The sequence below is a fragment of the Equus przewalskii genome, chromosome 13 (assembly GCF_037783145.1).
Source record: "Equus przewalskii isolate Varuska chromosome 13, EquPr2, whole genome shotgun sequence".
Lineage (NCBI taxonomy): Eukaryota > Metazoa > Chordata > Mammalia > Perissodactyla > Equidae > Equus > Equus przewalskii.
Window position 1 is genome coordinate 49,199,364 of NC_091843.1, and position 72,089 is coordinate 49,271,452.

The window sequence follows — 72,089 nt, forward strand, 5'->3', positions numbered from 1 at the left end:
GTTTCATCACATTTACCCTCTTCAAGCATGTAGAATAAAGAAGTGAGAAACGTCCCAGTCAATATCTGTGCTTGCTCTGTAATGGAATCCTTTCTCTCAGCTCTAACATCCAGGCAGATCTAACACCAGAGATTATCTATTATTGGCATTTGAAAAAAAACAAAACTATAACCTTACTTATACTCTCTCTACCATCTCAATGTGAAGGTTTAACAAAAGGTCCCTTGCTATAAATATCATTGCTTTTGCTGGCTTGGTTAAATTGTACAGCCTCAAAGGGAACTGTGCAGTAAAGTGTTAACTGAGCTAGGCCTGGGATGCTCAAGCCTGGCACATCCCAAAGAAAGGCCTGTCTTCAGGACTGGCCCTTGACTGGGTCTTGGGAGATAGCCTCTGAGTCCTTAGAACATCCTGCCTGATAAGAGTGTTTTTGTACGCCTCAGGCCTTGGGCCCCACTGTATCAGTTTGACCAGATAGTTTATGCTAAAATGTGACTTAGGGCAAATGCCTGTTTTTGTGCACCTGATGCCCTAGGCCATGCTATAGCAGTTAGACCTCTGGGGGCGCAGGAGACTGAGTAGCTAAGGTGGCATAGGTGCTACCTGCCTATGTGACTGACCCCAATAAAAATACCTGGTCCCTGGGGTCAGGCAAGCTTCCCTGGTTGGCAATACTTCACATGTGCTGTTACGTGTCATTGCTGGGAGAACCAAGCATGTCCTTGTGCAACTCCACTGCAGGGGATGGGGGAGCCCTGGAAGCTTGTGTCTGGTTTCTCCTGGACTTTACGCATGAGCTTGTTCCCTTTGCTCATTTTGATGTGCATCCTTTCTCTGTAATACACCAGAAATGTGAGTATATCAGCCTTTCTGAGTCCTGTGATTCCTAGGGGATCATCAAGTCTGTGGCTGGTCCTGAGACCCCTGACTGAGGGACATAAACATATCTCCTCATTTCAACCAGGTGGCCCTCCAAAAGTTTATTTAATTGGTCATTCCTTACTTAGAAAATACTTTACTCAAAGAAACAATGATTTCTCTGAGTCGTTGGTTTCTTGGTTCAGTTAAAAATAAAACACCCCTGTAGAAATCATCCTGAAGTAGAAATTAATTTAGTATACATTTATTTTTTTAGTTGACCCATGTGCCTACTCCCACTGCTTATTCCTCCTTGCGTTCTTACACTCCTTACACTTCATCCCCTAAAAAACTATTTGGCGACACCAGGGATTAACAAAGCAATGTTGGCAAGCTGGTCTGGGATCCTAAGCTTCTCTTTTTAATCTTATTTACAACATGATTTCTTTGGGAAAATACACCTGTAACAGAGAGGGAGAAAGGAATACAACAGGTCAAGGAATTCCTACCTCCACGTACCTGCTCCCACTACAAGTCTGGTAACTACCAGCCACCCAGCACCCACCAGGAGGGAGCTATCTCACTTTTGGAGGAGTACCGTGATGCCAACCACCAAGGCTGCTGACCACCTCTCTTAGCCTGCCAACAGCCAAGCTGATCAAGAAGCACAGCTGTTTCTCCACACCTTTCTTCTGCTTCACACCTCTAAAACATACTCCTTTCTCCTCAGTTCTGGGTGGGCCTAGATCAGTCGTTTAGGTACAGGTCAGATATTTGAAGCTCAGATTTACATTGACATGCATCTCAAGCTAAACTTAATTTCAAAATATAAAGTACATATAAGTTCCTTCTGAAGGCCTTTCTTGCAATTAATCCACAATATTGAAGAAAATCGAAGTCCATGTTCAGCTTTTGAGACATATATAAAGCTCTTGAAAGCCAGTGGAATGCCAGGTTCTGACATTTCCCTTTCAGCCTCCCCCAGCATCACCTCCAGGCACCCCTAAGAGGTCATATCCTAGTCAATTAACGATATTTTTCACATTATCTACCAAGAAAACTTCATTACTCCATTATCTTCTGATGGAAGGATGGACTGGATTGATGTGCTTTGCAGATGGAGGTAGGGACCTTAAGCCAAGGACTAGAGGTGGCCACTAGAAGCTAAGAAAGGCAGGGAAACCCATTCTCCCCTCAGGGTCTCCAGAAGGAACCAGCCCTACTGACATCTTTGACACTAGCCCAGTGAAACTGATTTTAGACTTCTGACTTCCAGAACATTCAGAGAATAAATTTATGGTGTGTAAGCACTAAGTTTATGGTAATTTGTTACAGCAACACTAGAAAACTAATACGTCATACTTATGGACTCCATGGTTCTCTATGGAAAGAAGCGTGAAATTCTGCTGTGGGGGCTCCTCTGCAAATACGTAGATTAACTTCATTCAAAAGCTATTTTACACATAGCCTTCCTTCTTGAGGGCTTATCTTAATTTAGAGATAAAATATCACAGGAAGGAAAAAATAGCATTTGGTAAATTTTTTAAATTATAACTTATCCTAAAGATATTTGCCATGGCTAGAGACAGTCTTTGCAGGACAATTGGCCTTTAAATAGAGAAAATAATGATCCAAGTTTCAGATTCCTGCATTAGGGTTTATTACATGTGATGTCTGGGTTATATTAAACTCCTGGAAATCAGGGTTTATAATGGAATGGCTGACAGACTCTTAACTTTAATAGCCTTTCCAAGTACCGCAATAGTGAGCATTACTTTTTAATGTCATAAAATGATGGTTAAAACACTACAGAATTTTCTCAAGACAGATAAGCAGGTGTTCAAGAGAGCAGAACTATTTAAACTTCATTGATTTATGGTCTATCTTACATTGAAGGCCAAAGTTTTATTGAATTCCCACAGTAGATTCTCTGAACTTAATTTTCCAACATAGTAGAACTATTTTAGGGTTCCCTATATATATTAATTTCTCCATTTTAACACGTACTTCTGTACTTTTAAAGTTACTAGGCATAATGAAATAGAAGCCATAGCCAAAAATGTAAATTATTCTGTTTTCTTTATATTTGTTGACTTTTCAAAGTGCATTGTCTGTAATAACACCCAATGCATAGCTACTAAATCATTTAACCCAGGAACACAAGCCCCCAACTAATTGTTTAAGCTGCACAATATTTCTGTCACTCTCTAAAATTGTGAATATGAGATAACTTCTTATTCAGTGTGAAAGAAGGTCAAAGCATTTATCATAACCCTTCTCTCTCCAGTGGCTCTTTCAACCCATTCTGAACCCAGTATCTCCAATCTTTATGTTGCCTGACTGAAAGTAAAGTGGCCATCAGAAAAGTCTCAATAAACTATCAAATATTTTATACAATCTGTTAGCATTTTCTTCTGGTTTACATAAAAATCAATACTCCTATAACTGTAGCAACCCCAATGATTTAGTGAAACTGATATTTACCGTGGAATAAAATAGAAATACCGTTAGCTCTCAAAGCCAAATAACATTAGAGAAAGCTAGAAGCAAAATAATTACCATTATTCAGACATGTGGATACCAAGCATCTGATATCCCAACTTATCTTTAGTAGTGACAGTAATAGCAATAAATTCCTCTCATGAGGGGAATGGTTGCCTGGTGAGTCAGGCAGTGTATGAATAGACACATGGCTTACAGTGCATTAACTCCTATCCCCTCCATGTTCCAAGGCTCTGATAACAAAATGAGTCAAATCTAGAAAACAAAAGAGTGTTAGAACCATACCGAGAATAAAATGGCAACACATGATCAAAAAATTAAAAATGTAGCCAGCAGCAATTCAAGGAACCTTAGAACACACTCAGTTTAATCAACATATCTATGTCACTTCCACCCACGTGAACAGTTTTGTTATAATCGAAGAAAATTACAGAAGACATGTCCCTTTAAAAATAGATATTGGGCATGCGGCTGGCCTGGTAGCACAGGGGTTAAGTTCATATGTTCTGCTCAGCAGCCCAGGGTTTGCCAGTTTGAAGCCCAGGTGCAGACCTACACACAGCTTGTCAAGCCATGCCGTGGCAGGCATCCCACATAAAATAGAGGAAGATGGGAATGGATGTTAGCTCAGGGGCAGTCTTTCTCAGCAAAAAGAAGCAGATTGGCAGCAAATGTTAGCTCAGGGCTAATCTTCCTTAAAAAAAAAAAAAGGATATCAATATAAAGTTGTTTAAAAATGATGGGCCTAAGGCCAGAGTGTACCTTGATACTCTTGCAACAAAATCATTTATTTTATTTAGTCAAAATCAGTCTGCTTCATTGAAATTTTTCATGGTTCACTCAATTGCAAATACCAACCAATTGGATTGAAAGGGAAGCCTCAATTTTTGAATAAATAACAGAAGCTGCAAAAAACTGTAAGTTTTTTCTTGGTCAGATCTGTAAAACATGAAGATCATTAATTTATACACAGTGTTATTTTCATTGTTTCTAAGACTGTGTTTCTGATTTGTTTAAAAACATCATTCAACTGTGAGTGTAATCAAACTGAAATTTCCTCCCGTAAAAATAGCCAATTATTTGACCAAATTCACCTGAGCTTCTTTTCCCATCTGCTTTGTCAAGTAATAGGCCTGGCCGTGGAGGAGTGAGAAGACTAAAAGAGAGAGAAGCCGGAATTCTAACTCTCTGATTCTTCATCTTCTGTTATTGGAAAATCCTGCAAGACGGCCAACATCATTGTTTGCTACATAATGATATTCACCGTGACCTGACTTGAGTTATACCAACCTTTTCCACCTTAACACCCCTCTCTCTGACAGGCAATTTTTATATTCAACTTTCCTAAAATAATTCTACAGGTTCAAAATTGTGCTTGGATACTTACTGACAATAGTTTTCCAACTTAGTGAACATGCCTTCAACATGCCTTTCCTCTGACGTGAAATTTCTGGCTTTTTTCTTTAACTTTAATGTGGAGTTATTAAGGATGGCAGAAGGGCTAGCTTACCTTTTTGTTTTGAAAATACATAGGAGAAAATAGTGAATAGACACATCTGGAATTTTTCTAATTTGAAGAAGTTAGGTAACTATGTAATAATACTCAAATTAAATACTGAAATTATATGCATATACTTTTTAAGTTTCTAATTATAATGTCCCAGACAATCTATATTAATAAAAGTAAATTTTAATGGCAAGTATGTGACAAGGATGACTTTCTTTCTTGGTGTCCTTACCTAATATTTTCAAGATAGATAGGTAGATGATAGATAGATAGATATAGATATATAAATGTTATTATAAACTGCCTGTCATTTGGATCAATTTGTTAAAAAAGACTACAGTATTCCTCTACGAAAAACAATTACCTTTTCGGGGGGAAAAGTACTTTAACACTTTGTTAGCATCTGAAATATGGGCCTACTCTACAGATGGAAGAGGTTTAGAAAAAGAAGACTTAAATTACTCCGTATAAAGAAGTAATAGAGAATTTGGAGTTATCCACCAATGCTTTGAGAAAGAAATTGGGACCCAGAAAGAGGAAATTGGAACAAGTGTCAAGAAGGAAGGAACTCACAACGTGGCAGAAAGCCAGGTTACACAGAGGGGCGTGATCATGCAGGAATTGTAGATAAATTTACAAGAATAATGTCACAATTGAAAGATGTTTCCTATCCATGTGGTATGGCTCTCTACTATCCCCTTAACTTTTAACAGAAGCCTATTTTAAGTAAGGACACTGGCAAAACGAGCTGAGGCCCAAGGAGGAGCTAAAGTGATGGACCCAGGAGACTGGAAAAGGCAATGGAGTAACGCAGCTGAAGAACAGATGGGAGGCAATCCCCTACTTACCACATGGACAGCAGGAAGCTGATTCCTGCAGGGGGTGCCAGTACCGGAGGAAGAAGCTACATCCCACCATCCAGAGCTGAGGTCCATTTAGTCGGCACACATGTAAGTTATGTTTGGGAAGAAGGTGGTCCCCACAAGAACCTAAACTATGGCCTCCCCTGGAGTTGAGAAACGTCTGGAGGTATCTGGGAAACTGGGAATGTAGGCATGAAAGAAATCAATTTGTTTGAGGAACTAGTGTGCCCTTGAGTTCTTATCAGCATATAAAGATACTCGCATCTTTATTGCCTTAAACACACACACACACACACACACTAAACACTATCTGGACATTAATCACCATACTATTTTGTTTCTTCCTATCAGAGACCTATATTTTAGAACAGTTGTCTACAAAAGTTATCTCCACTTCTTCATCTCACATCCTCTTTTTAATCCATAGCAATCCCCTTCATTACCATTGCTTCCCTCAAATTGATTTCAATAAGTTCACAAAATGACCATCTTTTAAACTCTATAGTCAGTGAATACCATTTCGTCATTGTCTACTTTCACATAAAGACAGACACTCAATTAATTTTGAAAATAAAAAAGTTACTGATCAGTGGTGCCAATTTAACAAGTAAAGACAAGAAGACAATTTCTCATTTACATGATGGGTTTCTTCTTGTAAAAACTAACAGGCACTTTTTCATCCTTATCTTACTTGCCCTCTCTGCTGCATTTGACATTCATGATCCCTCTATCCTATTTTGTAATTCGCTCTTCAACTTCCTCTTATAATTTGGGCCTCTTCTTTTCAACTTTGTCAGCCCCTCTTCCACTGTCCAGCTCTTAAATAATGGTACCAGAGTAAGAGAGAGCAAAATGCATTCTGAGTCCTGCAAGTGGGTCGGAATGACTAAATTATAGAAGGTGAGGTGTGGCATAGTAAAAGATCAGCTGGATAGGTTACCAGGGGTCAGATCATAAAGGGCTTTACAAACCAGAGTAAGACACTCAGGTTTTACCCTCAGATCAACGGGAATTTGATGATATAATGAGATTTTTCATTTTATAAGGTCACTCTGGAAAAGAACTGAGTATACAAAGACTGGAAGCAGGAAGACCAGGTAAAGAGATGTTGCAATAAGTCAAACGGGTAATTATAGTGGTTTGGATGTACACATATCTTGTGGGAAATGGAGATAAAAGAAGTGGACAGATTTAAGAGATATTCTGGAAGCTGCATTGACAGAACGGGATGACTGATTGCAGAGAAAAGAGCTGAGACTGACACCCAGGTTTCTGGCTGGGATCGTCAAGTAGGTGGTTGGGCCATTCACTGAGATAATATATATGGAAGCAGGATGAAGAGAAGAAAACTAGTTGAGGTAGGCTAATGATTGATTAAGTCTAGGAATGTTAAATTTAACATCCCTCCACTCAAGTGGAAACGTCCAGTAAGCAATTGGATATATGCATCAGAATCTCAGGAGAGAGCTTTGGACTCAAATATAATTTTGCAAATCATAAGAGTATAGAAAATAATTGGAGACATTAGTTTGATCATTGAGTCCCTCCTTTCTCATATTTACCTCATTCACATCAAACTCTAAGAACATAACCAAGGACTGAAGAACAGTTGAACTAAAGATTCCTTAACACTTGATGAGGAGCGAATAAAAGGGACCTATTGGAGCTCCAGAAACTAAAACTAGGCTAAGTTGTCATAGTCTTCTACATGGATTTATAAACATTAAAAGAGAGAAGGGCCAGGAAAAACACATAGAACAAGTAACTTCAGAAGAACCAAAGAAAGTTCACAGTACGAAAGAGAATTATTTAAAAACTCTCATCAGTAACATCAGGAATTACAGAGAATATTATGTCCACTACAAATAAAAGCAGAAGAATAAAAGCAGAAGCTACAATGATAGGAACGATTAGAGAACAAGAAAATATTCCTCAAAATTAAGAACATTAGTATCAAAATTAGAAATTCAATAGAAGCTCTAGAAAAAAATTTGCGTAAATATCTCAGAATATAGAATAAAAAAGCAAAAATGGGATATATGAGAAAAAGCAGTTAGGAGACATAGGGTCAATTTAGGAGGTCCAACATCCAATTAATTTACTCAAACTGCATTCAGATGCTTAAAGCAGTTTATTTCTTTATAGATAGATAATCTGATCATCCTCATGCATCTGCATCCGATGCATTACAGAAACCTATATTTTAGTCCAAATCAGTAAATTCAATCGAATGCAATCATTTTAAAGCTCCTTTGGTGAAACTCCATCCATTTGATTTCCTCTCCTTTCTTCTTCTCCTCCAAGATGGCGGATACAGGAAAGAAAGGTGTGACATCTGTGACCTCGAGGCAATGAGATGGAGGGTAAGATAGATCCTTTAGATCCAGGAGCATCCTCCAGACTTTCGTTCATCTCTACTGCAGAGTGCCTGGATTGCAAGACCCCAGGACTGCTGGTTGCTATAGTTCACTTCATTGTGTCTCTGGATGTTCTGGAATCTGCTATCATTGTCTGTCCCTGGTCTCTTTCCGCTGGGTGAGGGGCAGGTCTGCTGGTGCTCATTGGCTAGCGTGGCCTCACCCCAGTTCTTGAAATGTATATGGAACTCCCTGAACCTCCTCTTCGTACCCTACCTGGATCCTGCTCATCATAGCTTCTGGCACCATGGCTTCTGCTGCTGAGGCACCATACTCCTTCCCACAACGGGTCAGAGCCCACTGACTTTCACCTCAACCAGCTTCCATATCTCATCTGGGAACTCAGGATTGCTCAGAAAATAAACTGGCTCCTTCCTCCTAACCATGCTGGGCTACGGAGTTTACCTTGGTGTTGCCAACCCCCAAACTGGTTCTTGAGAATTATGAAACACCTTCTACTGCTCTAGTCTTAGAATCAGCATTCTCCTCAACCTATTTAACATAATCTCCCCACTGCACTGAAAAGCCCAGAGAGTACAGATCAACTCATATCTCCCATCTCCCGTATTCAGCAGCCAATCCACAGGAACCAGAGGAGCAGGTTTAGGACATTCACTCTCTCTACTCAGAGCCTCCTTTGCCCTATTATAGGCATCTAATTTTCTATGGTCTTATCCAACAAGCCTGCCTTTTGATGTGTTAAACAGGTAGGTAAGGGAATTTAGAAAGTTTCCATCTCTCTCAGAGATCTCTAGATTTCAAGCCTGTCACGTTGCTTTGACTTCAAGTGTCCCTCGTAGGTATCAGAAGCTGAATATAGACGCTTTTTTGCCTCTTTGCATTTCTACTGTAAAAATTATAACCCTACTCCCCAAAGCAAATTTATGCCTCAAGTTAACCAGAGAACTGGCCATGCACATGAAACTGCAAAACAGGAAAGAATACCACTGTATTTCAAAACATAACCTCCTCTTGTATGAACATACTCTCTTCAGAATCTAACATGTTTTCTTGAGCTCTAAAGGCTACGCCTGGGAGTATGGCTGTGGGAAAGGGAAGGAATGGGGGACGATACTATTGGAATTTTTCTTGTGCCTCATAATATGCATTATTTTAATAACTTAATTAAGACTTTTGAACCATGGGGAATTAGGAAAATACCTGTGCCCTACTTTGGGCAAAGAAGATTTCTTTGCCCAACAGTTTCACCTCTTCGATACCAGAAGGTGGTAGACACTGGCAAACAACCTCTGTGCTCAGTGGAATAGTGATTTCCCAAGAGATACTGATTACAGAGGGGCAACGTGATAGCATGGTGAGTTGGCCTAGGCAAAGACCCAAGGAGCCTCTTCTTGAGCACATGTGGAGTAATATCTTGGCCTCACAAATAGCCAGGGGACATGTCTCAGACAAGTGTTTCTGACATCCCAGCTGATCAGGGTTGGTGCTTCTGTAGTTTGAGTTACATGCTACTCTTCCTCCTAGATAACTCTCCAAGTCCTCTACTTCTCGGCTCCTCTGCCCCCATCATCATTCAAGCCTTTATCATTTCTCACCTTCATCAATGCTCTGCTGGCCATTTCATACCTTGTCCTAAGCTCTAACCTGCCACCCACAATAAATGTTTATTAAAGTGAATGAATGATGACCGGTTTTCATTCACTAAAATCTATTTGAGCGTCTCCATGCTCAAGCCCATCCTAGTTATTTAATAGAGAAAAATAATTTTCATTATAAAGCATTTCTTCAGTACTTGAAAGTTTGTTTCCCTATTACAAAGGAAAATTTCTACTTAATTGATGATACATCTTTTAAATCATGTTAGTATATTTTCAAGCCTTAAACATAACATTAAAATATTTACTTAAGTACACAGAGATTTCTGTACTGTTTTCTTGATCATTAACTCCCCCAATATTTCATTTGACCAATTAGTATATAATTTGAATAGAGGGGAAAAAATACGTCCAACTAATTTTTAAAATGCTGAGGTAAATAAAAGAGCTGCCCCTAAAGAATTGTAGTACACCACCTCACAGGCTGCTATCTTGCTTTGACATAAAATATCCTTAAGTCTTTGCTAAATATCACTGTTTCATAGAAATCAAAAGAAAATGCTTTATAAGAGAACTGGAAATAACTCAGCAGACATTTGAATAAAAATATGCTTTGAAAGTGGCTTGAAAATTATTATTGAACTATATCCTGCCCATCTCTGCAGGCACACACGTTACACACGCATTACCTCTCTCTCTCTTTCTCTCTCTATTTAAATATACATATATACATCTGTCTCTCAATCTCTCTCTGACTTTTTGAGGTTCATAATTAAAAATTTGAAATTTCTCTGTGACCTTAAAAAAGAATTCTTGGGGCCAGCCTGGTGGCGCAGCAGTTGGGTTCACACGCTCTACTTTGGCGGCTCGGGGTTCACTGGTTCGGATCCCAGGTGCAGACCTATGTGCCACTTATCAAGCCATGCTGTGGTAGATGTCCCCCATATAAAAATAGAGGAAAGTGGGTGTGGATGTTAACTCAGGGCCAATCTTCCTCAGCAAAAAGAGGAGGATTGGCGGTGGATGTTAGCTCAGGGCTAATCTTCCTCAAAAAAAATAAATAAATAAGAGGAAAAAGAAAGAATGCTTGCATAGTTAATGAGAAGAGTGGGTTTGGGGAATTTAGATTATCAGAAATATTCATCGGATGAAACATATAGAGGTGCTTTCAAAGCTTAATCAGACTCCAAAATTAGTCACTAGACTTGCTGGCAGATTATCAAATCACTAGAGTTCTGATTCCAGGACAGAAATATGACCTTATTGAATCATTGTGCACAGAAATGGGAGTCAGATGCTTTAAACTGCACTGGTGACATGTTCCTATACCCTATTTAGTCTCAAAACAATACTACGCCAAGTGATTTCTTTTAATCTGCTAGTATGATATTTCTTGTTTTTACAGGCCACTCTAATCATCCTTTTTGCCAGCTTGGGGATTAATGATTGTGTGTGATATTTCATAGCTATCCCAAACAATCAGGATAGCTGGAATAACTTTAGAGTAATTTACATGCCTTGAAATTCCTGACATATAAAACCATCAGTTCATCCAACTCTGAGATCATTAAGTAAGACTATTCTTTTTATCAGTGAAATCACTTGGTTCCTTCCAACCTCTGCCCTCCTGTGCTCTGCATAAAGTTTTTTCTTTAAAATATGTAAATTATTATCAAGGGATATTATGAAAAAATAATAGGAAGAGTGACAAGCAGGCTCTTATGCTCTGCCATGCACATAAACCTATCTATTATTGAATTAAGCATGGTGTCTTTTCACCCTCCTTGAACAGTTATACATGAAGCTGGCTCTTTTTCAGAGAGGAAAATCCAGTTCAGAACAATGAACATTTGCTGATCAATACATGGGTTAAAAAAAGAGAAAGATCTGAGACTTAAAATACAAAAACTAAATAAGCTAAAGTCTAAAATAGAATTACCTAAAAGCAAGAATACTAATTCTTATTGAAATCCACAATTTTTAAAATTTGAGCTGAATCAGGTACATTATTGTAATTTCCTGAGCATTTGTCTTGAAAACTACTTAGAAAATCTGGAGATAGTACTTGGTATTCCTAACATGTCCTGGAAGCCTTTGTGTTCGTTCTTTTGATTCCAACCTCCCATTTGGAAGCTATCCAGAATCTAACAAATCAGACAAGCTTGACTCACCAAGATTCACTTTCTCAATGTATATCACTCAGTGAGAATATGAGAAAAATCACTTGGTGAACTGCGTGAGAGACAAAAAGTAAGAAAAGGTATTCTATTACAATGACTATAAAACAGCTCTCCATCAAGAGTACATTCAACTCTTTTCAAAGCAGATGTGTTGCTTCTTTGCTATTGTACACAGATATGTCTTTAAACACGCAAGAGAAAGTAAGTAAGTGGGAATCAATCATGTCAACGTTACACTCTGCTTATTTCTAAACCATAGGCTGAAATTCAGCTAACCTAAACTACTGAATGTTAATATAACAGCTGGCAACACGAATTTAAAAAAAAAAAAAAAGGATTCCAAGAGTAATGAAAATGAAAATATAGCTCATAACATTGATCTAAGTTTTGACAGACGTTTTTGGTCAGTACAACATATGAGCTCAGAAATGAAGTTCTAGCCATGTACCTTTCAGAAAAGGACTTCCTCTATAAATAAGGTTGTTATAGAAAACGACTAGTAACATCATATCCTAAGCATCTTGGCCAATAATAAATTGGACATTAATAGAAACTGACTATTCCTTACATGTCCCCATGAGCTAATAGACTAAACATCCAAGGCATCTGGGATTACTTGCTCTGTTATGGGCTGTCATACATTTTATCATCCCAGGACCTATTTGACGTAGCTGGCGCTCTTAAAAGCCCCAGTAATTCTGCTGCTGAACTAAAATTCCTTTTTGAGTAGCAGCAGCATTTGCTGATCATCAGGACAGGTGGAAAGAGAAGGGGCTTGAAGAGAACTACTTATCACGCTCCAATAATACGCACAGAAGAGAAGAATGGGACCAATGCATTATTTTTAAATTGTGTCTGGCCAGCATGTCAGTATTGATTGAAGAGTCCACTGGCAGAGAAAAGAGTCATGTCTGCATTCAGAGATGAAGAGGCAGTTATCCACCCTATTTCTTGTCAACTGCTTAGATCAGTCTCTCATTTTCAGGACAAATAATAATAAAAATTGTGAGCATCTTGTGAGACCTCTAAAGAAAATGTCGCTTCTACTCCCCAACAAACTTAAAAAAAATAAAAAACTAATAGCCTTCCTACCCTTCATGTAGAAAGGCAATCTGATGTGAAAATGTTTTCTCCTAAGTGATGGAATGTGCAGTCATGCACCAGTAACCCAGGGCTGAATATCAACTTGCCTGTTCTGGAAGAAACTGCTCTGGGGTTGGACGGAGCACACTGTTAGAAAGAGAGGCACTTCACTGCATGAGGGAGGCTGTGCACTCTATTTCAGAAGATGGAGGTTTATCTTCCAGTGTCGGGCTTTGATGTTATTCATATGCTAACAATATCACCATTTCCTCACAGCACTCAATACGCAGGGAATAAAAGACATCATTTGCTGACATGGGGCTCAACACTTTCCGTCCAGCATACTGATCAACAATCTGCATTCAGCCTCCACAGCTAAGCCACCACATAACCTCTAAATTGTTCTTTTAACACTCTAAAATTCCGGTCAAAATAATTTACCATTTTATAGAACAAAATGATGAAACAAAGAACTCTAACTGTATTTTCCCTCCACTCCTAAAATGCAGCTTCAGTGCCCTGAGGGCTCCTTTCATCTCCTCTAAGTGCTGGCATATGATGTGATTGTTAACATAGCTGGCCACCAGATGAAGTGAATTATCTAAACTGCCAAAGTTCCCACTTTCTTTCCAATTTAAACATCAATTTAACACAGAAACTGAAGGGTATTATGAAAGCTTTAATATGAACCATTTCAGACATACGACAAAAAATACTGGAAGGTTTTTTCAAACATCCAAACAAACGTGCAATTTTTTGAACCTGAAGATGAGTCAGGAAAATGAATGGAACAGCAGAGCACACGCAGTACACGCTTTACCCGACAACCATGGAGAAGGACCTCTTTGTCTTAAATAAACATGCTTTTCAGAACAGCGGAGGATATTACGAAAGAAAACCTGGATGAATTTGTTAGTTCATTAACCAAATACAGTGATCAACAGCAAAGAGAAAATTTCTGATTTAAAACATTTCAAAATGCTTCTCATCAACGTGGATGATCTGGAATGTTTTTAACAGTCTATGGATTATTAGGGTCCTTTTCATTACACAGCTCACTCTTCTCATGGAAATGTTTTTCTCCCTGGATCACTAGCTGTTAACAGAATGTGCAAGCATATGTCCTGCATATCTCTTTGAAAATGAGACCACTCCATAGCTAATTCATAACAATGCAAATTGAAGCTTTCTCACACAAAATCGAGCACTTCCTAGTACATTCCACATAAATTAAAGCACATAAGTCAAAGGACAAGAATTATTATCAATCTTTAATCTTTTTTAAGCCTTCACAATATATATGGTATTAATATGGAAAATATGTGAAGAACTATGTTCACAATTATAAAAATTTCTCTTATCAAAATAAGAGATTTGAAGAGTTGAAGTAAGATTTGAAGAGTCATATTTAACTAAGATTAAACAGCATACAAGCTAAATACAGGTGATTTTGCTAACCAAAAACATTTCTGAACGTTAACAACATTATTACAGATTTTCCTCTGGAAAATAGTACTCCTTAGAGTCAATTAGTTACTTAAAAAAATAAATAAATATAGTTAGCCCTTTTATTATATCAGAACTGCTCTAATCACCATTTCCATCTTAAAAGCATAATTTGGGAAAGTGTAAGGCTATGAAACACACGTACATTGATTCTACAAAAACATTAATTACACTCTATATGAAAGCAAAAGGGATTTTACCATATAAGGATTGCACGGCTGTTCCCATATGGAATGCACAGGGAATATTATTAACAAATTCAGAACAACCATATGCAATGCTCGATGGCACTTCCAAATATAAAATACAAATACAGTATGTAATATATTTACAGCATGTTACATACCAAATGATCAAGCAATTTAGCGAAGATTAGCATTTAAGTAACAAATAACATTACAAATACCATATGCACCTGTTAATGATTTATTTTTTACATTGGTGATATTCATCAGATTGATCTTATGTTAAAAACAAGCTTTCAGAGAATTTTCTGGCCCAGCAGTCTTTGCGGTAAATTAAAGGAAAATTATGAAACCATCTTGCCAAAAGAGAGCTTAGAGATCATGTTGTCTCACTTTTAAACGGAAAAATTGAAACCGTGAAATGTTAAGTTGCTTGCCCAAGATTACAAAGTTCATTATGGCAGAGTTCCAGGTCTCCCGGTTCTCAGGCAAGGCCCCAAATTAAAGCTATCCTAATTAGCTCATATTTACTCAAAACACATATATATTTTTAAATCTGTATAGGCTCTTCTGTTGTCCAGCACATCATCTGCAGAAACACCCAACCCTGGAGTCTGACAGTGCAACACCACAGTTCCATTCCCAGTGCAACTGCATTGACAATGACTCACACTTCCCTTGGATTCACTGGGGAACAGAAGGAGATGTTGACCTCAATAGAAAAACAGACATGGCTCCATGAAAGTCATAACAGAGGCTAAAAGTGTTTAATCCTGCAATGGGCTCCACAGAGAACGCCTTAAAGAGGATGTTTTGTTCTTCCTCTAGAGTGCTTACAGAAACACACTGAACTCGTGCCAAAGCCTCCTCCCCTCTGCCATCAGCCTTGACTGGAAGGCAAAGGGAAAAGCCTGGAAATTAAAGCAGAATATGTGGTTCCCAACTGCACACATCAACAGGATGTAATTTCCACCCCTCCTCCCTCTATAGCCCATCTCCTCCGGGCGTAACAGAGAAGGGCCTCCCCTCTCCCCTGGACTCCACCACCCCTGAAATGTGTTAAACTCAATCACTCAAGTGAACTTCCAGACATATACCCAGATATAAAATATCAACTTGAAGGAAATCTGGCCAATCATTCAACATGCGCTTTTTTTCCCAACAGAACCTTGGGAACTTTCTTAATACTGAAATGTCAAACATCTAGACAGATTCTTAGTAAATTAAAACAGTGCAATAACTCTTCCTACTGAACATGATCTTTTTCATTTCAAGGCAAACACAGCTCTAGCCTAGAACATTCCCTCAAAACCAGAATTATAATAGGAACTCAGTGTGTTCCAACTGAACACTCTCAAACAATGATGCTAGAAAGCCTCCAGTTTGAATTGGGGGCAGGAGAAGAAAGCTTATTTTTAAAATATTACCAAAACAGACCATTTTTATGCCAATCATAGAAATGCCTGATCTTCTACACATTGCAGAAATTGGGAATCCCTTATAAGTCTGTAGAGGACTTATTACTAAGTTTCAAAATCATTCCCCAACCATCAAATTCAATAATTCAATTTCCAGCATTGTTCATAAAGTTCTAAGCGCTGTCATTAACCAGACATATAAAAGAACTCTGCTCCCAAATCAATCACTCTAGTTCCTTTCCTGGCTCAGCAAATTCCCACTCTTCCATTGATCCAATTATAGTGGAAATTACCCTATTTTAACTTTCAATAAGACATTTTTAAATAGATTAAATGTAATACATAGAAATATATTTATGAACCAAGCTATTTACTAGCCATGCTGTCTTTTATTGTCAGTTTCCTAAAAATAATCATTAAACCTTGGGGTATAGAGATTATATGACTAAAATACGTACCCACCTTATTCACCTTATTCACCAACACAATGCAACAGCTACACAAACCAAATTTAGTATTACTCATCGGTAATGAGTCACTGATCAGCTTACACAACAGAGGCACTTGCCCAAAGGGAGTGGCAGTGTAGGCCCAAGTTTTCACTAACCAGTGGCAGCTGCTATGTTTCTTTTTGACATCATATGTGGTCAGTCACACTCTGGGTTCTTTAAAAACAAAGTCTACAAGGCAACAGTGAGATTCCAGATCTGAGTTTAACCACTTTGAACATAGCAGGTCAAGTAGTGGTAGACGGCATCAACCCTGATGGAGTAGCTATTGGATTCAGACACATGGGGAATCGGAAAGAACCAAGCGTCCATTAAAGTGCAGTTATAAATGTCTTCACAGTGCAGCTGCAGAACAGTTTTGATACACCTTCAGATTAGTTATCCTGAAGAGTTCCTGAAAGAAATATTGATCAATAATCATAGTCTTGACATGGAGAGTTGGCAGTTTAGAAAACTCCTTGAAATAAGATCCAAAAGGAGAGTTGTCGTAGATGAACATTGATTCCCATCCCCATTGTGCTTATCATCTATCTCTACCAGGGTTTGATTGATATAGTATGACGTTGAGATAATTTGTTCTGAATATTGTTATAATAATCAAGTTTTTATTTCTGTAGAATATCATGGGATATAGTGAAGAGAATTTTTTTAATTCACCTAATTTCTTCATGAAAGAGAAAAATGCTAGTTAACCTGAGTGGTGTGTGTATAATCATCTAGTTCCTTGCTCCTTAAAGTGTGTCCAGGGATCGGCACTGTGCCCATCACCTGGGAACATGCTAGAAATGCAGAATCTCAGATTCCACTGGACCTGTTAAGGCAGAATCTATAGTTTAACAAGATCTCTAGGTGATTTATATGGACATTAAATTTTGAGAAGCACTGATTCAGTTATGTTTATGATGTTAGAACCAAAGAGAAGACTCAAACCCAATGTACTGCCTGTATTTCTTTCCTGTAGCCCACCGAAAATATCAACTTGCTCTTGATATATATTGTATAAAGTCGCAGGGCTAAGCAAGTAAAAACCAATGGATTTCCTTGACACCGCTCGGGAAACTTGTTTCCTCAAGTACCCAAATCGTCAAATATTTTGGAACAGAAACCATACAGCTGAGAGTCAACAGATCCAAACACTCGCTCTTTTTGCCAGAATTTGTGCGTCCTAGGGTAAATCAACTTTCCTGTGTGTGTTCAGTCTGTGCTGGCCACTGTGCTGGGTTCTTGGGATTGAACCCTGGACAAAACAAACACAGTTTCTTTGCTTCAGTTTCCCTATGTATAACTGAAAGAGCATTTTAAGCAAAAAAATAGCAAAGATATATAAAATTTCATGGTAATTTTAAAGAACAGTAAGCAGTTTGTTCAGTAGTGCAAGATACATGGTGGATATGCTGGGAAGATAACCTAGCATGAGAAGAGCCGTGTACTTTCTTTAGAAGTTTGGTCTCAGGCAATGGGGAGCCAACTCAAGTGTTTGGAAATAGGAATGACATGAGAACTTAATTTTAGAACTATTTGTCTGTCTATGATTGGAAGCATAGGTTTAAGAAAGAAGAAGCTGGGGGGCCGGCCCCATGGCCAAGTGGTTAAAGTTCTGCCCACTCCCCTTCAGCAGCTTAGGTTCATGGGTTTGGATCCTGGGTACAGACGGATGCCACTCATCAGCCATGCTGTGGAGGCATCCCAGATACAAAGCACAGGAAAAGTGGCAAAGATGTTAGTTCAGGGCTAATCTTCCTCAAAGCAAAAAAAGAGAAAGATTGGCAACAGATGTTAGCTCAGGGCAAATCTTCCTCACCAAAGGAAAAAAAGAAAGAAAGAAGCAGCTGAACAAAGGGTATCCCGTCAGGAGGACATTGAAGTTGTCCAGTGAAGAGATGATAAGAACCTGAAGTGGTAGAAGTGGCACAGATAGAACTGGTAGGGATGTGGGGGCGAGGAGGGGAGCTATTTATGAGAGGGAGGGAGTGATGAGGGAAAGAAAAAAGAGTTGTGAATAACTCCAAAGTTTCTAGTGGGGCAATTGAAAACAATGATGAAGCTATTAACTGAGAGAACATGGTGGGAGGAGTGGGTTCTGTAGCAAGAAAAGGAAACAGGTAATGAATTTTACTTTGAGTATGCTGGGTTTGAGAGGCCGGAGGACATTTAAGTGGTGAAACCAACAGAGAGGAAGGAATGAGGATCTGAGCGTGAGGACATTTTGAAAGATACAGATACTAAAGGAAAGACTTCTGATGACAGTGTATGTGCATAGACACTTCAGAAAGAACATTTAGATGTGCAATTAGCATGGGTTATTTTACCTCTAAGGAGAGTATGGACCTTTAAGACAAGTGAGACAGAGGAGACAAAACCAGAAGTATAGAGACAATAGCGGCAGCAGCGAGTATCTACTCAGCAAACTGCAAGAGAACAAAAATACGTTCCATAGATATAAAGAGAGGTTTATACAAAGGCTTTCTTATGTCTATATTGTTTGATAATGACCTGTGTTTTCATAATTTCTAAACTTTGGGAGTAAAATCCCACTGCATCTCACCTTTACATTTGTGCGGGGTCACAAGGTGTTAGATGTTTTCCTCTCTTTCTAAAGGAAGAAACATGTTCAGAATGTCCAAAAGCCCCATTTCCCAATAAAGCGTCAGGTCTGTTAGTTCTCACTATATTGATGTATACACATCCCCATGAATATTAAACACACGTGGACCTCACTGACTATCAATTACTAAAGGAATAACGGGAGGAAGAACTGCAAAGTGAGATAGGAATCTGCTCCACTTTCTTCTCCCTCACTGTGTGGCCAGGACAGGAGAGTGGAATATTAGACTCCTTTGCCTACTTCATGCAGACATTCACAGGTAAACCCAGTTTAGATAAGCTGATGTTCTTTCTAGCTGCTGACTGCTTTCCTATTCACAATCTTATGGTAAACAATTAAAAGTATTGCAGAGGATTAGAGCTGATAAAGCATTGAATGCAGAATTTTATTTAAAATTAGCACTATAATCAGTAATGGAGAGTGTGTCTGCCTTTGTAAATCAACTCTCTAAATACACTTGCCTCCCACTGAAGCAGCACCAACTCCCTGTTCCTCAGAGAGGGTAAGGCACTCTCCTCAGGACATCCAATTCTGACTTCAAAGACTTGGTGGAAATAAATGGCTTGAGAGGATCTAGAGAAATATACCACAGTTTCATCTCTTACTTACCAGCATTCAGGGCCTCCTTGGACTCCCAGGTAAGAAATGGGTAAGTTCTCACCTACCACAAAAACCTCTCACAAGCATCGAGCATATTTCTGGTGGGTAATCTACAGAAAGGAAGTGTAGTCTCCCTGTCTCCTTCTCCCACTAGACATACACTCACAGTGGGGCCACGGGAAATTCTGAAGGCACAATGTAAGCAGAGTTACCTGCTTTTGCCTTTTATTCCTACGAAGGAAGAGAGCCAGTGAGGAGGAAGGAGTAGAGAAGAAAAGCAGGTTGTAAAGATAGACCGTACACTAAAGGCAACAAGAGGGAAAGAAGACGATTACAGCCACACCGGCAAATTGAACCCGTGATTTACTCAGAAGTCGGAGGTCATTATGGATTAGTGCGGAGGAAGAAAGGAGCCGGAACTCGTTTAGATAAACACTGACTAAATGTGAAACAAAGTGCCAAAGTCAGCAATGAAACTGGTGGAAATCAATTCCACAGAGAGTGTTTTTCAGAGTCTGACGTCAAGCTAAGCAGAGGCTGCAAAGGCGCCTTCCTCCTCACTCCTTCGGCCTTTGTCTTCCAGCAAACCTTGAAGAGTGGGTCCAACAGAGCCCAAGAGAGATGGAGTAGAAAGAACTGATGTTGGCAGGAGGGTAGGCATACAAAGCTGGGTTTGGAGTCCCGTCCAGTTCGTAACTAACAGTGAGACCTTGGATAACTAACTTAGCCCCCAGCCTCATTTTCCTCATTTGTAAAATGGAGGTAATTATGGTCCGTTCCTCGTAGGTTTATTGTGATATTTTCACAAGATAATGTAAATAATATTTAGCCCATTCGTGGCAGTAAAATTTTAACCACTCAATAAGCAGTAGATATTGTGTTATTATTGTTAAAGCCAAGGAAGTCAGAATCAGAATAATAATAGCTTACATGTGCAGAATTTACCCTGTGATAGCAGAGGACTTTATACATACCGACTCATTCGATCCTTACAACCACCTTTTCACAGATGAGGACTCCGAGCGGGAAGAGGTTAAGTAACAGTTTCAAGAACTTGAACCTCGAGCAATCTAGCTCCAGACTCTGTGCTCTAAAAGCTATGCTATGTTATCAAAAGTTTCCTTGGAACAAATCTGTTCAGCTTCTGCATTTTACAGATGAGAAAACTGAAGCTTACAATGGTGATGTCATTTATTTCATATCACACAGCCAGTCAGGACAATCAGCCCATTGTAGGAATTTGAAAGCCTGTTTCAATTGGAAACAATCCCTGACCCCAAATGAATAATCCAGGACTTGGCCTGGAGGTTGAAATGCTTGTCACATTTTATCCAGTCACTTTCCTCTACAGAAGATGCAACGAATCAGAGTATCTATTCATATCAGATTCCTAGTGGGGAAGGCATCTTTGTTAGGAAAACGATAGATTTGCAACTGGTGGTGTTTGTTTTTACAATGAATGTCAAAGAATAGGAAGAGAAGAAGGGAAACAACTTTTTTCAGTAATCACTGTGCTTGGGACTCCATTGTCTATGAAAACTTATAAGCAACGCCTTACCCACACAGGTATGGGATGGGTACTGTAGGCAGAGGGGTCTAATAAGAGTTAGTAAGAATAAGATTCTTATTTCAGAGGCCATAAATAAAACATAAGCAATTGTGTTGTTTAGTAACGTTTAATTGGCTGGGGGGAGCTAAGACAAACATTTATACTGAAGTAGAAATCTGATTATCACAGCCTTTGGAATTCACTCAAAATTTGTTGGTAGTCATTGATTTGCTAGGGCTGGACAGTGAGCTTCCCTGATGCCTGGGTGAGTTTCTCCAGCCTGAGCATGCTGCCTCAAGCTCGAGGAACTCTACCCCAAACTGGCACCCCCGCCCAGGAGGATCTCAGCTTTGGCAGGAGGATTTGCTACAGGTAGTAATGTAGGCAAAAAGACAGAAAGAGGAAACAGCTCCATCTAAAGAGTCGTGTGTCCTAAAACTACCTTTGGACAAACAATTCCAAATAAAGAATTGCTCTCTTCTTTAAGCCTCCCCTTCCCCACTTCAGTATAAAGCAAGGCCCCCATAATGACGGTATTGAACTCTCTAAGATGAAAATAAAGATTCCCTAAGACAGAGGCACCAAAATCCAACTTCAGAACCTTAAGTGATAATTTCTAAAATAAAGACTCCATGTTCTCTAACAAATCTTGCATGGTGTCTTCGCACTCAGTAACCCAATCTCACAGATCATCCAGGTCTTGAAAGTGTTACAACTTTGCAATCCCTGTTTTCTGGTGTTTCTCTGTCTTGTCCATTCACCTGAAGTGGACACTTTCTCCTCCTTTCCCTCAGCCATCCACCAAAGCTTCTGGATTCCATCTTATGGGTAACAGCAGGGGTGTGATTGAAGCAAGACTACAGGAATATGATTCACCAATGCCCTCGATCTCCACCAGTACAGAAGCAACCAGTAGGGGCTTTGACACGGAAGCCCTGCGGGGGTGAGAAGGACAGGACCGCCTAATGGTGCTCTGTCTTCTGCACTCTTGCACCCTGCGTCTCCTACCAAGACTGTTTGTATCGTTTCCAAGTGCTGACTCTGCTGAAGCTGAAGACCTCAGCGGGACAAATGTTATGGAGAGTGATTGATTGAAATTCAGAGCACTTTGCAGAATGATTTGTTTGACATTCCCAGTAGGAAACTCTTGTTTGTTGAACTTATTATTCATTCATGTATTCATGAAAAAAATACAATAAATGCATAATCTCTGCATAGTGCCTCAATGATCACATTGAAATGAACCCGGAGCTTTGCAGTGCTAAGCAAGGTCTTTAGTTTGCAACAGAACAGTTTTACATTGCAATATCATTAACTGTGTCTAGAGTTTACATTATGCTTATAAATCAGCAAGGGAAATTTAACCTGCATTGTAATTTAAGGTTATACAGAGAATCAGACATTAAAAATGCATATGCATAATAATAACTCCTTGTGTGACTTTTTTTTTTTTTGGTTTTCCTCCTACTGAGTGATTTAACAATTACCATGTTAAGATGTAACTGAGTCTGTTCAGCGAGTGTTTATGTTTTGACTTTTTGACAACTAGAATACAAGCCAGGGGAAATGCAGAAATTATTTCCAACATCCATGGGTAACTTGGGAAAATGGCTCTTGAAATAAGCTATTAGAGTAGGGAAAACATGCTACATTATTTGGAAAACAACTGCTGTTAAATGCTGTGTTTTGAAACAACAGCTATTACGAGGCCTTAAAACAGTAAGGTCAAAGGGTTATAATGGCACTTTCTCAGTCTGGACCTTAATGTTTGCATTTACAGCTGCTGTAGCCATGGTCTCTGCCCTTGATAGTGAGAGCAAGTGCAGAGAATACAAGAAAGGACCTTCATTGCATGGTGACGTCCTTTCAAAATTGATCGTTAAAAGACAAAAAGGAATTCAAGAACTCCATCATGTATTCTCTTGCCCCTGAGTTTTCCCCCATAGAGATCTCTATGTTCAAATACCCTATGAAAGCTTCTATAATCTCCCAGCATATTCTTAAAAAAATTTCATTTACCTGACCTTCCTCCTTCTCACATGGTAAGAGTCACCTGCAAACATCAGAACTCACTCTAATTTCAGGGTTGAAAGAAGTCAAGAAGAAAAAACTATCGCCTGAAAGTGCTTTCTGAAGCTAGGATAGCCAGACCCCTGAGGTCGTTGGTGACCCTGCTCGTGGTCTAGTATTTTACTCATGTCTCTAGAATATCTGTAGATCTTCTACACTTAAATATCTCATATTGACTACGCATCCCAAGCTGACTTCAGCTATCCCCTCGCACCCTCCATTAGGCACTTCTTCTCAGTTTCTTCATCAATATTAATTATACCACCATTTTTCAGTGCTCAAAATATTACCACTTTGCAGTGTATTCCTTTTTTAAATTTCCCTTTCCCCATCACTAAAGTCACACACCTATATTCAGAGTCAATATACACAATTTGGACCTGGCCCCATGGCCAAGTGGTTAAGTTCACACACTCTGCTTTGGCGGCCCAGGATCCTGGGCAAAGACCTATTACCACTCATCAAGCCGTGCTGAGGTGGCGTCCCACATAGCACAAGTAGAAGGACCTACAACTAGAGTATACAACTGTGTACTGGGGGCTTTGGGGAGAAGAAGGAAAAAAAAAAAAGATTAGCAACAGATGTTAGCTCAGGGCCAATATTTAAAAAAGAAAAAAAAAAGGAAAAAGAAATATACACCATTTGCTCCTCAATAATATAGTTTGGGTCTGTTTTTCCATTTCCAAAACAACTCACCTAAATCAAATTTGTGTTCTCACCTGACCGTCTGCAAGTACACTACAAGAAGACATCTCTGCCTTCAATAGCTTCTCATGTCAATACAAGCAAAGCTGCTGAAATAATTCTCTTCCAAGTCTGGTTTCACTATATGCCCCTGAAGCTTATAAACATTCCGCACAAACTACTGTTTCAACTAGTAATTTCTTGCCTACCCTTTAAGGCATTTCTCAAAATCCTTCACCCACCCCCCTTCTTTTATGTCATTATCCCACACACTTTCCCATCCTGCCTGCATGTTTTTGCATGAGCTGTCTCTCTCTTCATATAATGTTGTTTTCTCTATTTAGCCCTTTCATTTTCCTAAACTTTACTAAAAATGCTCACCTATTTAAAAATATCAAGATGTATCATTTGAAAAGACAAAGGAGGCAAAAGTTTGCAAATGCAACAAGGAAAAAAAGTTATACAAATTTTAAAGCATTAGAAATAAGAAAGGATCACATGCAGAGAAGTGGTGAATATTTTCTAAATAACAAGAGAATTACCAATATAAATACATATGAATAAATTTAAAAGCATAGAGGAAATGAAAAAATTTTAACAAAATTAAAAATAAAAAAGAAGTAGAAAACCTGACTATATCAATAATTATAAAAAATATTTAAAGGGCAGTCCAAAAAATCAAACTCCTCCCTCTACCTCCTAAAAAAAGCATCTAATGCAGATCTTTTCATAGAAAACTTAAGGCACAATGTATAAATTCTATATTTTTAAAACTATACCAGAGCATATAAAACATTTTAAAATGTTCTAAATAAACTTATAAATTACTATAACTGATACCAAAGTCAAAGAAAAATGAGATTGAAAAATACTGTAAACCAACCTCACTGATGAGTGCAAATACAAAAATCCTAATTAAACTATTAGTGAAATTATCCAAAAATGTATTATTTCAGTAATATATCATGAAAAGTAGGATTACAAACATCAGTGTAATTATTAGCAATGAAATTCAATACATTCACAGAATTAAAACTAGGAAGAGAACTTTGCTTCTGTAATGAAGGTGTCCCTTCATTCACTGGCACCAAATCTGTTCCCTCCCCATAAATAAATAGAAAACTGGGTAAATTATAAGAAGCAACTGTTTTCAGACATTGGGTAATAGGCAGCACATGACTGTGATCCCTGAAGAGAGGGAAACGATTGAAGTAAGCCCTATGGTCACTCTGTCCTTCTGCCTGAAAGCACTTTTTGGACCATAGTTCAGGGAGCGGGAATCTGAGCAAATCACACTTACTGAGTCATATGAATCTCTACAAAGCCAGGTAGCAAAGAAATAGAGGGGAATCTCATATGAACAACCCCCAAGTTCACACAGAGATGAGAGCTGTTGAAGTTTTGATGAGTCATAGTGAAGAGACCTCATTGAGAGCCTGGCACATTGAATAAAGATCCCAAAAGAGTTATGCTTGAATAGCAGAGCTAAACTAGCTAAATGAAGACTACTGTAAGCCCCTCGTAACGGAACTTAGGGAAACTTCTTGTATTCCTCAATGAAATGTCTAACATCCAATAACAAATTACTGTACATGTGAGATGTACAGTACAAAAATGTGACAAGAAAGAAGACAATGTGACAAATAACCTGGAGAAAATTCATTCAACAAAAATAGAACTAAAAATGACAGACATTATAGAATTATCAGACAAGGACTTGAAAACAGAATAAATACATTCAAAGATGTAAAGGAATATAAGAATTTAATGAGAAGAAAACTGGGAACTATTAAATAAAATGACTAAATGAAATGTACAGGTGAAAAACACAATATCTGAAATGAAAAATTCAGTAGATAAGACTAGCAGCAGTTTAGATAATACAAAAGAAAAATTCGGTGAACTTGAAAACATGGCATTGCTAATTATCCAAACTGAAGCACAGACAAAAAACCAGACTCAATTATATACTGTCTACTAGACATGACTTTATCATTATTATTTTTTTAATTGAGGTAACGTTGGTTTATAGCATTATATAAATTTCAGGTGTACATTATATTTTGATTTCTGTGTAGACTATAGTGTGTTCACCACCCAAAGACTAATTACCATCCATTACCACACACATGTGTCCTATCACGCCTTTTGCCTTCCCCGCTCCCCACTCCCCCTCTGGTAACCACCAATCTAATCTCTGTATCTGTGTGTTTGTTCCATGTTGTTGTTGTTTTTATCTTCTACTTATGAGTGAAATCATATAGTATTTGACTTTCTCTGTCTGACTTACTTTGCTTAGCATAATACCTTCAAGATCCATCCATGTTGTCACAAATGGCAAGATTTCATCTTTTTATAGCTGAGTAGTATTCCATTGTGTATGTATACCACATCTTCTTTATCTATTCATCTATTGATGGGTACTTAGGTTGTTTCCAAGTGTTGGCTATTGTGTATAATGTCACAATGAACATAGGGGTGCATGTATCTTTATGCATTCACGTTTTCATGTTCTTTGAATAAATATCCAGAAGTGTAATCGCTGGATCATATAGTAGTTCCATTCTTAAATTTTTGAGGAATTTCCATACTGGTTTCCATAGTGGCTGCACTAGTTTACATTCCCACCAGCAGTGTATGAGAGTTCCTTTTTCTCCACATCCTCTCCAACACTTGCTATTTCTTGTCTTGTTAATTACTGCCATTCTGATAGGAGTGAGGTGACATTTCAATGTAGTTTTGATTTGCATTTCCCTAATAACTAGTGATGTTGAACACCTTTACATGCACCTGTTGGCCATCTGTATATCTTCTTTGGAAAAATGTCTGTCCAGATTTTTTGCACATTTTTTAATTGGGTTGTTTGTTTCTTTGTTGTTTAGATGTATGAATTCTTTATATATTTTGCATATTAACCCCTTATCATATATATAGTTTGCAAATATTTTCTCCCAGTTGTTAGCTTGTCTTTTTATTTTGTTGATGGTTTCCTTTGCTGTGCAGAAGCTTTCAGTTTGATGTAGTCTTATTTGATTATTTTTTCTTTTGTTTCCCTTGGATGGTCAGACATTTAAAAAGGTGCTGCTAAGATTGCTGTTGAAGAGTGTACTGACTATATTTTCTGCTATAAGTTTCATGGTTTCAGGTCTTACATTCAAGTCTTTAATCCATTTTGAGTTAATTTTTGTGTCTGGTGTAAGATGATGGTCTAGTTTCATTCTTTTGCATGTGGCTGTCCAGTTTTCCCAACACCATTTGTTGGAGAGACTTTCCTTTCTCCATTGTATGTTTTTAGCTCCCTTGTCAAGAACTGTCTGTCCACAGACATGTGGGTTCATTTCTGGGCTCTTGATTCTGTTCCATTGATCTGTGTGTCTATTTTTATGCCAGTACCATGCTGTTTTGATTATTATCGCTTTGTAGTGTATTTTGAAATCAGGGAGTGTGATGCCTCCAGCTTTGTCCTTTTTTCTCAGGGTTGCTTTGGCTATTTGGGGTCTTTTGATGTTCCATATGAAATTTAGGATTCTTTCTTCTATTTCTGTGAAAAATGTTGTTGGGACTTTGATAGGGATTGCATTGAATCTGTAGATTGCTTTAGGAAGTATGGACATTTTGACTATGTTAATTCTTCCAATCCAAGAGCATGGAATGTCTTTCCTTTTATTTACGTTTTCTTCAGTTTCTTTCAACAATGTTTCACAGTTTTCAGTGTACAGATCTTTCACCTCTTTGGTTAAATTTGGTTAAATTCCTAGATATTTCATTCTTTTTGTTGCACTTGTAAATGCGATTGTATTCTTAATTTCTCTTTCTGCTATTTTGCTGTTAGTATATAGAAATGCAACTGATTTTTGTATATTGATTTCATATCCTGCAACTGTACTGTATTCATTTATTATTTCTAATAAATTTTGGTGAATTTTTTAGGGTTTTCTATATATAAAATCAGGTCATCTAAGAATAGTGACAGTTTTATTTCTTCCTTTCCAATTTGGATCCCCTTTATTTCTTTTTCTTGCCTGATTGCTCTGGCTAGGACTTCCAATACTATGTTAAATAGAAGTGCAAATGTGGGCATCCTTGTATGGTTCCTGTTCTTAAAGGCATAGCTTTCAGTTTTTCACCATTAAGTATGATATTAGCTGTGGGTTTGTCATATATGGCTTTTATTATGTTGAGGTACTTTTCTTCTAAACCCATTTTATTCAGTTTTTATCATAAATGGATGTTGTATCTTGTCAAATGTTTTCTCTACGTCTATTGAGATGATCATGTGATTTTTATTCTTCATTTTGCTAATGTGGTGTATTACATTGATTGATTTGTGGATGTTGAACCATCCCTGCATCCCTGGAATAAATTCCACTTGAGCATGGTGTATGATCTTTTTAATGTATTTATTCAATTTGCTATTTTGTTGAGGATTTTTGCATCTATTCATTAGTGATATTGTCTTGTAATTTTCTTTGTTGTGTGTTGTCCTTCTCTGGTTTTGGGATCAGGATAATTTTAACCTCATAGAATGAGTTAAGAAGCTTCCCCTCCTGTACGATTTTTTGGAAGAATTTTAAAAGGATGGGTATTGAGTGTTCTTTGGATGTTTGCTAGAACTCACTGGGGAAGCCATCTGGTCCTAGACTGTTTTTTAGGGGGAGGTTTTTGATGACTGTTTCAATCTCCTTGCTGGTGATTGGTCTATTCAAATTCTCTATTTCTTCCTGATTCAGTTTTGGAAGGTTGTATTTTTCTAGGAATTTATCCATTTCTTCTAGATTATCCAATTTGTTGTTGTATAGCTTTTCATAGTATTCCTTTATAGTCCTTTATATTTCTGAGGTGTCTGATCTAATTTCTTCCCTTTTGTTTTGGATTTTATTTATTTGAGACTTCTCTCTTTTTTTCTTGGTAAGTCTAGCTAAAGCTTTGTCAATTTTATTTATCTTTTCAAAGTTTCATAGTTTCATTGATTTTTTTAATTGCTATTTCATTTATTTCCACTCTGATTTTTATTTCCTTCCTTCTACTGATTTTGGCCTTTGTTTCTTCTTCTTTGTCTAGTTCCTATAGGTGTACTGTTAGATTGTTTATTTGAGATTTTTCTTGTTTCTTCAGGTAGGCCTGTATTGCTGTAAACTTCCCTCTTAGTACTGCTTTTGCTGTATCCCATAGATTTTGGAATGTCATATTTAAATTTTAATTTGTCTCCAGGTGTTTTTTGATTTCTCCTTTGATTTATTCATTGACCCAATAGTTGTTCCCATAGCATTTTGTTTAGTCTCTATATATTTGTGGCTTTTTCCAGTTTTCTTTTTGTAGTTGATCTGTAGTTTTATACTGTCGTGGTCAGAAAAGAGGTCTTGTATTATTTCAAGCTCCTTAAATTTTTTGAGACTGTTTTGTGGCCTAATATGTGATTTACCCTTGAGAATGTTCCATGTGCATTCAAAAAGAATGAGTATTCTTCAGTTTTTGGATGCAGTGTTCTACGTATATCTACTAAATCCATCAGGTGTCATTTAAAGTCAATATTTCCTTATTGATCTTCTGTTTGCATGATCTATTCATTGATGTAAGTGGAGTGCTAAAGTCCCCTACTATTATTGCATTGTGTTACTGTCTATTTCTCCTTTTATGTCTGTTAATAATTGCTTTATATATTTAGATGCTGTTATGTTGGGTGCACAGATAACTACAAGTGTTATATCCTCTTGGTGGATTGTTCCCTTTATCATTATGTAATGCCCTTCTTTGTCTCTTGTTACAGTTTTGTTTTAAAGTCTATTTTGCCTGATATAAGTATTGCTTCTTTTCATTGCTATTTGCATGGAGTATCTTTTTCCATCCCTTCACTTTCAGTTTGTGAGTGTCTTTAGGTCTGAAGTGTGTCTCTGTATGCAGCACATATATGGGTCTCATTTTTTTATCCAATTGGCCACCCTATGCCTTTTGATTGGAGCGTTTAGTCCATTGACATTTAAAATAGCTATTGATAAGTATATACTTATTGCCATTTTGTTACTTTCTTTTCTGTTTGTTTTAGTAGTTCTTCTCTATTCCTTTCTTCTTCTCTTCCTCTCTTCTCTCGTGATTTGATGGCTTTCTTTAGTGGTATGTTTGGGTTCCTTTCTCCTAATTTTTTATGTAGTATTGTAGGTTTCTGGTTTGTGATTACCATGAGGTTCATATATAATAGCCTGTGTAAATAGCAATCTATACTAAGTTGATGTTCTTTTAAGTTTGACCTCTTATTAACAAGGGAAATAAAGAAAAATAAACAAGTGGGAGTTCATCAGACTAAAGAGCTCCTGCAAGGCAAAAGAAACTAGCATCAAAAGAAAGAGACAATCCACCAATTGGGAGAAAATATTTGCAAATCACATATCTGACAAGGAGTTAATCTCTATAATATATAAGGAACTCACACAACTGAACAATAAAAAAACAAACAACCAGATCAAAAAATGGGCAGAGGATATGAACATTTTTCCAAAGAATATATACAGATGGCCAATAAACATATGAAAAAATGTTCAACATCACTAATCACCAGGGAAATGCAAGTCAAAAAACTACACTAAGATACCATCTTATGCCTGTTAAAATGGCTATAATCACTAAGACTAGAAAGAACAAATGTTGGAGAGGGTGTGGAGAAAACGAAAACCCTGAAACTGCTGGTGGGAATGCAAACTGGTGTAGCCACTATAGAAAACAGTATGGAGATTCTCAAAAAACTAAAAATAGAACCACCATATGACCCAGCTATTCCACTACTGGGTATCTACCCAAACAATTTGAAATCAATAATCCAAAGTAGCATATGCACCCCTATGTTCATTCCAGCACTATTCACAATAGCCAAGACATGGAAATAATCCAAGTGCCCATTGACTGATGATTTGATAAAGAAGATGTGGTATACATATACAATGGAATACTACTCAGCCATAAAAAAGACAAAATCATCCCATTTGCAACAACATGGATGGGCCTGGAGGGAATTATACTAACCAAAATAAGCCAGACTGAGAAAGACAAACACCAGATGATTTCACTCATATGTGGAATATAAACAAACACATGAACAAAGAAAACAGTTCAGTGGTTACCAGGGGAAGCGGGGTGACAGGTGGGCACAGGGGTGAAGGGAGCACTTATGTGGAGACAGTCAAGAAATAATGTACAACTGAAATCTCTCATTGATGTAAACTATTATGAACTCAATAAAAAAAAGCCCTATACTTTCACTCCCCTCCCCTTCCACACACATTTTATGTTTCTGATATCATATTTAATCTCTTTTGTGTGTGTGTGTGTATCCCTTAACCTCTTAATATGGAAGTAGACAATTTCAAGACTTTTGTCATCTGACCTTCATATTAGCTTTATAGGTGGTTCATCTTCTACCCTTTGCTGTATATTTGCTTTTGCCAGTGATTTTTTTCTTTGATAATTTTCTTATTCCTGTATGTGGTCTTTTCCTTTCCGGTTAAATAAGTCCCTTTAACATTTCTTGTAAGGCCAGTTTATTTGTGATAAATTCCTTTACTTTTTGCTTGTCTGGAAAACTCTTTATCTCTCCTTCCACTCTGCATTACAACCTTGTTGGGTAGAGTATTCTTGGCTGCAGATTTTTTCCTTTCAGCTCTTTGAATATATCATGCCACTCCTTTCTAGCCTGTAAGGTTTCTGCTGAGACGTCAGATGATAGCCTCATGGGGTTTCCTTTGTATGTAACTTGTTGCCTTCCTCTTGCACTTTCTAGGATTCTCTATTTTTAATTCTTGACATTTTAATTATAATGTGTATTGGTTTGGGCCTCTTTGGGTTCATCTTGTTTGGTGATCTCTGTGTTTCCTATACCTGGATGTCTGTTTCTTTCCTTAGGTTAAGAAAGTTTTCAGCCATTATTTCTTCAAATAGATTCTCTGCCCCTTTGTCTCTCTCTTTCCCTGGCACACTTGATGTTAGTACACTTGATGAAGTCCCAGAGAGTCCCTTAGACTCTCCTCATTCTTCTTAATTCATTTTTCTTTTTTCTGTTCAGCTTGGGTGATTTCCTCTGCTCTTTCATCCAGCTCACTGATCCATTCTTCTGTGTCATCTACTCTGCTGTTGACTCCCTTTAGCGAATTTGTTCATCTCCATTATTGTATTCTTCAGTTCTGATTGGTTCTTTTTTATATTTTCCAGTTCTTCGTTAAAATTATCACTGTGTTCACCTAATCTTCTCCCAAGGTCATCCTTATGACTATTAGTTTGTACTCTTTATCAGGTAGATTGTTTATCTCTGGTTCATTTAGTTCTTTTCTGAGGATTTGTCCTGTTCCCTTATTTGGAACATATCCCTTTGTATCCTCATTTTGTCTACTTCTCTGTGCTTGTATCTATGTGTTAGGTAGATCAGCTATATCTCCCAATCTTAGAGATCTGGCCTTATGTAAGGTATGCCTTCTGGGGCCCAGTAATGTGCTTCCCTCTTGTCATCAGTTCCAAATGCTCCAGGACTGTCCCCTGCGTGGGTTACATGTGCCCTTCTATTGTGTCAGGGTGCTCTCACTGCAGGTATGGGGGTAGTCTAGGCTCTCCCCCTGGCTGGCTGGTTGTAAGGCTCAGGTGTGCATGGTTGTTACAGTCCCTTTAGTCATTTTATTGGGCAAGAGAAGCCCCAACACAGTTCGCTGCAAGGTCTAATAGCACACACCTGCCGCTGTTTTGCTGTTAAGTGAGTCAGGCCCTGAGCATGTGCGGCTGGTTGCTAGGCTCAGGGGCTCACAATTGCTGTATGCCTCCAGCCTGTGAGGCTGTTGTCAGCTCTCTCAGTAGCTTACTGGGTGAGGCCAGCCCCAGGTGTGGCAGCACACAATCTTTTCAAACATTGGAAGGTGGGGCTGAGTCCCTCTGTGGTTGTTTGAGAAAGCCAGTGGCACAAGTCTGCTGCAGCTGACGAGCCCTATTGCCTGCAGGTCCACACACCCCACCAACACAGTGCTGCCTCACATGTTCACCTTGCCGTATGGTGGCAGAGCCACTTGCACTGTTGCAGAGATTCCACACGCCCCACCTATGTGGGCCCACAAGTTCCCCTAGGGCTTGCTCATGGGTGGGGCCAGTCCCTAGGGTAGGCTGCTTGCCCTGGCTGAGATGGATTAAATTGGCACTCTAGTGGGTGGGGCAAAGCCCTGCACTAACAGGCCAGAGGAAAAAATCCAATGGAGTCTGCCAGCATGTGTGTCAGCATGCCTATACTAGTTCACAATAGTGGCTGCTGCCAATGCCTTAGTCCCTGGGGAGGTGGATGTAGCTGCCTCCTGCCTCTCTAATATGTACCCAGAGCCTATCAAGTGAGTCTCTTTTGACAAAGCTCTATGCACCTTTCTTTCGGGTGATTTTGTGTTGGTTTCCAGAATAGGTGAATCTGTGCATGGGCCTTTTAAGAGCAGGCTTTTCTTTTTCTTATGTTCAACAGCTTTTCTGGGTGTATTCTCTGTTGGTTTTAATAGACAGCAAAGTCAGGCATTATGGCGCTCATCTTGGTTGCACTGAATTCAAAGACTGCTTATTGTGGCATAGCCCTCCTGCTCAGATCCCCCACTCCTCCAGGAAAAGCTTCCTGTCTTTAAGATTGCTCCTAGCTGTGAAGTGCCACAGCTAGAATGTGGTTTTTAATCAGCACCAAGGTATTTCTGCTCCTTCCACCTCTGCCAGTGTTGTCCCTTGTTGCGGAGGTTCTTTTTACCCAGTTTCCAGTTCTCTCTCAGAGGTAGTTTTTCCACAGGTAGTTGTAAATTTGTTGTGTCCAGGGGAGGAGATGAGTTCAGAGTCCACCTATGCTGCCATCTTCCCAGCAATCCTCTAGAAATAACTTTAAATAAGTTACAGATAGAATGAAAATGAAAGACTGGAAGTAAGTATGTCAAACTTACAGTACTAAAAAACAAAGCTGGAGTAGCTATAATAATATTAAATGAAATAAGGGCAAAGGATATTACCAGGGATAAATAAGATCATTTAAAAATGATAAAGTAGGTAGAAATCAAGAGGAATAATCATCTGAAATTTTTATGTCCCTGATAACAGAGATTCAAAATACATAAAGCAAACACACATAGAACTCAAAAGAGAAATCCACAACTATAGTGAGAGATTTCAGTAACTTTCTCTCAATAATTGATAGAATAGGTATACAGAAAATCAATAAGGATACAGGAGACTTACTATCAATAAACTGATGTTTCAGTTGGTTTAGCAACTACATTTAGCAAACTACTGATTGTCCCTTTTGTCTCTTGTCTCCTTTTTCTTTTGTGAAACCAAATTCATTCTCAGCTTCATTCTACCTAATAACAGCAGAATACACATTCTATTCAATTACACACAGAATATTTATTCAGATAGACCATATTCTGGGCCACAAAACTAGTCTCAATAAATTTAAAAGGAATCAAGCCATACAAAGTATGTTTTCTGGAAACATGGAATTACATTAGAAATTGATAAGAAGAATTCCCCAAATATTTGGAAATGTAATGACACATTGCTAAATAATCCATGGGTTACGGAAAAAAATCACAGGGGAAATCGGAAACTATCTTTGACTGATGAAAATGAAAACACAACATATCAAAATTTGTATGCTGCAGCTAAAACAGTGCTTCAAAAGTAATTTATAGATGTAAATGCCTTTCTTAGAAATAAGGAAAGTAACCTAAGTTTCTACCTTAAGAAAATAAAAAAAGAAGAAGAAATCAAGCACAAAGTAAGCAAGAGGAAGGAACTTACAAAAATAGAACCAAAAATCAATGAAATAGAAAACAGAAAAAAATAATAGAGAAAAAACAAAGAGCTGTTTCTGGGAGAAGATCAACAAAATTAATATATCTTTGGCCAGACTGATCAGGGGAAAAAAAAGAGAGAGAGAAAGAAAGTAAAAATTACCAATATCAGCAAGACAGAGGGGACATAACTACAGACATTAAAAACTTAATAAAGGAATGTTATAAAGAACTTTATGTCACTAAATGTGACAACCTAGATGAAATGGACAAATTCATTGAAAAACAAAAACTATGAAAGCTCACTCAAAAAGAATAGATAACTCACATAGCCCTATATCTAATTTTTTTAAATGACTTTAGAGTTAAGAACCTCTCACAAAGAAAATTCCAGGCCTATTGATGCATTCCACCAAACTTTTGAAGAAGAAATCATAGCAATTTTCTGCAAATGCTTAGAAACTCTAAGAGGAGGTAACAGTTTTCAACTCATTCTATGAGTCCAGCAATACTCTATTACTAAAACTACACGATAATATTAAAAGAAAGGACAATTACGGAGCAATACCCCTCATACACATAGAAACAAACATTCTTAACAAAACTTAATAAGGAAAATCCAATAAAATATAAAAAGAATAAGAAATCATGACCAAGTGGGATTTATCATAAGAATGTAGTATTGCTTTAACAAAATAAAATTAACCAACGTAGCACACCATACCTAACAAATTAAAACAGAAAAAAAATGTGATAATCTAAATACATGAAAAGCACTTAAAAAAATTCAAAATTTATTCAATTTAGGTATTATCATGAATAAATTTTGAATTTTGTTAAGTGCTTGATATATAAGTTTGATATAACTCATTTGATTCTTACAATAGCAATAATAATATAATTTTGTGATTATTTGATACCTCCTTAACTAGACTGTAAGCTAAGTACAGATTCTGCTTTTGCTTGAAATTTTCATATTTTGTTTAACATGGAAACTTTTAATTAATTTTGTTTTCTTAAAATATTGCATTAAAGTGTTATTTATCTTGATTACTGAATTTTTTGGTGTCTCCTTAAATTTTGTGCCCAAGGCCAGTGCCTCACTCATCTCATCCTGGTTTCAGTTCTGGCAGGAACCATGTGTTTCTGTTATTGTTTGTTTGTCTTATGTTTGTTTTTGCCACACCTAAGGCAATGTCTCTCATATAGTAATCACTCAATAAATATCAAGTGACTAAACACGTGAATTAACTGCAAGGATGTCTATCGCAATGAAATTTGTGATAAAAAAAGGAAATGTTAATCAATAAATGCAAGTTTAAATTATGATACATTCATGCTAAAATTTTCCAAAAGAATGACCACACACACACACACATACACATACATGCTAACATGAGAAGATCTTTAATACATAATGATAAGTTAAAAGGCAAATTGTAGAACAATGTATATAGTATGATATGATAGATTAGATAGATGATAGACAGATATCTGAATAGACATATGGTATGTTGTATAGTAAATGCTAACAGCAGTTACTTTTAGGTAAGTGAGTGGAATTTTGAGTGTGAGGATGGGAAGGGAAATTTATATCCAGTACTATACGGAATTCTGAATCGTTTGAACTTTCAGAGAGCTTGTAATCATACGCTAGTTTTTAAAGCTTTTTTAAAAAAAATTCAAAAAGTCTACCACCTCCAGTGAGCCTTCCTTAATGGAATACTGCTGAGTAGGGCTTTACCCTGAGCCTCCTTAGCACGGCGCTCCAGGTCTCCGCTTGTTTACATGATGCATTGTCAGTTTCAAGTCACTTACATCTATGCATATTCTGCCTCATCCACAGGCTGAAAGTTCTTTCGAGGCTGAGCCTGATGTTTCTGTTTCCTATACCTTTCCAATAATACAGTTCAATACTATTCTACCCAGAATTGTATCTGTCTAACTTATAAACGTGACACTGTGTGGGTCTTACTCATTGTATTTGTTTATGGCATGCTAATCTGTTCCCATGGGATTTCTCTTTATAGACATGCAGGAAATTACAGTGAGTACTTAGGTGAACCAAAGTTACAAAAACAAATACAAGCCATACTTAGACATTCTGCAGGTTACCTTCCCACAGAAGTTTCTGTGCACTGACATTATGCTAAAACTAATACAATATTGTAGGATATCAACTTAATGTCAAACTATAAAAGAAATGACTATGACACAACATTCAATCAAATATGCTGTCAAACAATCTCTATTATCTGTAAAATTTTCCAAAAAGTATTGAGTCAGATTAAAGAGGCGACAATAGGCAATGACAGATTTTTAGTGAGGTGCTTGTACAAAGGTTTTATCTTTCTTCTTCTAATTCCTGACTCTGGAGATAGTTCAACATGTTCCTTGGGATCCTGGAACTCACAGCAGGAGTGGATGGGTTGACGCTGATGGGCGTGGCTGTGAAGATTTGGAGAAGACAAAGTTACCACGTGACTTCCAAAGAACCAAGCCCCTGAGGTTTACCTTCATGTTTGTCTTTGTAATTTTCCTTCAGCTTCTACCTATATCGGATTACATTACAACGTATTCTTCAAAGTTGACTTACGTTTGTGCACAGCCTGAAGGGAATAAAACAGGTCCTGACATGAGTTTAAATCTCTGAACACAGAGATACTCAAGATAAGTCTGAGCCTTACTGTAATATTAACCACACTGAATTTGGAGATCAATTGTATTTAAAATTTCACTGTTCTCATGCTTGCGTTCAGATCTAGAGTCTAATTTTCTTATCACAGATTGCAAAACTATTTGGATTCTAAAGTTTAGATTGGAGGATGGGAAGGAAGAACGGTATATTAGAAAAAGTAAGTGGGGTATTTAAAATGTCTAGCATCTGAAAGTTATAAATTGTGAAAGCTCATTTTAACTTCTAACTAAAACTAATCACCTTTATTTAATGTACCTATTAAAAATGAATGTGTTGCAACTGCAAACATGTTAAGATTAACACAGATACCTAGGAGACAAAAAAAAAAATAATAGTCACAATTTTCTGGTTTATAATAAAATAAAGATACTTCAAATTCCTTTTTCTTCTGACAAAGAAAAAATGTCACTTAACATTTATTCATTATCCACCTGTCATCACTTCTCTTATAATTTATCAAATAACCAAAATTTCTGTGTGCATTTTACATTTCTTTCCCTGAAGGTCATTGACAGCGCAGATGATAAGTCTATACAACCATAAAAGCATAAAAAGAACGGATAGTGTCTAACGTGCCACTTAATAGCCAAGGCCCAATTCTACTTGAGACCTCTTAAACCCAATATTAGCTCAAAGAAATGCTGATTCATTTTAATAAGATTGAGTGCATAATCAGGCTGGAAAGACAGAGGAATCATACCAAAAACAAGTGCCAGATTAGTTCACAAGCTAGAGAAATTCATACTTATATCATCAGATATAAAGGGTGACAGGCCATGTTTGAGTGAATTCTGTTTTAGAGGAGAATATTAAAACTACTTCATCAAGGCTAGGGTCCTAGTTTAAGACTGAGAGTTGTTTCAAGTGTCTTTTTCCCTAGAAAATTCAAAATAACAATTGAGATATTGAAGCTCTCCACGTATTGGGAAGATAATAAATTCGATAAATAGATCCATAAATAACACGGCCCAGAAAACATTTCTAAAAACTTCTTCCTCCTTCCTTCCCTACAGAGCCCTCAACTTAAATCCTGAGGAGTAAGGAGCAACATCTAAGAACATCACCAGAAATGAATTCTAAATGCAAAATAATATTTTTCTTGAACAAAGTTCTACCTCTCCATTTATAGAATTTGTTCTGGAAATGATGTAGGAAGGAATGAGTAAGGGCTTTGGCGTCAGAAAAAATGATATTTTGCTTTTCATCTTCCTATTCTTGAGCCATTTATTTTTTTTGTTGAGCCTCAGTCTCCTCATCTGTAAAATGGTAATAATACTTTGCTTACAACATTGGAGGATCATGCGTGATGTCTGCACAGTAAAGCACATAACACACTGACGCTGTGCATGAGGTTGCTCAGAAGGTGTACACCCTCCTATTGTTTCCCTTTTGCATGATTGTGTCTTTCCACAACATGGCATATTTTCTTCATAGCAAGGACACCGGCGGTGTTTCTGCCATACTGAGAAAGTTTCACAAATATGAAGCAGCCTCTCAGATTACTGAATTTATGAGCTACAATTCTGAATTACCAAAGAGGTGAACAAAATCATTCACTTAGTGAGGACTCAAATCTTTAAGACCAAATTAACACTTATCTGTTCAAACTAAGTAACTAGTTGGGTAAATTGTCAGAGAATGTTGAAAGAAAAGAAATTGCTATTAAATAAATATGACTTTGATCCAATGAGCTAAGCTCCTATGATATTTACTTTATGATTTATGCAGAAATATACACATCAGTGAATTAGTGCTAGGCTCCTTAATGTTCTATTCTGGAGATAGTTTTCCAAGTGTTCCTTCCTTACAAAACTGATTTATGCTTGCTGCTTAGAACAAAACATCAAAATGACAGTTAAAATATTGAAACTCTCCATATATTGGAAAGATAATAAATACCACCAATAAATTCATAAATAATACAACCCAGAAAACATTTCTGTAAATTTCTTCCTCACTCCATTCCCACTGATCCGTCAACTTACTTCCCTGAGGCATTTCAAAGAGTGACCAGAGTATTAAAAACGAAAGTGTAGCAAGGTAAGCAAAAAAGAGACAGCTGATTCCTCTAGAAAAAAAAAAAAAAGGAGTCAGCACTTACCAAAATATGTATCCCAATGAGTGCCCACAACAGCAAACTTTTACAGGATTCTTGGCTTTATAAATAGTGAAAGAAAAGAGAGAAATCACGGATGAACCACTCACACCCCCTCATGAGAAGCAGTTCAGCATAAGAAAGACGAGTTACTGCCAAAATAGCAAGTAAGAGCTTTTCAGGCCTGACACCCAAAGTCTATCTGATGCAAGGGACCACAGCATGCCACTTCAAATGATGTGCTTCCTGCCTAGGAAATGATATGGATGGCAGCATCTGACTGAGGGTAACAGTAGTATAATCGCAGGCTCTGAAGGCTGCTTTATTTGGTAATTGTTTGGGAATAGGTCTCTATACTAGCCACATAATTTCTCACAGGGATGCTATATCATCTGAAGGCTTCAAGTTCTATTCACCTGGAAAATGTAATCTACAATGAGGGGAAAAAAGTGTACAACAGCATGACCATGATGTCTCTACAAGGCAAAAATGCCTGCAGTAAAGAACAGCACACTGATTTAAGCGCTGCTGTCAACGTTTGCTTCCTGGAGGCCCCAAGGACCAATACACTCTTGCAGGGAAGCAAATTTGGGTCTTATAGACAGATGAAGCTCCTAGAACTGATTATTCAGTCAAGTCCCCAGGAACTCTTAACACATTTCATATTTTTCAATTTGAAAGAATGGTACTACTTATCTAGAAACCTCCTTTCTCCCAGAAATATAATCCATCAACAAAAATATCACATCAGCAAAAAAAAAAAGGAGAATTAAATGTCTTCCTATTTACTGTTTCCTTTTCAGTGTCCTCTACACTGATGTATGGCTAAGATCCAGCCGCCCGTTTAAAAAAATCATTACTCAGCAGGATTATCCTTGCCGGTCACAGTGAATGACTCAGTAAAATGTTGCTGAGTCGGGATCTAAAACTACCAATTCTGATAACCAGCTTCATGACAGAGTCCATCCCTGGACAGTTTATTTTTAAAAAACTGATCTAAGACAAATGCACTAAGAGAGATGGACATAGAAATTCAAGTTAAGATGGGTGTGAGCTCTGGATATAAGTTCTGACATATTGGTGAATTTATAATTTTCACCATGTCATTTGAAATTATCACTTAGAATTTAACACTTGTTTTAATGGTATAAATTGACCTCAAATTCTTGGCCAATGACTCAGACCAGGAGAGAGCTAGAAGGAGCCTTAAATAAATTGTCACCCATTAGAAGTGACATCTATACCTACTCTATCAATTTCTACAAACATTCACAATTTTGAAGCAGATAAAAATAAAGAAAAATGAAAAACTACAAATACAAATTGGAGTGAAAGGAAGCTAATTAATCACAGAATGCTAGTCTGGATCACAAAAATGTTGGTGTGGCCCAGCTGACAGATTCAGTAGACTGAGGCAAGCATCCACCTCATTTCACCTCACAAACTCTGCTCCCTGCAGGCTCCAGACACTGTCCTAGGCCCACGGATACCAAGGTGAGTAACACCAACTCCTTGCTCTCAAAGACCTCTCAGTTTACTAAGAGAGAGGAAATAAAACACAAACCTTTACAAAACTCATAGTAAGGGTGTTAAGAGAGGAGCATCTGAGCAGTCAGGGACAGAGAGAGGAGGGAAACCTGAGACTCCCTCCAGGGACACGGGAGGGGTATGAAGATTTAAGCAAGTCTCGAGTACAGGGCAACTCACTCTTCTCACGTCATGTGGTAAGTGAAGATTCCTGCCTCCGAAAAATTGATAAGGGGATCAAAGGATGTCATTTGCTGCCATGGATGGTCAAATCGTTCATTGTTGACTTAAAACCTGTAAACGTGGTAATATGATCAGATTGCCTGGGAAGAGGACAGAAGCCCAGGAGCCTTCACTCTCAATGTGTCCTCTTTCCATTGGGTGGCCCCTCAAACAGATGGATCATATTTGGCAGTGAGGTACCTCCTTTTATGCCACTAGGTACATGAAGGGATGTGCATCTATGTGCACTCAGCAGAAATGAAGGGATTCCATTGGCCAACCCGAAATGCCATTTAGACTATGAGGCTGCAGAGATTAGACTTCAGCTCCTCAGCAGATGCTGGTTTCTCAGACATCATGGCAGTGATCTCATTGAGTAGAAAGGTCTGATTAAAACAGATCTTTCTCACTCAGGTTATTGTTTAAGGTATTTATGCCAAAACTTTCTTTTTGAATCCTCTCGATGAATTGCATTATATGAGCCCATCATTGCTTTTTGTTTCTCCCTACGATTTTACACCAATCCAGGAAGCCCTTATCAAGGCAAGAGAAATAGTGTAAACTCAAGAAAACCTTCAATTTTAGACCTGACTGAAATCCTGAAGGACAGTGTCTATGGGAATTTCCTATAGGATTGTGACTGCTGCCATGGAGCACACTCATCACCCTATACTTCCCTTCTCACCTACCAATCACCCCCTTCCAAGACAACTCTATAGTAATGCCCTCAATAGGTTCTTTAAAAAAAAGAAACAGGAGGTGGGGAGAAAAGTCACCTGACATACCAAACCAATCAAATTTCATCCTTTATCCTCTCCCATTCAGACCTGAATATTAACACATATTATCTTTTTTTCTTTTTTCTGAGGAAGATTTGCCCTGAGCTAATATCCACTGCCGAACTTAACCACTAGGCCACCAGGGCTGGCCTTCTTTTTAAATGCCTATGTAATGGATCCTGTGATATCTATTACTGAAATGGAACAATTTCTTCTTTTCACTAGAAAGGATGGAGTTTCTGTGGTCATTGTTCTCATATGAGGTATTACAAGGTATGTGTGACTCTCAGAGACATAGGCTGCCTCTCAGAAAGAAGAGAGAACACTCTTAAATCATCTGATTAAGGTCCCTTTGTTTAGAAATCATGCTTTCTTATGTTCTTTAACAGAAATGTGATTCACATTTTCATCAATTCACCAATAATTATTATTGGTAATTACTAATTACCAATTATTAATTTACCAATTACCAATATTTGAATTACTAATTCACCAATAAATACTATGTGCCAGGCTCTGTCCTAGAGGCTTGGGATACCTCAGTGAACTAAATAGACCAAGATCTCTGCCATCATAGATCTTAAATCCTAACAAAGTGATACTGAGTTTAGGACAGAAGTGGCATTACAAAGAGAAGAAAGGATGAGCCAGTCAATAAATAGTATTGAGACCATTGTTTATCCATTTGGAATAAAATAAGGTGAGGTGTGTTCACCTTGCTCTAGACACAAAAATCAATAACATGCAGAAATTTTCAGAATAAGATCTAAAAGAACATCTATAGGAACTCAAAATAGGGAAGAATTTCTTCAACAGGACGCAAAGCAAAATTTATATTCTTATATTTGATTACGTAATCATTAAAAGGATCTGCAAACAGCAACCGCAACAAAAATCAAGTGGCAGATTGGAAGGAGGCACACAACCAGGAAAGAATTTCTCTCCAGAATGCAGAGAGCATGCCTACAAATTGATGGCAGACAAAGATTAAAAGCTTAATTTTTAAAATGGGCAAAGAATATGAGCAGCAATTCATAGAAGGGAAAATCTGGGTAACCAATAAGCTTATGAAAATGTGTTCAGCCCCTAAAGTTACAAGGAAAATGCAAATTAAAACAGCAATGAGATACAATTTTATGTCCATTAAATTGGAGAACATTTTAAAGTCAGACAATACCAAATGTTGATGAAGATATAGAGCAATAGGACTTCTCGTTCACTGCTGAGGAGACAGGAAATTAGTCCAGATACATTAGAAAGCAATTTGGGAGTATTTAGGAGAGTTAGCTTGCGTGCATGCACAAGGAGACCTGCGTGAGAATGTTCTTCACACCACTGTGTGAAAGAGCAAAAGTTGGGAAACAAATCAAATGCCCCATTAACAGGGGACTAAATAGATTGTGGCATATTCAACCATGGAAAACTGTGGCTGTTAAAATGAATAAACTAGGGCCACATGTAATTAACATGGAGAGTCCTTAGAAACAGAATGTTCAAGGAAAAAATTGAGTTGCAGAAAGAGTCATACAGAATAATAACATATAGTTTCAAATTCGGCAAAAATGTGCTAAACATTTATGGAGGTTTAAATATGTACAAAAAGTACTTCTAAAAACTATCAACATGAAAGACATTAAATTCACAATGGTGGTTATTTCTGGAGTCTGTGCAGGCGAACAGACTTAGGGAGGAGTCCACTGCCATCCTCAACTCTAACTGTAATGTTTTGTGTCTTTAAAAATATCTCAAGTGAAGACGGCAAAAATCTTAAGATTTAATAAATCTGATTAATAGGTGTGTAGGTGCTTACAATTGTAGCCTCTATACTTATCCACAAATGTGAAATATTTCATAATAACGTTATTGATTTTTAAATAAAAGGAAAAATAAAATAAAAATAGATGAAATTTGTTCCTTTGTACCAGAAATAAGGCAAAAAAAATTTGAGACTGTGGGCGTATGATGTTTGCTCTGAAGAAAGAAATTAAAAGAATCAGGCCATGCTCTTCCCGCTCTCCATTTCCACCTGCCCCTACTCCCAGAGTGTCACGTTCACCTGATCGTCCCTGCAGTGGTTGGCTGCTGGCTGACATAACCCCTTTGCTGTTGCCTCCATCACTCCTAGGACTGTTGGAACCTGTGGAGAAGAAGCTAGAAGCAGGACAAAAAAATGGTCGACTAATTCTTGGCCTTGCAATCAATAAGTAATAAATCGACAAAATCCATTGAGCATTCTCTGTCTTTCAGTATCTTTTTAATTACCACTTTTATTGCAATTAGAAAAAAAAAGGATCAAGTATGATCTTTTCCAGAGAGAATAGACATTACCAATTTTGGCAGACTATAGAACAGAAACACAAAGTAATAATATTAGATCACTGCTTCCCATCTTCTTCCTCCCAGAGGTGTTTTTAACACTATCTTAAAGATTTTTTAAACAATGGTTTAATCCATTCACTTTAATTTCCATAGCTAATAAGTGCACGTGTCATTTGTCTTAGGCACTTCACGCCGCTTCCTTGGTGAAATGATCCCACCCTCATAAAAGCAAGGAATTGAGCACAATCTTATTTCCCACAGTATACTGATCTTGGCCAACATAACCTAAGGGTTTAAACACAAATTATTGTTTTATACATTTTTATGTTATGTATCTTATCTTTCAATGATGAGCTTTAATTCTCAAGGATTATCTAGACAATTCTACATGTTTAACTTGTATCAATGGATAATACAGTCTTTTCACAGTGAGACTTCCTCATTTTTTACCTCTTCTTTACTTTTGATCAGTACGAGCTGTGCTTTCCAAACTTTAATGTGCATATAAATCACCTAGGGATCTTATTAAAATGCAGATCCTAATTTCAGTAGGTCTGAGGAGGGGCTTGAGATTCTGCATTGCTAACAAGCTCCCCGATGATGCCAATGCATCACCTTTGATCAGCAAGGAGCTCAAGTAAATTCTTCAATGATGTGGAAGTAGTGCATTTTCTGTCTTTGCATATTTGAGAAAGTCTTTCTATTGTCTATACATATGAATAACGTCTTCACTAGGAACAGAATATTTGAAGCACAGACTCTTCGGTAGATGCTCTGTTATCTTCCAGCACGCTGCATTGCAGGAAATACTGAGGCTCACCTTACTGGAGCCCCCTTGAAATACAGCAGCAAATCTTTTCCTACTTAGAATTTTGCAATAGATTTTCTGTATCACATAAACTCAAAATTTTGCCAGAAAAAAATCCAGATATGTTTCTACTTTCATTTAATTTGGCCAGGAAGACAGTAAGCACTTTTAATTTGAAATTACAAACTTTTTCCAAGTTTATGAAAAAATGTTTTTTTCATCCCCGATTATGACATCTATTGTACATTTTTATATTTATTTATCAAGAATTCTTATTTTCCTTAAATTGGATCATCTTCTTTATTCTCCATACCTATTAATTTCATCAATTATAGTTGGAGATTTTCATACTCCACTTTCTTTCAATTGATAGAACTAGACAGAAAGACGGTGAGGATTCAATGACTTGAACACTATCAACCAACTTGATGTAACTGATACTTATATAACGGAATGTTATACATTCTTACAATGGAATACATTACAACAATGAAAATGAAAGAACTACTGCTATACTTGTCAACATCAATGAATCTTAGAAACAAAGTTGAGGGGGGGAGGTATTTCATAAAAGAATACCACATATGTATACACTCAACATCATATCTCATTTGAATTGCAAATCAAAACAACAATAACACTACACATCTATTAAAATGGCCAAAATCCAGAATACTAACACCATCAAATGCTGGTAAAAATGTGGAGCAACAGGAAATGTCATTCATTGCTGGTGAGAATGCAAAATGGTGCAGCCACTCTGGAAAACAGTTTGGGGGGTTGCACAGAATTAAACATACTCTTACCATATGATCCAGTAATTACACTCCTTGATATTGATCCAAATGAGTTGAAAACTTATGTCCACACAAAAACTTGCACACAAATGTTTGTAATAGCTTTAGACATAATTGCCAAACTTGGAAGTAACCAAAAAGCCTTTCAATAGGTGAATGGATAAATAAATGGTGGTACATCCAGACAATGGAATATTAATCAGTAGTTAAAAGAAATGAGCTATCAAGCTACAAGAAAACATGGGGAAACCTTAAACGCATATTACTAAGTGAGAGAAGCCAATCTGAAAACGGTCATACTGTATGATTCCAACTATGTGACATTCTGGAAAGGGCAAAACTATGAAGACAGTAAAAAGATCAGTGGTTGCCAAGGATATGGGAGGAGAGAGGGATGAATAGGTGGAGCAGAGGGGTTTTCAGAGCGAGGCAACTATGTATGATACTATAATGGTAGATACATTTCTCTATAAATTTGTCCAAATCCATAGAACATACATCAAGAGTGAACCCTAATGTAAACTGTGGACTTTGGGTGATGATGATGTTTCAATGTTGGTTCATCAGCTCTAGTAAATGTACCACTCTGGTGCAGGATGCTGATGGTGAAGGAAGTTGTGTGTACAGAGGGGGAGGAGTATATGAAAACTCTCTGTACTTCCTGCTCAATTTTGCTGTGAATCTAAAACTTCTCGAAAAATAAAGTTTATATATAAAACAAACAAACAAAAAGAATTAAATGAGAGAATGACAACAACGTCTCACAGAATAGCAAATATCAATAAAGAGTTAAAAATGATAAAAAAGAGCCAAATACAAATTTTGGAGTTGAAAAGCACAAGAACTGAAATAAAAAATTTACTAGAGGGAGCCAACAGCAGATTTGAGATGGCAAAAGATGGAATCAATAACTTAAAATAAATCAATCGAGATTATCCAGTCTAAGGAATAGCAAGAAAAAAGAATGAAGAAAATTGAATGGAGCTTCAGAGGTCTTTGGGAAGCCATGAGGCGTACTAACATGTGCCTAATGGGAATGTCAGAAGGAGAGGAAAGAGTGAAAGGGGCAGAAAAAATATGTGAAGAAATAATGGTTGAAACATCCCAAATTTGCTGAAAAACATTAATCTACAAACCAAGAAGTTCAATGAACTCCAAGTAGAATAAATTCCAGAATTCACACCTGCGCACATAATTAAACTTGAAAGACAAAAACAGAAAGAAAATCTTGAAAGCAGCAAAAGAAAATCAATTCATGATATAAAAGGAATCTTCAATAAAATTAACAGCTGATTTCTATCAGAAACCAAGGAGGCCTCAAGACAGTAGGTTGACATAATCAACATGCTGAAAGAAAAAGATTTTAACCAAGAATCCTATTTCCAGAAAAACTATCCTTCAAAAATGAAGGAGAAATTAAGACATTAGCAAATAAACAAACACTGAGAGAATTCATCACTATCAGACCCACCCTACAACAGATATTAAAAGGATTCATTCAAATTAAATAATAGGATGTGGGAGAGTAATTTGAATCCACATGAAGAAATAAAGAGCACTGATAAAGGTAATTACATAGATAAATATAAATTAACTTGGTCCTAATACAAACTAGATTGTTTTCAGTTAGGAAGTTAATTTTAGTCCCAGGGCAACCACTAAGAAAATAACTCAAAAAGTATAGGAAAGAAATAACAAGGTCAGAGATTGGCAGAATGGATTTAAAAAATATGTATGATCCAACTATATGAAATACACTTTAGACTTAAAGACACAAAAAGGTTGAAAGTAAAAGGATGGGAAATAATACCACACAAACAGGAACTAGAAGACAACCAGAGTGGCTATACTAATATCAGAGAAAATACACTGTAAAACAAAAATTCTTAACAGATACAAAGAACAATATTTTATAATAAAATGGTCAATCCATCAGAAAAACATAACAATAATACATACATGTGCACCTTACAAGAGAAACCTAAAGTACATGAAGCAAAACTGAAGGAATTGAAGGGACAATCAGAGAGTTGAAGAGTAATAGTTGGAGAATTCATACCCCACTTTCAATAATAGACAGAACTGACCAGAGATCAAAAGGCTATCAAATATTTGAAAAACACTATAAGCACATTAGACCTAACAGACATCACTAGAACACTCCACCCAACAACAGCAGAATACACATTCTTCTCAAGTGCGTGAGGAACATTCTCTAGGACACAGCACAGTCTAGGTCATGAAACAAGCTTAAACAAACTTAAAAGGAATGAAATTGTACAAAGTACATTCCCTGATCAAAATGGAATTAAATAGAAATCAATAACAGAAGAAAATTAGGGAGAATTCACAAATATATTGAAACAAACAACATACTCCTAAGTAACCCATTGGTTAAAGATGAAATCACAAGGGAAATTAGAAAATACAGTCATGCATCATTTAATGATGGGGATATGTTCTGAGAAATGTGTCATCAGGCAATTTCATCATTGTGGAAACATCACAGTGTCCTTACACAAACCCAGATGGTACAGCCTACTCCACACCTAGGCTATATAGGACCACCAATGTATATGTGGTCCATCATTGACTTGAAATGTTGTTATATGGTGCATGACTAAATTTTGAGATGAACGAAAACAAAAATACAACATACCAAAACTTATGGGATGCAGCTAAAACAGTTCTTAGAGGTAAATTTATGACTGTAAATTCTTATATTGAAAAAAATAACTACATTAATATTTATAAAATATTAATTCTTGGGTTGCTCCTAGTTTTTACTTTCTCCTTGGGGTTCCCACCACCCATTCCTCAAGGTAACCAGACCATTCTGGATTCATTACTTTATCTTTATTAAATCATTTAGTCATCCCAACAACTCTAAGCTATAAGTACTATTATTATTTCTATTTTGCCAATTAGGAAATTAAAACACAGAGAAGTTAGGTAATTTGCCCAAGATCACAGAGCTAAGTGAGAGATAGGGAATAAAACTTAGGAAGTCTGGTATCCAGAGATACGATGAGCTCAGAGAAAGGACTCAATTTTTGGCTTCTGAGTTTCAAAATGAATGTTTAAAATTAATAGCACATACCAGGAGTTGGCAAACCTCAGCCCATGGCCTGTTTTTGAAGTGTCTGTGAGCTGGGAATGAGTCTTAAATTTTTAAATGGTTAAAAAAATCCAAAGAAGAATATTTCATGACACATGAAAATTATATGAAACCACTGTCAGTTCTGTGCATTTTGTCAGAATAGAAGGTGACTATCCTCACTTGTCATACCATACAGCAGTTCCCTGGCTTAGCAGAGATAAAGTTTTATTACTAGTTTTTTGAGCTCAAGGCCAAGACTGAAATTTTTCTGAATGAGAAGAACCGCCTTCAACTATGATTATCCAGTACCGAATGGCTTTTGAAATTAGTTTTGCGGAAGACTTGATAATGCTTCCAAACTTAAAAGCTTTCCTTCAGATTTCTAGCTCTGACTGTGACACTGAAGATGGTATTGGACTAACCCTCCTGCTGAACGTAGTTATGAAAGCTGGACAGTATATTTCAAAATGGTTTGAAGGCATTATACAGCAGTCAACGCCGACAGCATTTAAGTGGCTTTGTGTTCTTTGAGAAAAGGGAAACGCCGGAAAAGAACTCTCCAAGCATTTTGGCTTTTTTTCCTAAGGCCATTTCTCAATTTACAGAGCTGAGGAATGAATGGATCCCAAGCAAAAACAATGGTCTTACTGGGCCAACAAGCCAGAGGTCCCGCTCTGGGCAGCCAAAGAGGATAAAATGTAAGGGCAAAGTCTAGGAGAGCAGGGAACCACAGAGAAGAGAGCTTCAAAATATGCCAACAAATTCCCCTTTTATAGTCAGATGACAGCTGGGCAGTAATTGCCTGGAATCATAAGAGTGAAAACCAGCAGAAAACAGCAGCTGGGAGCCTAGAAAGCTAAGCACAGAGGTGAGCAGCTTCCTGGTGCTGGGGAGACTGGAGTTCTCCAGTTCAAGGTCCCAGCCAGGTGAGAGGGGCCAGAATTTCTGTGTACTCAGAAAGCCACACCCGAGGTATAAGGACTACATCCTAGGATCAAGGGAAAAAACTTGAGCCCTAACAAACAGCCACTCGCAGGATCAAAAAGATTTGCGGTACTCATCTCTGTACCAAAAAACTTAACCCTCCTTGGTCCGCTTTTTAGCCCACGGTCTCTTTTGGTACAGTCTATTACCACTGATGTGCAGATAAATGTATCACAACTGGCTCTTCAAGGGGAAAAAAAACCCTGATTTATAGCATTTTCTTGTGTCCATTGTGCATATACACCCACCACGACCATTTCCAGCTACCAGTGTGATGTCACTGAACACAGATCTGGGAAAAGATGTGCACAATTGACTCTCACCAGCTGGTGTGAGCCAGCTCCAGCATACCCCTGAAATGATGCAGCCTAAACCCTACAGTTCACATCTTCAAACTCAACAGAAAGGAAAGAGTGACTTTATAAATGCAAATGCATGTTATAATTTAGCATTTATTTTAATATTTTGAAATGTTGAATTTGTTTGAATAATTATCTCTTTTCAGAGATTTTCTTTTCTATATAGTTAGATTTACAAGATAATATTTTTCTTGAGCATAATTTCTTCTTTGGACTACACCATGAGTCTCTCTCATTCAAAGATACACAAAAGTGGCTTGGACACCAATGAATAATTTTTCCATTGATTTGCCTTAAACAGATGTTGATTAAACATAGCTCAATTCAACAAATATTTATGGAGTGTATATTCTATTTAAGGCACTCTGGAATGTAATGAACGGTTTCCCATGTCTTCAATTATTCTTATCAAAACAAATATTCAACAGCCTAAAAGAAAACTTGTTGTAAGGAAATATTTATTTCTCAAGATTGCAGGAAGGAGGGGGGGAATACCCAAAGCAAAGAGCAGAGCTATAACAGCATACCTGATGAGGTTGAAAGATTAGAAAATGAAAATACTATGATTCGAAGTCTCCATTTATTGTCCTTTTAGTGGTGTGTGAATTCAGTTTGAAGTCATCCCCACAATGACCCATGACAGAAAGAGGACAGGTTTCTATTCTGACTTCATGAATTTGAGATATTATTACCGTGTTTGTGGCTCTCCTCCTCTGTCAAGGAAGAGTCAGTGAAGTTTTTTTGGGCTATTCACATATGTCAAAAACACCTGTTTTCTAGCACTTAGGAAAAGCAGCCTTTTTCCTCCTGACACTCTGGCTTTATAAGTAATGAATTTACTCCACAACATAGTATCTCTTTGAGTAGGAAAAATCCTATCTGATTCTCTAGAGGTGATGACTGGACTTCCCCTTGCCTCTTGATGTGTGAAAATCTATATTCTAATATTACATTATCTAGCCTGCTGAAATGCAGCATTATGCTTGCCTTGGCTTATTTGGCCCCACTTGTGCCAACTTCCACTTAGCTTTGTTGCACTGAGTTTATCTGACACGGTAATGTGGGAAGGTGTATTAGCTTCCTACTGCTGCTGTAACAAATGACTGCAAATTTAGTGGCTTAAAACAACATGTACACGTACTTATTACCTTACAGTTCTGAATGTCAGAAGTTTAAAACTGGTCTCACGTGGCTAGGATCAGGATGTCAGCGTGGCTGAATTCCTTCTGGATGCTCTAGGGAAGAATCGTTCCTTGCCTTTTCTACCTTCTAGAGGCCGCCTGCATTGTTTGGCTCTTCTATCATCAAAGCCGTCAATGACCAGTCAAGTCTTTCTTACATCATATCACTCTGGCAGAGACTCCCTCTTTCGCTTACAAGGACCCTTTTGATTACATTGGGCCCGCCAGGATAATCCAAGATAATCTCCCCATCTCAGAGTTATCTGATTAGCATTCTTAATTCCATCTGCAACTCTAATCCCCCTCTTGCCACGTAACAGAAACATATTCACTAATCCCAGGGATTAGGACATGGGCATTTGGGGAGGATCATTATTCTGCCTATAGCAGAAGAGAAGGAGTTAACAGAATAAGAATGCAGAATATTTTTGTAAGTCCATTTGTTCTCTAAAAAGGACTGGCACATTGTCATTCTAAAACTAAAATATGTAATTTTTAATGATCAACTCCTCTACTCTTTGGGTGTTTCTGGCTGGCGGTCCCTCTCTTTGCAGATGGAATGCCCTTAGGAGTGTCTGTATTTCTATAACAGAGATGTGCTTAGTCTCTTGACTGTACTTCAAAAGTTGCTCCATTTGACTCCAAAGTTGAGGCATGAAAGCCATTCATTCCACAGATAAAGAAACTGAGGCCCAAAGAGATGATATCATTCACCTACATTTTCACACTAAGTGAGACAGAGACAGACATAGAAACTAAGTCTCTTGACTCCCAGTTCAGGGCTCTTTTCCTACACAAGGCCATGTGCCAGCTACTGAGAGTCCTCGATAACTTTCTTACTGTCAGCATTGGGAGAAGTTGAATGGAGATCCCATCGCTCTAGAAAATGAAAATGAACCCAATCCCTCGAGTGTGATGAAAACCCATCACACTATCATCTGAATGCTAGAGTAAGTGCTGATACAATTTATTGCTGCAAGGAGACTGAGTGGACAATAACTTAGTCACCAATGTTTCTCTGGCAGACAAGGCTGATTGGCTGACTCCACAGTTATTCCAAATCTTCTCACAAGAGCAAGATTGGAAAATATAAATACTCATTTTTTTCCCTAGCATCCAAAGAGAAACAAGAACTCTGCCAAAGAGATGAAAGTTCTCCTGAGACAAATATTGCCTTCATCATAAACAGACAGCCAGACGTAGGTTGTGTTTTCCTTTTTATTCCTATTTGAAGAACAAGACTTTTTTAAATAAATTTCATGGATTTCTTTTTACTCTTCGTTTTTTTTTTTTTTTTTTTTTCAGTATGTGGGGCTGCCAACACAGCATGGCTGCTAACAGAGCAGTCCAGGTCTGCACCTGGAAATGAACCTGGGCATGCTGAACTTAACCACTAGGCCACCAGGGCTGGCCCAATAAGAATTCTTTTGATTACTGCTTTATCTCAAGCATAAGAACACTGTCTGTATTATATAAATACTTGTTAAATAAATAAATATTGTTAAATGATGCCAGGAGTTACAGCAGCTACTTGAAGCTTAGAGGGAAAATCAGGAGAATTCCAGAGACATCGTTGTGGCACTGAATTAATACCAACAGCTGCCTCCCTCCAAACTTCTGTTACTTGACAAAACTTAACTTTACTTGATATTCACTGGACGTCAGGTTTTCTGATACCTGTAGCCAAAAGCATGACTTACCTGTAGAGTTGGTTTGAGCACCAAGATGCTGCAAATCAGACATATAAAAACAGCCCCCTCTAGAATAAGGAAAATTTATAGGGTGATGGTAATATTCAATATCTTGTTAGGAGTGTATTGTTCAACATCTTGATAGCAGTTCAAGTGTGCATTTTTCAAAACTCAGTAAATGTACACTTAGGATTTGTGCATTTAATAATACCTAAATTAACTGTACACTTAGGATTTGTGCATTTAATAATACCTAAATTAACTGAAAGAAAAAAACTGTAAACAAATATTGAACTCTGGTTAATGACATGCAAGCTGAAGGTTTTAGAAGGAAGTATACGGATATTTGCAATTTACCTTGAAATGCACCAAAAAAAATAAGATTGAGAGAAGAATCGGTAGGTATGTGATAAAGCAAGCATAATAGAATGTTTGAGGCAGGGAGAGCATATATGGGTGCTCATCCTCAAATTTTTGACCTTGTCTATAAGTATGAAAATATTCATAGCCCCATCTTATAAACATACAGGCCAGAGCTGGAGGAAATGACGGTTTGGAAATTGTTGTTTCTGTGAGACAGAGTAGCTCTCTGGCTAGGAGCAGGGGAAACGGCTGGAAGACATCTCCTGAAAATGTCTAGCAATCCGAGTACTAATCCACATAATGAAATTCTCAATGGCAATTTCTTTTTGAACTTGGAAAAATTAATACTAAATTTCCCTGGAAGAAAGAACAGACAATAATAGCTAAGAATTAAGGGAAAAAAGAGTAATAAGGAGGAATTTATTCAGCTGCATGTTAGAACAAAATAGAAGGGTAATGAGAAAGCATTTACCCTTACTGAAACGTAATATACTCCATTTCTGGAATTATGGTATAAACGATATATTTTTTAGAACCTCCTGGAAATACTGGATTAAATGGAACTAACATCCTCTTAAAGGCATAGCTGAGATGTGAAAAAAGGAAGGGAAGTCCTCAGAGACCAAAGCCCCAGACCTCCTCTAAGAACCACTTGCAGACTATCCCCCATCTGACACAGTAGAACACGTGTGACCATGAACAAGTCGAGGAACAGAAACACTGAAAGGAGAAATTATAAAGATGGATAGTTTCATTAAGTAAGTACTACAGCAAGTATTTGAAACACAAGGACAGCTTTATGGGCAAGTGTACAGATGATTGTCTAAATAAGTAATCTCCAAAATATTTGACATTATGGTTTGATCAGGAAAAAATCATTGTTGATCATGACCCCTGTATTTCTCAGGGTTCTCCAGGGAAACAGAACCACTAGGATACACATAGATATATAGAAAGAGATTTATTATGAGGGGTTGGCCCACTCAACTGTGGAGACTAAAAAGTCCTCCCATGATCTGCCTTCTGTAAGCTGGAGGCCCAGGAAAGCTGGCGGTGTAGTTCCAGTTCAAACCAAAGGCCCGAGAACTGGGGGGCCAACAGTGTAAGTCTCAGTCCAAGTGTGACGGCCCAGGACCAGGAGCGCCAGCGTCTGAGGGCAGGAGAAGATGGATGTCCCAGCTCCAGCAGAGAGCAAATTCATCCTTTCTCTACCCCATTGCTCTATTCAGGCCCTCAGGATTGATGATGCTCACTCACACTGGTGAGAGGGAGCGTCCTTACTCAGCCTAACAATTCAAATGTTAATCCCTTCTGGAAACACTCTCACAGACACACCCAAAAATGACGTTCTACTAGCTATCTGGCCATCCCTTAGCCCAGTCAAGCTGACACATACAAGTAACCATCACAACCCCCTATATATGTTTATTTATATGTTACGTACATGTACTAAGTGCCAGCATATTATATATATTATAAAACCATACCCAGAAATGTAAACTTAAAATATGAATCCAGGCGTGTGTGTATGTGTATATATTCTAATGTGGATTATCTTGAGCATCTCCTGGGATTCTCTCCTGCCTCCTCCACTTTGGAAACGACTGGTCTGTATGAGTCTATATCATATACAGTGAGGATGAGGTGGTTAGAAAGTCCCACGTCCTTCCTTCCTCTACCTCTTGCCTGATGACTGAATTTCTATTCATTTCTTTCATTTCAGCCTTTAGCATAAATAACTTCCAGGCCCTTTCCTGAGAACACGTTTAATTACAGAAAGTGGAGAGAGAGCATGAAGGCAGCAACTAAGTCAGTGGAGAACAGATCAGTGTAGACAGCAGAGGGGAGGGCCAGAAGTACAGAGGCCCAGGTAGCAAATATCCTTCTCTTAGGGACATGAAGCCATTCACTCAGGAAGAATTTACAACACATACTTAATAAAACTGGGATACCCTTCAGTTCTTACAAATTTTGTTTGTAAATAAAATGTTTAACATACAGGCCACGATCTTATTCCAAACAGATAAGAGAATAAGCACACCGTCTTCCACCCCATCCATCCGCATGGAGGGTTCCGTGCAGCTGGCTGGCTGGAGCATCCTCCTCTCCCACTCTCCTCATTCGCATTCACCCCTCACGGCACCCCTGGTCAGAGAATAGGCCACAGAGGAAGGAAGAAGTTCATTGTTCAGGACTACTGAGTGTTATGTTTCTTTCTCACCAGCTAAATTGAAGACCTAGATTTTATAATTTCTGGAAGTTTTTATGCTTTAATCCTCCATAATCATTAAAAGCAATGCTTTAAAAAAATTTTTGGATTATTTCAAATCTACATTCCTTCATTTGTTTTTGCTATTTTCCACCCCTTTTATACTCTTGAAGGTATGGCTATTTTAGTTTTGAGTAAATGTCTTAAATAAAACTGAAAGTAAACCCCAATAATTTTGCTTAGCTTTTGCAGAAAATTAACTGCTAGCTAATCAAATGAGGAAAAGAATTGGGGAGGTGAGCTGGCAGGATTTGGTTTCTATTTAACTAATTGTTTGTGAATATATAGAAAACTCCTCTTCTTTTCAGGTGTGATCCTAAAGCAGTCTCATGATCCATTGTTTGTAGATCAAACACGCGCTCCGGGCTACAGTTTCCAATCTCCTCAAGAGGAGCAGCTGCTCTGGAAGCCAAGTTTTACAGATGATGGAGGGTATAATTCTTTGTGTATCAAAAGATTTTAATTTACTTATTTAATTTATTTGGTTGACAAATTTTCCAAAATGGATTTATGTTCTTAATCAAAAGATGTCAAACATACTTGAACATCTTCTTGGTAAATTCAAGACAGTCGCAATCAATATCAATTTCTGTATCCATGCCAGATACACACGCTTCTTGAGTTCTTGTCCCTTGCCTCCTCTACAGCTCCAATACTTCAGGCTTCTCTTGCTGTGAAGCTCCTTGTGGCCAATGTATCTGCCTGCAGGAGTTCTTTAACCAACCGGAAATCTGCACCTTCCTAATTGACCATAGCCTAGAAAACAGAAGCCATCTCATTATAAGTGATAGTATGTAGCTCACAGGAGAATCTGAAAGATGCTCCTATGACAAGTGCAAGGTGTCATTACTTATCGGTTATCTGTCAAGCTCTTGGCTATTGCTAGCTTTCAGGTGTAATATCAATACATGAATGCTGGGTAGGTAAAATATCACTTAAGGACTAATCTTCAGAATAGTCATATAATAGCTCAGAGTATATCAGTATTAGAGTGGAAAAACAGAGGCTCCTGGCAAAAACTTCTCATCTAAGTGACATTCAGTCCATTAAGATATTGAAAACTGAATTCACGCATATGTTGAGTAGATCTGCTTCGACTTGGAGATTAATAGATATTCTGAATTCTAATTACATATTACTCAGTCTGCTATTCTAACCCACAATCTCTAACACTTCATTTCACTCTATACCTTGAAATTTTATTCTATTAAGAGTTCCTTAGACATAGGCATAATGCCAGAAAGCCAGAATGAGTGCAGGTCAGCTTCTAAAATAGAGATTTAAGCAAAAGGGACAAAAAGCAATGCACACAACTAGCCAAAAATTGCCACGTATCCTTGAAACCGAGTCTACTTTAAAAGGTTAAAGCAATTTTTCTGCTGCTTGAATTACCAAGATCATAGCTCCAACTCTTCACTTCTTTTTACTTTGGTCTCGAATTGCATGGTATTGATATCAAACACACTAAAGAGACCTAACATGAAATTTGAACATCAGAAAAGCAGCATTACAAGTAACAAGGAAAAAGGAGCAAAAAAAAAAAGCCTTTGTTATCCATTCCCAGGATTTCTACAATACATAATCAGTAAGCAATTATAAAGCCAGAGAATCCCCTCTATATGGTAGAACTTTGCTCTCTATGGAATTTCCACACACCAAAATAACTCACATGACAAATCAAGAAGACAGAACCAGGTTGCAAAATTCTGTAACAGGCAAGAAAGCTTCAGGCGTCATCCGTTTCATTAAGATGTACAAGTTCTTAGGACTGAGAAATCTGAACTTCGACAAATGTGTCTGTTATTTTTCCTCTCTTAAGTACTATATTATGTTCTTAATAAAATAACAAAAAAATTTTGTATTTATCAGTTTTGGAACACTAATTTTTGGAGCAGATAAAGCACCGCTTTGTTGTAGGAAAGCAGACTTTCTGAAGGGCGTCCATTTACGAAGTTAGTGGGCCTCAGCCCACTGAGAAGTACATACTATATATCTAAAATGGTATGCCCATGTTTTCTTAGAACAAATAGACTAGGAAATCTGTTCTGCATAGTCTTCAGCTCTTCTCGCAACTGAGCAATACTGTTACCCAGCTCCCATTCCCACACTGTCATGATGAACAAACTAAGTGTAGCAAAACCACAAAGGAGCCGACATGAGTGTGCTCAAATAGACCCATGAGGCACAATGTCTGCATTTCTGGAGGCTGGATAATTCAATATTAGGATATACGCCTCTGCACGCCAAGTTGCAAAGGGCAGCCAAGCCATTTCGTTCAGCAAATCAAACAGGGTCTTTCCTCCTCAAAGAAAGACTATGCTGTAGGGTAAATGCGTTACAGGGTCAGGGTTTCAGGAAGAAAAAGGATGCTTTTCCTAAGTGCTAAAACACAAAGTGATTTAGACATGTAAGCAGCCCAAAAGAACCTGGCTGACTCCTCCCTGACAGAGAAGGAGAGACACAAATAAGGTAATAAAATTCCAGTTTCGTGAAGTCGATGCCAGAGAATGGAAAGATTTTGTCTTTCTGCTGTGGGTTATTGTGGGGGTGACTTCAAGAGTCATCACCATGGAGTTCACACAACACAACAAGAACAACAATGGAGACTTGGAATTGCGTATTGCCTGCTCTCTAAGCTGCCAAATCTTTCATGTTAACTCTTACATGCATGTTATTTGCTTAGGGTATTTTTTTTCCTCCTCCTCCTTGCAATTTTGATAAGTAAACAACTTCTTTCCCATAGGTTTCTTATCTGGCTGAAGAATCTAATGGTTTGATAAGAATAACTGAAGAAACGTAAATCCCCTCATTACTACCAAAGTGCCTTAAATACAGTACATGTCCCATAAATGCCCATGGAATCGAACTTTACTTAATCAACATCTGTTTGAGGCAAATAAACACAAGTTACTCATTGGGGTCCAGGCCACATCTACTGTTTGACTTTGAAGGAAATTTGCTCCTTGTCATAGTCCAAAAAAGAAGTTATATTCATGAATATTTACATAAGTGTCATCTTTTAGGGAGAAAAAAATCTAAAAAGAGAACAGATGACAGGTGCTCTCAACAGCATTCCTCTGTCCTACATCCATGACCTCCAACACAAATTCTATCCCACTGTACTGCTTATACACTTTTTAACTTTCCTCCCTGTGGCAAGGAGTGTGGATTTCCTCTCACAGCTCCAACCCCACCTTCTTGAAGTGGACTTCCCTGACTATTAGAGGAAGGAAAGACAAGGATTCCCCAGGCCCGGTGTACCTTGGGTTCCATCCATGCCCTGGTCCCCACCAAGTAGATGCACTGCATGTGATTTTGGAGGGTGACGGGCGGTAGTCTTGTGCTTCTTTATGTTAACAAGCACGGCCATGGAAGGTTTCTATTTTTCTGTAGCAGGAGTAATAAAGGACCCAGTGTCTGGTCCTTAGCATTGTTAATGCCAAGAAGCAGGGCCAGAGCATCCATTTACATGGTTTGGATCATGTCTGAGGTGGTATAATCCTGAAACAAATATTTGCATGGCAGATTCCCCATAGTGGTGGAGATCGGCTACCTTGACGGGCAGTGCCTGATTTTGTCCTCATTTATTCCTGGAACCTCAGTCAAGAGCTTGTTTCTGACCCTCCAACTATTTTGTAAGCACCTAATTACTTTCTGCTTAAATTAGCTACTAAAACCCTTCCCCTGTTCACATCTTTTTCCTTTCATTCTTTCTTTGATTTGCAATAGTCAAGCGAGTTAAGAGACAAAAACATTTTTCTAAGAAACTCAAAACTTTATACGTTAGGATCTAAGCCTGGACAACTGTAGCATAGAACTTTTACAATGAACCATAGGAAAGGAAGGATAGGGGTATGAAATAAAGAATTTCCTGTGCCACAGGACTCAATAAGCCTTTCCTGGGAGCAGGAGAGGAGGACTGAGCTGAGGGCAAGTCACAAAGTGTCCAGACTCAAGGTTGCTGACTCACTACTCAGAACATAAAAAGAAAAACAAAAACCTGTAGAGAGAAGGAGAAATAGCCAAACAGTTTAGACATGAACTGGTATGTATCGGGGCTGATGCCATCCTCTCCTATCCTAGGAAGACAGCATGCCTCTCAGAAAAGTCCTACATTCAACAAGAGAGAGTTAGAGTAGCAATAACTGAGGGAAGGTGGGCATAAAGACAACTGTGTAGGTTCTACTCTAGAGTGATATAGAAAGAGCAATCAAGATTCTTGCCCCTCCACTCCATTAGGAAGACAGAAGTAATATGGGGGTTGGGAGGTGGCAGGTAGATGGAAGGTCAAGAGGAGACAGTTGCAGAGGTGAGAGCTTTTGCAGTCAGAGGTAAAAGCCAATTGCCAACATGCCACTGCAAGGTCAGTTGGACCAGCCACAGCTCAGTGGCTGCTAGGTCAGGAAGTTCGGAGAACAGGTACACCAAGAAACATCACTGCAGGAACCACAGTGACAGAGACTGATGCCCAAAGTCCAAGTGGGACAAGAAACCTCAAGCAGAGGCCAACAAGCCCATATATTACTTTCCCGATGCCAGAATAATACATAACCTCTCCTGCGAAAATAGATCAGCCCTGAATAATAGAGAAGGACAAAGAGGAGGCATAAAGAAAACATGAAAGACTGAGAATGTACCTAAATGTAGCAAGACAGAAGTTGGACAGTGATTATAACAATACTAAAATTTAGCTAAAAAGTCACAGATTGGACTTAAAATACCTAAATAAGAAAGAATAAGTTGTCTGGTTAAGGCAGACTGGGAGACTCAAGGACAAAGATGATTTAACTGTAGAAAACAGAATTAATTGTTTTAAACATATCAGTCATTAGGTGCAAATTTTGACCCTACCATAATAGCTAGAATTTATTGAGTGCTTGCCATGTGCCAGTCACTGCCTTAATTAAATGAAATAAACATCTTATTTAATCTTGATGTAGTCTAATTATCTTCATTTTATAGGTAAGGAAACGGAATCTCACAAATACTAAATAATTTATCCAAGAATGAACAAAATTATGTATACGATAAAGATATGATAAAGCCATATCCACAGGCAAGCAGTATTTCACAAATGATCCCCAATGAATAATTAGTTACTTCAAATGTTTTCTTCCTTCCTCATCCACGTGGCGGTCAGATACCACATACACACTAAGGATGCTGTTTGTACTACGGGTGGGAAGAGAAGAAGGAAATTCATCTCACCAAAGCTGAGATTTCCTCCCCATAATTAGAGTTTGCTTTCATTGCCTTTTTCTAAACATTATTTCCAACTTTGTGGAAACAGATACTGAATAGGAAACAAACAAACAACAAATCCAGGCGTTTGGACCTGGATTAGATGGTAGTTGCTGTAGACATTTCTCATGTCTCCTTCCTAGACTAATTCACTACGTGACTCATTCACCGTAAAAAAGACTGGCTCTTAGATATTCTTCGTCTCTAAGGCCTGAAGCAAGAATTATGAAATCAATGTATACATTATTTTAAAAATTCTACTGAAAGATTATTTGGGTGTGTCATAAAACAATATAAAAGAAGTTGCCTGTAGTATTTCCTTTTCCTGCCATCCCTTGGGACTAGGTCTGGACGCAGTGTTTTTCAATGTCCGCAATTAGAACCCGCTCAATCATTTCTGCTTCTTCACAATTCTGAACACCTTTGCTCACAGCACCCGAATCAGACCATACAGACTTATAAAAAGCACCCCACACTGGACCTGCCCTGCCCAGCCCTACCATCCAGGTTCCTTCTCTTGTTCTTTGCCCGTCAAGCCATCCCTGCAGCTGAGCAGGCAGGCCTGGCTGCCAGCTGTCAGCTCTGAGTCGGAGAGCTGGAGTTGGCCCAGGCCTGACTGGGAGCCCGGAAACCAAGCTCCCCCAGCCAAGCAGCGCCTGATTTCAGCCTGATTATTTTACTGAGAGTGTCCAGGGGACAGTCAATGCCACTGAGCAGGTTCTGCCTGATTGTCTCCATAACTTGTGCAGTCATTGTCAGACTGCCAAGCTGGGGACTTTTCGCAGAGGACCAGGAGCATATTTCACTCCAGCTTCTCTGCTTCTTTCTGAATTTATTTTTGCACTCAAAAAACCAAAAATTCTTTAGCATGTCTCGTTTGCTTTTGTATACACTCAATATAGAACCTGAAATATAATAAGCACTCACTAAATACTTATTGAATGAATGATGGAATTAATCAGAAAAGCAAGAATAACCATGTAAAAGTAGATTTAATTTAGAAACAGCTTTTCTTCAACCTGACCTCACTGTCCAGATGCCAAGGAATGATTCCCACTGCTTCTCAAACTTTAATGTACTTAAGAATCACCTGGGGATCTTGTTATAATGCAAGTTTTGATTCACTAGGTCTATGATTGGGCCTAAGTTTCCGCAGGTCTGAAAATCTCCCAGGTGATACTGTTGGCTCAGACCACATTTTGAGTAGAAATGTCCTAATCAGCATCAACTAATTGGTCTTACCATCATTAGAATCTTCGTGAACTTCTCGGGTCAAACTTATTCATAATTAATCAAATAATATACATGTCTTGGCACACAATAAGCAATGAATCACTAAACATTAAATCAGGATTTCATCCGGAAGAGAATAAACTTGGTTTATATAAGGGACGGAGAATTTTCCCTAGTAATTCAAGAGGAGAGTTTACATGAAAAATCTTCTCATTCCTATGCTTCAGAATGAATTCAAACTTACTATTGAATGAATGCAGTGTGGTCACCAAACAAATCTTCAGTTAGAAAATGTCTTCCGACCAAGGTATAATTCTTCCAAACTTCTTTCCAAACTTCATTCTCATGAGAAATGGAAAAAATAGTGAAAACATGATCATTATCCCAGAAGAGTTTTAAAATTTTAATGTTTGTTGTTGATACAAAGGAGTAAGGAAGCAGAGAGCAAAGTGGAACTTACATTGAGTAAGACTACAGATGAAGTTGACTGTGGTTTTCCAGAGACCAAAGCCTTTGAGACAGAATAGAAAAGAAACATATGCCCATTGATAGTTTAAAAGCATGACTTTGGAAGAAAATACACATTTGTTCACAGCGGCTTTTTCTAATTATTAGTATATAGTGGGATTTCTATATATATATATATATATATATAGGGATATAGTGGCTTCTACAAATTAAATAATTACAAGAAAATCTCTTGGCAACAAGTATTTAAAACAGTAGCCATGCTTAACTAGGAGCTAGAATGCAAGGTAGAAGCTTCGTAGGACTTAACTAGAAACCATAAAACCTAAAAGGCAGAGAACTGAATTGGTCATACTTCTGAGTTTATGACACAGTCATCAACCATCTGTGCAAGGCCTCTATCTTGTTTTATTTTATTTTTCTTCCTTATCCTCAATCTCCACTCCCAATCCACTCCTCCATCCGTAGGAAATTACTCTGATGTGTTTAGCATTTTTCTTGGACATGTAGATATGTTTGAAATATGGTACTCTTTTGTTGCGTGTTTATATTTCAAATTTACCTAAGTGAATCATGTTATAGATCTTACTTTTTCTCTCAACACTGTTTGAAAGATATCTCCACATAACTCTATCTCTAATTCGTTACCTCTGTGAATGTCCACAACATTCCACTTATCTACTCTTCTAGAGACAGATACCTAGGTTGTTTACTCTTCTAGAGACAGATACCTAGGTTGTTTACAGTGTCTTGCTCCACAAAAAATTCTTAATCAAACATTCTACCCCTGCCTCCTTAGGGAGCAGAGCCCAGGTTCCACAGGAGCGAAATGGATGGGTCATGGAGCTTTTGCATACTACATTAAACTAAATATCTCCAGATTGTTCTTAGATTAGCTCTTTGGGTCTGTAGTCTATACCTTACCCATTTTTCTGTTGGTTTCCTATTACTTATTAGCACTTCTTAAATATTCTAGATATTAACCCCTGTCAGTTTTTGACTTCTCAGATAACTTCTCCCAGCCTATTCCCTGTTTATTGACTTTATTGATGGTAAACCAAGAAATTTATAACTTTTAATGTGTCAAATTCATCTTTTTTTATCTTATGCTTTGTACTTTTGAGGTCCTATTTAATAAATCTTCCACAACTCAGAATCACGGAGATATTTTCTGAAGTATTTTTATTTGCTTTATAGTTTTACCTTTCGTTCTTAAGCCTATAATTAATCTAAAATATATTTTTGAGAATTAACTATTTTTCTTCACATAGTGGCCTGTTTTCCCACTATCTCCTAATAAAGAAATCATCCTTTTCCATAAGGTCCATTTCTACATATATCAGGTTCCCATGTAAACATAGACTTGTTTGGGGAACTCAATTCTGTTCCATTGATCTATTTACACATTTCTGCACCATCCTGTCTCATTTCTTGGGCTTTGTAGTAACGTCTTGTTTCAGAATTGACTTACATTTTTCTGAAATAAGCTCAACTACATCATCATTTTCTTTTTAGTTGCTAGATTTGACTTACTAACATTTGGGTGAGAATTTTTGCATCTATATTCATAAGCGAGAGCCATATAAAATTATTCTTTCTTGAACTATTTGTGGTAGATATGATTCCCCTATGTTTTTCCTGGCTAATAGGACACAGACTTTGTAGCAGATATAGATCTCTTGATTTCAAGGCAAAAAAGGTTCCTCTCTGACCCTAGGTGATGAATCATGACTGAACTAATCCAGTCATAGGAATTCCACTCTACTTTACCAGTGATTTTGTTACCAGACTAGAGTGAGTCCACTTCTTGGTGAGTTAAAAATCAAAGCCTTCACCAAAAGTAGTTGTCACACAAAATAAAATTTTATTTACAGTACAGACCACAGGGAATAATTTCACAAAGCTGTGGCTCCCTGAGCAAGGAGAAGCAGGTGCCTTTTATTTGAGGTAGGGAATGAATACTCACAGGGGAAGTTTGGGTGGGAAACGAACATCCAAAAGAAGAGCTCTGCCTTGGCATGTAGAGGCAGGGTAGAGCTGGTGCAGGAGCAGTTGCTGTTCACACCTACTTGTCCCTAAAATTGTGCTATAGCTCCCCCCTGGGCAGAGAGTTCACTATGTTAATGAAGCAAAGGTTACCCTTGTACATTTCTCTGCCCAACTGCACAGGGGTCACTCTTTCGTGGGGTTTCAGACTGGTTCAGGGCGGTTGGTGTTTATTCCTTCTTCCCGGAACATAGATGAAACCAACAACCTCAAGGACCTTAGAGAAAGGAGCACCTGCACTTCTCAGCAAAGCAAGAGAAATACATCAGAAAAGACAAGAGAGTTAGGTCAGATAAGAGAAATGGGTCAGTCAAGAGAAATAGGTAAGAGTCAATGGCCAGTGATCATTTCTTTGGCACCTGAGTGTGACCATGCTCTGGCCAAAGAGACATCATAGGACACATGCTCAGGAGCTTCCCTTCCTCATATATAAATAGCCTCATTTGGGGAAAGCCTTACCCTGCCTTTTCCTTTCCTTAGAAAGTTTGGGATTGTGAGGAAACAAGTTACAGCACGAGGCAATAACCATGAAGACAAAAAGGCAATAATGAAGATGGTGGAGAAGAAAATTAAAAAGAAATTAGGTTCCTGAGAGCATCACTAAGCAAGTGAATCAAGTCTATCAACTTTAAGCACTATAATTTTTGTCACATGAGAAAAGTAAACTACTATTTGCTTAAGCATGGGTAAGTTTTTCATGACTTGAAGCTGAATTCATCCTAAAGTGTACACTCTTTGTGTTATAGTAGATTTTCCCAGAAGCAGACCTTAAGATAAGGATTCAAGATATAAAATATTAGCAAAGTACAAAGATATATGAAAAGTACAATACATCAAGATCAAATTTGGTTTATTCCAGTAATATAAGACTGATTTAACATTTAAAAATCAATGTAATTTACTACATCAAAAGATTAAATTAGAAAAATCACATGATTATCTCAATAGATGCAGGAAAACAATTTTATTAAATTTAGCATCTATTCATGATAAAAAGTGCTACCATACTAGAAATAGATGGGAACAGCTTATTGTGTAAAAAGGTATCTGTAAATCCTACTGCAAACATCATAGTGAATGGTAAATTACTGAGAACTTTACCTCTAAGAATGAGGACAAGAAATGGATGTCTGCTGTCACCACTTCTATCATCACTGTCCTAGCTATTGCAATAAGGCAAGGCAAGAAAAGATTGGAAAAAAGCCTTAAAACTGTCATTTTCCAGATGATGTGATAAATAAGTAAATAATTCCAAAAGACTCTACAGATAAACTACTGGAACTAATACATCAATTCAGAACGATCATAATATTCAAAATCTGTTTTATGTCTAAGTACTAGTAACAAATATATAGAATTTAAATTTTAAAAATTTAAATGTAAAGAACATTTATAATAATTTTAAAAACACCTAATAGCTTGGAATAAATCTAATAAAAACTATGATTTCATAGAAACCTAATGAAATACAAAATCTCATGAAGAGAAATTAAAGAAGACCTAAGTAAATAGTGAGATGTAGCACGTTCACATATTGTAAGCTAATATTGCAAATACGTCAGTTTCCATGGTTGAACTATAGAATTGATGAAATTCCAAACAAAATCTCAGCAGATGTGTGCATGTGGAGACTGGCTAACAAACTTTATACGGAAATTAAAAAGACCAATAATAGCTAAGACCTCTAGAAAGAAAACAAATTAGAAAACTTCCCCTACTGGATGGAAAGCTACGTTAGTTAAGACAGTGATGTATTGTTACAAAAATAGACAAAGAAACCAATGCAACAATAGAAAGTCCAGAGCAAGATGGCAGAATAGGAAGCCCCATGGAGACATCATCTCAACAAGAATACGTGGGCTGATTCCCTTTGTGAGAAACCTAGAAACCAATTAAGAGACTCCTGTACCCTAGGTGAGCACAACACCAGCCACATCAAAGCCGGTAGGAAAATTCACGGCACTCACTCACCATAATTCCTCCCCCTACTCAACATGGCACAATCAGGAGAAAACTCCTAGCTCCTAGCTTCTCCTTGGGGAGGGAAAGACAAGACTGAAACATATGTCTAACATTCAGACTTGTCGGGGGGCTACCTGAGGGACTGGTTTCTGTCTTGTCTTCATCTAAGTGCTGACAGGAAAGACTGTCAGATTGGTGGCCACTGAGAGCAAAAGCTACGGTTTGGAGCACTCAATCACCACAGATCCTTCGCTGCCTCCGCATGGAGGAGCAGGAGAAAACCCTAATTCCAAGCTTCTCCCTGGTGAGGGAAAAAGTTGGAACATATGTCCAACCTTCCCTCTTTTCTGGGGGCTGCCTGAAGGACCGGCATCTGTCTCCTGTCTCAGAGCACTGATGGGACCTGATATTCTCTAGATGCCTCGGGGCTGCTGAACAGCAAGAGAGCTGGATGGCTCGCTGCTGCTCCAGAGGACCTACCGTCCAGCTGACAGAGGCTGAGACAGCTCCAAGGCCTCTCCTTGGGGCAAAGAGAAGAGCTGAGCATGTGTCCAAAAGTCTGACTCTGTACCGAAAGAAAAAACTGCTAACCACGAATACTACGTGCAGCGAAACCGTGCTTCCAAACGGAAGGAGAAATAAAGCTGAGGGAGTTCATCAGCACTAGACTTGGCGTATAAGAAATGCAATTTCATTTTCATTTATTAATGCGAGAAAATTTGTACCTATGTGCACCGAAAGTCACAGAAAATCAGAATTTTCATGGCAACATTGTTCACAATGGTTAAAATTTGGGGAAAAAACACAAATGTCCATAAAGAGTAGAATGGATAAATTGTAGTTTACACAATAGGATACTATATAGCAATAAAAAGGAACAAAGTTTTGCTACATGCACCATCATCCATGAATTTCATAAATGTAATGTTGAGTTATAACAGCCCGACACCAAAGAATGATTTCTGTATGATTCCATTTTTATAACATTTGAAAACAGGCAAAACTCATCTACAGTGCTTAAACTCAGTGGTTACCTCTGGAATGATGGCAGTGGTAGTGAAAGGAAGGGCAGGAAGGCAGTTTCTGGGGTCTGGTCACATCCTAGTTCTTAATCTGAGTGGTAGTTACATGAGTGGGTCCATTTTGTGGTAAGTCATCAAGATAGAAACTTATGATTTGTGTATTTTCCTGTAAGTATGTTAAGAGAAAAGCATATACTAAAAAGTATTCCTGCTACTGCTGACTGCTGTACACTTCGTACCCATATCCAGCACCTAACCCAGGGTAAGCACTTTTTTCTTTTTATTAGACCCACTCTATGTTTTGTTGTTTTGTGTTTTTTACTTAAGCTTTTGTTTTGATATAATTTTGGATTAACACGCAGTCATAAGAAATAATACAGCAGTACGCCATAAATCCTTTTCTCAGTTTCTTCCAAGAGTAAAATTTTGTAAAACTATACTATAATGTCACAACCTGGATATTGACCTTGACACAATCAAGATAAAGAACATTCCCATCATCACAAGGATCTGTCACAGTGACTTTTATAAACACACCTACTTTCCTCCTGTCCCAACCCCTGTGACTAACCCCTGGCAACCGTGAACCTGTTCGTTTCTATAATTTGGTCATTTCAAGGATGTTATACACATGGAATCACACAGTGTATAACCTATCAGGATGGGCTTTTACACTCAGCATAATTCTCTGGAGATTCCTCCAGGTTGTGGTGTGTATCTACAGCTCTTTCCTTTTTACTGCAGAGTAGTATTCATGGTGTGGATAATCCACAGTTTGTGTAACCATTCACCTGCTGTTCCCAGTTTTTAGCTGTTATGAATAAACCTGCTATACACATTCATGTACAGGTTCTTATGTGGACATTAGTCTTCTTTTACCTGGGTTAAATGTACAGGAGCGGAATTGCTGTGTCATATGGTAGTTGTGTGTTTAATTTTTTAAAAAACTGCCAAACTGTTTACCAGAGTAGCTGTATCAGTTTACATTCGTCAGCAATGTAGGAGTGATCCAGTTTCTCCGTATCCTCACCAGGATTTGGTGTTGTTGCTAATTTTTTATGTTAGCCACTTCAAAATAGCTGTGTAGTGCTATATAGCATTGTGGTTTGCATTTGAATTCCCCTGTTGTCTACTGATGTTGAACATCTTCTCAGGTGCTTATTTGCCATCTGTAAATCTCAGTGAAATGTCTATGTCTTTTACCCATATGTTAGATGGATTATTTGCTTTTTTACTGTTGAGTTTTGAGGGTTCTTTATGTATCCCAGGTACTAGATTTTTGTCAGATGTGTGGCTTGTTAGTCCTTTGTTGGATATGTGGATTTTCTCCCCTTCTGTAGCTTGTCTTTTCATCTTCTGAACAGCATCTTTCACAGAGCAATATTTTAAAGTTTGATAAAATCCAATTTATCAATTTTTCCTTTCATAGAGTGTACATTAGTGTCAAATCTGAGAACATCTGCCTACTCCCAAATCCTCAGATTTTTCTATCATGTTTTCTTCTAAAAGTTTTATAGTTTTAAGTTACATTTAAGTCTATGATTTATTTGAACTTTTGTATAAGATGTGAGGCTTAAGTTGAGGTTTATTTTATTACCTATGGGTGTCCAGTTGTTCCAGCACCATTTGTTGAAAATCCTATTTTAACTCTATTAAATTGCTTTTGCACATTTGTTTGGGTTTATTTCTGGGTTCCCTATTCTGTTCCAATGATCTGTACATCTATCCCTCCACCAATACAACATAGTAATGACTATTGTGGCCATATAATAACTCTTGAAATTGGGAAGACAGATTCACGTTTATTCTCCTTTTTCAAAATTGTTCCAGCTGTTGCAGTTCCTTTTTCTTTCCATATAAATTTTAGAATAATCTTAACTACATCTACAATAAATATTGCTAGGATTTTTTATAGGATTTGTATTAAATCTGTTAATCAATTTGAGGAGAACTGACATCTTTATTCTGTTGAGTCTCTCAATGCACAAACAATTTTATATGTTTCTCTTATACCCTGCGACCTTGCTGAACTTAGTTATCAGGCCTTCTAATGTTTTACTTGTTTAGCCTCTTATTCTTTTTTCTCATTTTTTGGATATTTAATTCCTTAAGAATCTCAAATATGCTACTTTTATGGTATAAATTTCATAAAAATTATGTCTGAACTTCTTGGGCCACTGGACACCAATTGTCACACATAGTCGATTACTTCCATGTGTGTTTATATTTTGGAGGTCATGATCTCCTCTTTAATGACACTTTATTAGCAGGAACCCAATGCAGCCTGGTTTATGCTGGTTTATGCGATTTTTACATAAACCTCCTCAAGCACAACAGGGATACTGTTATCTTAGGACTGAGTTTTATGTAAATTTAAAATGTATATGTGCATTAGGACATACCCATAGTTAAAAATTATTTGAGAAGCATTTTTTCTTCTTTGAAAAAAGAATTTTTTCCTTTTATGCTAACAAAAGACTAGAAAAATCTCAGAACTCTTCTAGTCCATTTTATACTTAGGCACAGCCCTTCAAGAGTTTCAACTTTCAGCATCTCTGAGTCCAGATTTCCCACTTCATGTGGCCTGCTTTGTTTGACCATTAAGACCAAGTCCCTTGGTTGGTGAGACTAGCATCCCATCTCTAAGGCAACCACAGCATCAAGTCACACTTGTTTCCCTGGTTTTCAGCAACCCTGTCCATGACCATTCTGGATCCCGACTTACTTCCTTTACTTTCTTAGAACTTAGTTATGCATTTAAGGTGATTTATGATACTTTTCCCAAGGTTTCAAGGTATTTTGTAGTAGGAAGGTTTTAATTCAGTTTAAATAGATGTAATGTCAGCTATTATTGTTTTTTATTGGACTGTTAAATTCTCTTAATTAATATTTTACCTAGAATTTATCATCTAGGCTCCTAAGTGAAATAGGCTTATAATTTTAATTCTTATACTTTTATGTGGCTTTGTATCCAAGTTTATAGTAGCTTCTAAGTGAGTTGGATGGCTTTAATATTTTTCTACTTTCCAGAAAAAACTGTTTAATATGGAGATTTTGGGTAAAATTCTCCTACAAGGCAGAGACTGTACTGGCGGGAGGCCTTCAACCTCCATTGCTGTTTTTTAATGATTATCGGTCTATTCATGTTCTCTCTTTTCCTCATAACAATTTTGGCATTTTCAGAAATCACCTATTTGATCTATGCTTTCAAATGCATGCGTATATTTCTTCATAATATTTTTATTATTTTCAATTCTGTGCTATCTGTAATTATTTGGAATTTTTCTATATTTTCTCTTCTCTCTTCTAGTTTAGTCTAGATCAGTCATAGTAGAGGTTTGTCTCTCACAAATCTTTTCAAATCAGTTCTTGATTTTGCTCTTTACTGAAGAACTTTAGGCACAGAATGATAAAGTTAATGTCCTCCAGACATTTTGTCTATAAAGATGTATTCTATAGCTATAAATTCAGAATATCATAAAGCAAATCAAAAATTTATTTACATCTAGATCACGCTCAAGATCAGTGGGGTTTCTTTCTCAATACAACCAGCATTTTCATTTGTCTGGTCCTCTTGTACCTGCTAATCACCTGAATCGCATCATCTTTATCACCCATGGTCCTGAGGAACAAACCACTAGAACACTCAGGGCCTCTGAGATGCTCGTGAACAGCTTGATGCCAGCACTCACCACATCATGACAAATAGCATTTTCCAAATATAAATCATGTTCCCTAAGAAAACAAAAATGTCACCTCCATTTCCATTGATAAAAATGCATGCTGTGGGAGAACTCCCTGCACCTACTTCTTTAAAAAGGATAGAAAGCTAAGTGAACTCTTTCTGAATTTTTCATAGGAGCAATGAAACTAAACTTAGAACCAGAGGATGTTCAAATTAAAAGTGACCATTGAAATCAAATCGTTCATCACCCTCCTTTTGTAATTGAAGAAGCCTTGGCCTGGAGAATTGACATGTACAAGATGACACAGGGGAACCAGACTCACTCGGATCACTGATTACAGCCTGATAATGAACTGAATTTTTTTCTTTA

At 37.7% G+C, this 72,089-nt stretch overlaps 1 long non-coding RNA gene across 1 annotated transcript; it reads right to left on the minus strand.

Annotated features, from left to right (window-relative positions):
• Positions 1–13,626: 13,626 nt before the first annotated feature.
• Positions 13,627–20,928, minus strand: LOC139075111 (uncharacterized). Its single transcript, XR_011525166.1, has 3 exons — positions 20,764–20,928; positions 16,538–16,978; positions 13,627–15,568 (listed from the first exon to the last, which is right to left on the minus strand). It is a non-coding gene; the product is annotated as an uncharacterized lncRNA (long non-coding RNA).
• Between the last annotated feature and the right edge of the window lie 51,161 nt (positions 20,929–72,089).